The 72,089-nt window shown below is 35.0% G+C and overlaps 1 protein-coding gene across 1 annotated transcript; it reads right to left on the bottom strand.

The window, feature by feature from the left end:
• Positions 1-60,481: 60,481 nt before the first annotated feature.
• Positions 60,482-62,147, bottom strand: LOC111053544. Its single transcript, XM_039425741.1, is given in 4 exon segments — positions 60,482-60,781; positions 60,855-61,335; positions 61,337-61,751; positions 61,754-62,147. Coding segments are annotated over 4 exon segments (1,425 nt in total). The 3' UTR covers positions 60,482-60,646.
• Positions 62,148-72,089: the final 9,942 nt, after the last annotated feature.

The raw sequence follows: 72,089 nt of genomic DNA, 5'->3' as shown, positions 1-72,089 counted from the left end.
TTGAAAACAAGTCAGCTTACATTGAGACAGGAGTTAGCTTCAAAGAATGAGATTATTAGTCTTGTAAGATCGGACTGTGAAAATCTTCGTCTCCTATCTCAACCAGCATTCGTGACAGATGATTTTATTAAACCTAAGCAAACTGCCAAATCTAAAAGTGGTACTTTGAATCCATCAGTTCAAACTGCAAATAGATTTGCAATATTAGATGAGGATGATTCACATTTCGCGTCACCTGCCAGCAGAGTTATTCCGAATAGAACGCAGACACGCGGCTCTTCGTCAGCTGCTTCTCCAACACAGCGAAGAAGGACTACTAGGACTGGGGCCTTCAATATTCAGTTTTATGCTGATAGCCAAGGGAGGGATTTGTACAAATACTTCAAAGATGATACTCATACATTCACAAGTATGATTAAACCTGGAGCTCGATTCAGGGAGGTGGTGAAGGAGAGCAGTCAAGTGAACGCCAATGATATAAGTGTTTTTTTAGCCGGTACAAACGATCTAGCTTGCAATGAAAGGAAGGAGTTACATTCTGCTCTTAGAAGCAAACTACGCGATCTGCAGAGCCGTCGTTCGGGGAATGTTCTGGTGTTCTCGGTACCTCACAGGCATGACCTCCCAAGCTGGTCGGCAATCAATAAGGAAATCCAAAGAGCAAACAACGAGAACTCTATTATTTGTAAAAAATTTAATAATGTATCATTTGTTAATATTAACAATATAGGAGGAAGATTCCATACATCAAATGGACTTCACTTGAACTCTTTAGGTAAAAGGTTTGTATGTGATAGAATTCTGCAATTTGTGCATAAGCTAGACAGCAATAAGGAACTGATACCTGACCCAATCCCCTTGAAGAACAATGATACCGATTGTTTTTTAGGACAAAATCTGATGAATTTAGACTGAGTAGACTTGATAGTGATTGCATAATTCAGATAGTAACGGATATCCTACTAGCACTAAAACTAACAGACGTAAATCAACAGATGTTAATTGTAATAGTTTACTTATAAATGATCAGTCATCTAATTTAGTAGTTGCTCATTGGAACGTTCAAGGCTTGATAAATAAATTGGATGAACTCACAAGTTTCAACTGCAAATTTGACGAAGACATATTATGTGTCTCTGAGCATTGGTTGGATTCAAATGAGCTGGCCGATATTGAAATTAGTGGCTATAAATGCATCAGCGCATATTGCAGGCCTACAGGGCAAAGAGGTGGATCTCTGATCTGTGTAAAGTCATCCTTAATTGCAGTTGAAGTTCCATTTTTGGTTGAATTATCCGTCGATAGGGTTTGTGAGATTTCGGCTGTTTTGATTAAGCAATATAATGTTATTTGCATTGAAATATATCGTGTACCTTTGGCGAGTAATTTCGAGGCTTTCACAGAGACGCTTTTCGGCATGCTTGATGTTTTAAATAGCAATAATAGTTCCAATGCTAGCATTATCCTCTGTGGGGATTTTAATGTAAATTTGATGATGGATTCTAACAACAGTATGGTCTTTAAAAATTTGCTGTCAAGTTTCAATCTCAATTTAACAATCAATGAAGTTACTAGACCAGGTGAATCTACTCATTGTGAGGGGACGTGTATTGACAATATTGCCACATCAATTCATTTTGAAAGGATTATCTCAGCAAAGGTTGAGCCGATGATTGTCTCGGATCATTTTGCTTTAGTGCTTAGCTGCCAACTTGATGTGACTGATCATACAGCTTCAGAATCTTCAAGAGGTAATAATAAGTCCAAAAGAATTATCAGACCACTTAATTACTCTAATATTGTTAGATTTGAATCAATAATTCAAGAACTAATTGGTTAGATGTTTATGCATTCAATAGTATTGAGGATAAATTTGCTCATTTTTTAAATAAATTTCTTTGTATTGCTGATGCAGCTCTTCCCATCAGATGTGTAGAAAGTGGCAGATGTCCTCCAGTAAAACTATTGTGGTACACTGAAGAGATTGAAAATATAAAGGAACAATGCTTACTTATGTACGACCTCTATAAGATTTCCGGTTCTGCCACTCATAAAAGCATGTATAATCAGTTGAAAAGATCTTTTAAAAAGATGGTAAAAAAGTCTAAACTCGATTACAATAACAATCGTATTTTGCGTGCCAAAAATAAACCAAGGGAATTGTGGTCAATAGTCAGAGAAAATTTAAATAGGAATGAAGTGGCTAAAGGTGATAAAATATCTAGTCATACATCAGATGGATTCAATGATTTTTTTATTGACAGTGTAGATAAAAAATTGCGTTCAATAGCAGATCCTGTCCATGACGTTTTTCATTATCTTGACAATTACAAAAATTCATTGCCAAACTCTTCAAATTCAAAACCATCTTTCTCTTTTAATCTTACGAGTGTTGAGCAGGTTCATAGTGTAATACTCTCCTTAAAGAATAGTGCTTGCCTTGATGTGTATTGCTTGAATTCTCATTTGTTGAAACTGGCTTCTCCTCATATTTGTGAGGTACTAAGCTCTCTGTTTAATGATTGTATTCTTGATGGCGTTTTTCCTAATAGCTTAAAATTTGTCAAAGTAATTCCTCTTTTCAAGAAAGGTTCTGCAAGTGAGTATAATAATTTTAGACCAATTTCTATCATTCCAGTTATTTCTAAAATCTTTGAGGTTATTTTGTATTGTCAGATTGTTGAGTTCTTTGAAAATAACTCACTGTTCTCCAATAGTCAATTGGGTTTAGACCTAATAGAAGCACTAATACAGCTATATCTGAATTCATGGAAAACTGTATCTATTCCATTGATGAGAGGTGTAATCTGCTAGGCAGCTTTTATGACATGAGCCGAGCTTTTGATACAATATCTCATCCATCCTATTACAAAAGCTCAAATTTTATGGTTTCGATGATATGTCAACCAATTTAATTGCCTCTTACTTGAGTGATAGATATCAAACTGTTTTTTACGATGGCTGTTTTTCTAATTATTTAAAAGTATCATCAGGTGTTCCACAGGGTTCCACACTTGGCCCTATCCTCTTCATTATATACGTTAATGATCTTCCTGCAGCAATCAGTTGTAAAAATGTAAAACCTTTTATGTTTGCTGATGATTTAGCTGTTCAAATAAAAAATAATAGTCTTTCTGGTAGCTTGCATACGGTTAATGAGATAATTGAAGATTGGACAGCTTCTAATTCATTGTGTCTTAATAAGGACAAAACTCAACTTTTGGAATTTGGATTTAGATTACAACCTGACAATGCAAAGTTTCTTGGTATAACAGTTCAAAGCAATTTAAAATGGGACCTACACATCAAAATATTATGTGGCAAACTATCGAAGGGAATTTTTATATTGAATAGATTGAAGTTCATTGTTGATAAGAGTGTTTTAATTTCAGTGTATTTTGCTTATCTTCATTCTCATTTGTATTATGGTGTTGTTGCCTGGGGTAATGATACGAATGTAAAGAAACTATTTGTGTTACAGAAACGAGCAGTAAGGGTTATTGCTAATGTGAATAGTCGTTTTCATTGTGTGGATTTATTTAGAAAATTCAACATTTTGACTGTACCAGCTATTTACATTCTTGAATGTCTTATGTATGTGAAAATTAATTTAGCAAGTATTTCTGTAAATAGCAACGTTCACAACCATTACACAAGAAATTCTGAATCTCTTAGAGTGAACCAGTGCAATTATGCAAATACATTGAACTGCTTTAAGGAGTTTGGTATAAGAGTTTATAATAAGCTTCCTGCACATTTGAAGGAGCTAGAAGTGGGTAATTTCAAGGAAACCATGAAAAAAGTTTTAATAGAAAAATGCCCGTATAGAAAAGAGGAGTTTTTAATTTGAGGGTATTTTTGTTTGCTGTTTGTATGCTTGTGTTTGAATTTTTATTTCTATGAATGTAAATACCTTTTATTTACCATGTTAAATTTATTGTGACGATGCTATGCATTTGTATATGAATGTTTTTCGCAATAAAGAAATCTTGAATCTTGAATCTTGAATCTTGATACATAAATAGATATAGCCTATGAATATATTTGAATATTGGAATAAACCATAAAAAAAGGCTCTCCATACTCAAATAATGCCATTCTTGGAGTTAATATAGTGGTTTGGATTTCAGGAACTTGTACATTATAGTTTTAAATTTTCTAAAACTAACATTTCTAGATCCAATGGTAACTTATTTAATAATTTTATACTCATACTAGCAGGGAACCCGTGCTTCGCTACGGGAATTGAAAGATAAGATTATTTTTGTGAAACATTTATAATCTAAATTCTACCAAAATTGTTATAATCATTTTTGAGACTAGGCCACAACGTTGCATGAAAATTATTGAGTCATATCATTTGAATAATAATTGATGTGTTGGAACTGCTCTGTGGAATAGTAGTCCAATTGCAGAGAATTTTGTAGAATATTGGGCGGGGCTCAAGAGTCGACCTCGACTTTATTCACTGGCAATTAATATTTCCCGTTGACAGTAGTTATCAAATTAGCAGTGATCATGTTATTTTTGCTTTTGCTTGATGCAATTGAAGATTAAATTCCAAATCAAATTGATTCGGAATTTTATGACTCTGGTATCCATGGATCTCTTGCTTATTCTGAAATTTTTGGCATAGCATGATGATTATTTTCGTTTCACTTATTCAAGTGTGAAAGCAGCCAATCCACTGATTCTTTCTTTCATGGAAGTCCATTCAAGTACAAAAGAGTCTATTCATAATAGTTAGTATAACATTTATTGTGGCTGATTCCTCATGTCCTAAGCTCTACTATCATAAATATTAAAGTGGGATGAATTTGCATAAATCTGAATAGAGTTTATTCGATCACTTTGATTATTGACTACCGGTACCATTATATGATTTCTTTCTTTGATCTTAGCTTGAAACCAAAAGCTTAGGGATGAATATTTGGATGTAAACTAACATATGACTAAATTTAATTTCTATCTAAAATATCGGGGCACCGAGCTTCGCTTGTTGTTTATTTATTGATAAACAGAACACAATTATTTAATATGATTGGGGAAGGACTAACAGGCACAGCCCAAAACTGTTTCTTCCCCAAATTTTTATTTATACACTATAAATAGTCCAAAAAGTAGGTGATGTTCCGTTCACTTGAATTCAGATCCAATTTTAATCCAAACATTTGAAAACATAAAAATCCTTATTTAGATTCTTTACAGACCAAATTGAATAACAAAAAACTCTCACTGATCATTAAAACTGTAAAATAATGATTCACTTTGAAAATTATGATATACTCCAATTTAGGATGATATACCATGTCATGTCAACAAATCATATTATTTTGATCAAGTCGATTAAAATTTCTAGATTCAACAGCTGCACATAATTCTATCTCTCTCCTACACAGGCACTCGCATCTTCTGTTATCGACAGACGACGAAATTATATGTTTTCTCAAGAATGAATAATAATTATTATCCTTTTCATATCCTTCAGCGAGCTTCCCAGGGATGAGACCTAGTGAAATCGATTTTTTATATCATAGACCCACTATGTTCCAAATCTCGTGAAAATCGTTAAAGGAAGGGAAGCCTCCTCCAATAGGGCTTTTAAAACTTGAAAAATATTTGAAAGACTTTAATTTAATTTGACAGAGGGAATTACAATGATTTAACTGGACTGGTCAAAATGAAACAATGGGTGGCTCAAGCTTAATAATGAATTAGGGACTCAACAGCCACCATGTACACCCTCACAGTTGTCCACTCCATCCTCCGGTGGTCGCTGCTTCTTGGTCTTCTCCAGGTGACGGTTGGAATTAGAATCATTGGCTAGGGTTCCCGAATCAAACAAAAAACCTCGTATCTGTCGTCATCGCCGGACAACAGCTAACCCCCCACTCAACAGAAATTGCCAAAATTGTACGATATCGTACGATATTGGAAAAATTTGAAACAAGAGTCAGTGACCACAGAATGTGACATGGGATTGCACAAAAAGTCTATTGTGACAGGCTTTTAAGGAAACAATTTGTAATTATGGACTGCTGGCTAAGCAGAGCATTCCCAAATTGTTTAATTCTTACAATAAAATTCTCTGATTAAATAGCTAAGCTACATTGTCTAATTCAATAAAGGAGTTTCATCGAGGTAGAATTAGTTCATAGTTATCCAATACTGCTCATTCAGCGACTATGCAAAATCATACAATAGATTCAGAGTGGTTAATTGTTTCATTGATTACAAAATAATTTTCCTAAAGCAGTCTACAAATTTTCTTTCGGCCGGTAGCACCATATAAGGCACAATGAGTCAGCAGTAGCTATAATTGGAGTTAATACAATACATTCTTACATGCTAAGGAGCTTGTTTCATATTTAATCTAAAATACCTTAATTGTAACCACATATATTACACAGGTGACATCTGTTAGCGTGGCCTCATGCTTGTAGTAAAGGGGTACATGCCAAGCTCACTCAAAGTCACGTGAATTGTGTATTATACATACAGTGTACATTTCAGGCTTGAAATGACAATGTAACTTTTTTGGAAAAGAGAGAGACGCTGCATACAGGATTAATTTAGGTGAAGATTAACATATAAGTAGTGTTTGGTTTTTCGATATTTTCAGCTTTCAAGGTTTAGAGTTCAGCATACAGGATTAATTTAGGTGAGGATTTTCTAAATCAGTTTCTTTCATGATACAGTGACTGTTATTTGAGTTTAAAGATGCGAACTTGGACATGGATGGCAATTACCTCCAGGTAATATAGTAGTGCAGAAGTTTGAGTTGTGTAGTCGGCAATAGGCGTAGGCATAGGCGTCGGCAATCCATTAATGAGTCACACCAGTTCGAAAATCACCGAAATGTTCTTAACACTCTTCATGGCATTCACTTGTTTTGTAGATCTCGAGATTCACGCGATAATTATTTTGAAGTTAACGTCCACGCTGTACCTGTTATTCTAATATGCTGAAAAGAGAAATTTGATTAGGCTACCAATACAATATAGTAATTAGAAATTATTTACAAGTATGTAATCAGGATGAAAATGAAATCTATTGTGAACATCTCATTACAGTCAACAATATATAAGTTTTTAAATTTCTTCCATTTTATAGAGACATCAATTACAAAAACTTTAATAAAATATTTAACAATTTCAATATACGGTACTCAGTTTAAATCCATAAGAACCTTTGAATAACCTTTTCAATCATCCATCAATGTCACAACATGGAAAAAAGATCTATCATCACAAGAAGAAAAACCTCAACACATACATCAATATATTCAGACAATTGGTCTTCCACTAAAAATCATTCCATGATACAATCTATCTGCTTTTCATTATCATTTTAGTTTTATTCAAATAATTTATAAAAAACAGATTATTTAATATTATTAACCATCGTTTGTTGGATACTATAGTTTATTTCGACTTTTCAATGTTCTAAACACAAACTACATTCAATAACAAAACTTTACTACTAATCATTAAACAAAAATCTTTCAAAACATAAATAATATTTCGCTTTAATGGCAATCAATATTCATAAGTTATCATTTGCATCTATGCCAATCAACATAATTAATCATCATTTTGAATCTATGGCAATCAACATAATTAATCACTATTTTGCATCTATGGCAATCAACATAAGTCATCAACACAAAACTATTATCTCATTACTGCCTCTCTAAGTCATAACATTTTGTTATTCCTTCTTTAGGCAATAATGGTTTTCCATCTCAAAAGAAACAATCATATACCAGCAAAATTCTCAACATCAAACCCCACTAAAAAATCCTACATACACTCCAGCATCCATTTCAAACGATAATTGATCATATCAAAGTTTGTAAAAAAAAACAGTTTTTTTTTTAATTTAGAAAAAATGACATCAATTAAAAAAGCTTCGGAGGAGATTTAAATTTTAACTCATTTCAATTAATAATATGACAAAACTTTTATATTCAATGAAATCATTATTATTCAAGTTAACTTTTTATTTATCTTGAACATTTCTTATAATATATATGACAACACTTTCAATTAATAATATATCAATACTTTCAAATTTTGAAGTTTTATTGTTATAACAACAGCATTCATACATCAGATTAAATTTCAACATTTTCTAAATTGAACCATTCATTTTTCATATAATTTCTGAATTTGAAGACTGTATAATAACTACAAACCATTCCAGGATTACAATACAAAGAAGAATAAGGTGGATAATGGGTAAATAAGTTCTCTAAAAAATATAAATAAGAGAAAAAGAAAAATGGGTGAATGAATTTCCCAAGTAATACAAGGAAGAGAAAGATTAATAATGGGAAATAAGTTCCCTAGAACAATATAGACAACAAAAATTAATACCTTTAAAAATAAGTGATACATGATGAAAAAATATGTCACAAGCACAATTATTTACACTACAGTAGATAGATTCTATAAAGTTTAAGTTTTATCAACAATTTAAATATTAGGGAAATAAGCTACATACAATTTTAACTCCCAAAATTATTTCAGAAGAATACTTAAAATTCACAAATTCAAATGACTATGGACAAGATTGGTTAAGATATGCATCATAAAAGAAATCCACTGAATACTACACAATGACAGGAAAGAATCGAAATTTGAAAAGTTTTAGGGCCAAGAAAATAGGCACCAGAGAAAAAAGACACAATTATGGACTCCCATACACTGCTTTGTGCCGAGCACTATTTTCAATTCAGGCCTTTTCCCAAGTTATAATAGTAAATTTAATACGCAATACACTAGAGCTATTATTGTGAGTTAGCAAAATAAATTATTTTCTCTCTCTATTATGAACGGCCATGACTTCGAGTTTCCCATGATAGATATTTAAAAATTGTGGCTCCGAGTCGTCGAGGAATGTAGATTATGGAATTATCTCTAAAACTTAGCCTTCCTGTCGCGACATGGAGTGCGATAAGCTGGAAAACAGCAAGCATTGAAATTATAACAAACTACCGATTTTGCAGTTACTATTTGGTCCAAAGGCTCTAAAAGCCACGCGACGATTGGTCAAATTGATTCCCTTCGCCCAATAGGAGACCTGTTTCTGAATACAGTAGTGGGGTGATTCCCCAGCCAAGAGACCAGATTACGTTTAGGAGGACACTTTGCTAGGAGCACTACGAGAGTAAAGATGTAGTCATTATGTTTCGCCCTTTTTGGGCAAGTTTACAAGTTTATATCATTAGTTAATGTAGGAGCTAGTTTTATTTTCATTAAAGTTTAAATTTTTTAGTAGTGCCATGTCCTGAAAAGTTTAATTGTGTTTCTTCATCATGTACGAATAATTGTTTCTTCAAATAACCGCTAAGGTACGTAAAATAAGGTTAAAATATAATTTAGGGAATTTAATTAATTGAAACTTCGATCAAAGAGTATTTTATCAACAAAGCCTGTTATTGTTCAAGTTGATAATATTGATTGAGAATAATCCTTTTGATTTTATTAGTGATGGAAGATACTTATAAATTTTTTTCCAAAGAAGTATAGAAAGTTTTCAGTTATGTTACATTTGAGTTATTGTTTCTGGAGATATATTATTGTAGAGTATTGCTGAAAGTCAGGAAGATAGCCTTTAAATTGGAATGAAATTTTTAAGATTATGTTCATATTGAGTTTAAGACTCAATTTTATATTTTTCTGTGTTTTCTCATGGCGTTAAGGCTTTTAACTGAACGCTATTTATTAAATTATAACAGAACTTTTGAATTATTTGTGAAGAAAGATCCATTAATTCTGATACAAAGAATCAGTAGTTAAAGATGAAAATCTTTATAAAATGAGGATTCAAATAGAATGAGAGAATTTAATTAATTGTAATCAATAGATAACTCCTGTTTTAGCTTTTGATGAATTGTAGGAAGAGTTAGAAATTAATGCTGTAATACATTTATTTAAAGCGTTCATGTGTGTCCCCAAACCAACTTCATGTACCACCCCTTTGGTTCCGCAACTTTATGTAACACCGCTCCAAGACACCCGTTCAGACGACAGGTCTAGGGACGTAAGAGGACGTCGCCGTCAAGCCAAATTCAACCAGTAAAAGTTCACCGCCAAAAACAAGGTACTGTAACCCCGACGATAAAGCAACGTACAGACCAACGAAAGTGCAGTGTAGTGAAACAAAGGTTCATTCGAGAATGTCAATCCAAAGTAGGGCTTCAAAATTATTATGAAATGGGTTATATGGGCTACTATCGACGAAATTTGGGTTCAACGGGCTTTTCTTTCTTGAGTAATTTCATGTTGAAATTAATTTGTTATTTATGACTGATATTGTTTGGTTTTGTGACGTATTGCTATCTAAATGAGGGATAGTAATGAGCCCCCAAATCAGATGAAGAATGTCAACAAAGTAACATGAAATTGTTGTTTCTGTTGTTCGATTTTAGTTGCCAATGTTTACTGAAGTTGTTTGTATTTTTTAAATTATTTCAAAGTGTAGTGTTAGTTTATAGTAGAAACCTAGTAAATCAGGCATGGCAAGATTAATTGAAGTTTTCTTGACTCTAGCCCGTTCACCTGCAAGAATTAGGTATAGACTCGGGTATTTTCTAGATGTGTCGGCCTATTTCTAAATTCTAAATTTTATTCAGAATTATCTTTTTTATCATCTTTTAAAAGGTCAGGCACAGCTTAACGATTATGCTATTCTGGATCCAGGCATAACACAGGATTCCTAATCATAACATAGTGCTGGGGAATACCCTTTCATCATGTGATTCACTGTTATCATTTTGTAAGTAAGCAACTTGAAACAACCTTTGAATACAACACATCAATGTTGACTTTGTGCTTTGATTCTTCCAAAATCATGATTTTGTTCATGGGTTCATTTGTTTCAACAAAGCCATTTTGCTTACAAAAGTCAGTCAAGTTCATTAGAGATTGCATTGCATACACCTTTTCAATTTTCAGTTGAAATTTGAATTCATCAACTTGATTCAAAGCAAGATTCAATTCGTTTACATTGTTCCTAACCTCTACAGAAACCTGTCTCATGTAAAAATTCACTTTGTTTATAGTTTTCCTAACCTTCAATTTGGCAATACTACTTTCTTTACTGTTGACTTTCAATGAAGACAACTCCCTACCTACTACTTCAATCAATGTTTCATGTGTATTTTCCAATGAAAGATTTATACTCACTTGCTCTTGTCTTATGCTAGCAAATTCTTGCTTTATATCATTAAACCTAGCATCTTGATCTTGTTTCAAATGATCAAACTTAGCATTTTGCTCATCAAACCTAGCATTTTGATCTTGTTGCAAATTATCAATCTTAGCATTTTGATTTTTGAAGATTTGGTCTAACTTAGCATCTTGCTTATCAAACAGTTGTGTTAAGGCAGGTATTAACTCATTATCAGTTCTAATATTTTGCATATTGTATGACATTTTGTTAATATGCACAGATATCTATTCATTAGAATCTTACTGCTCCAGAATTGACCTCCCATTCAGCAGCATTTTACCATTCATAACCTATAAGATATTATAGCCTACTAATTTCTATAACCAGGGATTTTATGGTGTACTATTTCGTACATATTTATTTTGTAATTCAGTCCCACCACAGGGGTAACATTTGGGACAAATGTGGTGATTCAGTCCCATACCAGGGCATACCATTTGACGTGCTACCAATTTCATCCAAATAGGTTCGATAGTATTTCACCTATCACCCAAGGAAAGTCATTGATTCCAATTTTTTACAATATCTTGATAAATCATGAACGGATTTAATGCCTATGAATAAAAGTCCAGTTCAGAGCAAATCAAATTATAATTATCATAGTACTTGGGCAATTTACAACAAATATTTACTGAACAAAACCATTTGATACTTAAACAGAAAATTCTTTCAAGCTATAATACTTATCTATTCATATTGAGCTCAAATATTTGGCTACAGGCTTTAAAAATTACACAAACCATTCAACACAGATTCAGAACACAATAAAATTATTCAGATCTCAATTAAAACATTTTAAATTCCAATTTTATAGGAAAATTTCAAGAGAACTAAAAACACTTCTACAAGCCAGCAGCCATTTTTTCATGAGAAAAAAATGAAGCCTTTCATGTGAAGCCTAGACACGTCATCAATTTTGCCAACCTCACTAATAAAGAACACAACTCTACAAATTTCATTTATTATACTCAATAAAACTTTATTTTTAAAGTTATTTCAAATTCATTTACCCTTTATGTTGTTTAGAATCATTTGTTACCTCAGAAATAGAACTTTTTCAGTAGGATGTTCAACACAAGTGTATCTGATAAATTCCTGGTAAAATGTTAAGTCCGCATATTGATAACACCGATATTTGCTATCAAGTTTTATTGATACTGAAATGAAGATTCGATTTCAATTGAGAAAAAATGTAATATTACAAACATAACCTACTTTCTGGACTATTTATTGTGTATAAATAAAAATTCAGAAAAGAAACAGTTTTGGGCTGTGCCTGTTAGTACTTCCCCAATCATTTTCAAAGAATTATTTTCGGTTTATCAAAAGTCAATAAATAGATAATGAGCGAAGCTCGGTGCCCCAATATTTTACTTCTAAAATTACAGAACTATCATAACATGGATAACGAAATTTCGAAAATGAAAATATTGTTATTATTAAATTCATTCATTGATAAAAAAAGTACATTATAAGTGAATATTATAGTAAGGAACAAGTTTATAACATGAATACTATACCACTGATAAAGCTGTGTTTAGTTATTAACAAAATGTTTTTTTCCATCCTTATAGATTCTATTAGATTGGACATAACTTATCATACACATTATGTGCATATGTGTTTATCAAGATCTGTTTAATCTTGGCCAGGGACACACGAATGGTTTCTTGCCGGCCCGGTTTTTTGCCGGTCCGGTTTTTTGCCGGATGTAGTGCAAAGTACAACGGGAAGGCATGGAGAAGGACACACTTCGCCGGGCTGGCTAAAAACCGGATCTGGTGAGAAAATCACTGGCTATTCTCTGCTTCGCCGGGCCGGCTGTTTTGCCGGCTATCCGGCTGTTTCGCCGGCCAGCAGGTTGGAGGGCATTGTACATATGGAGATGAACACACGGTTCGGCAAACAGCCGGTCGGCCCTGCCACTACATCTACTCTTCACCACTAGGCCTACTCTACTCCACCACTCTTCTTCAATCATTCGTAGTTCACCCCTCAAAGTGGTTGTGTGTGAATTGTTGAGTGATTTGTTCAGTGTCTAGAGTTCTTCAAAAACTCTCAAGTGTAATTTTGAATAAAAATTAATTATGCCAATAAAAATTGAGTAAATATTTTTTAAAATACTGGAAGAAAACTCATTTTCATATATTATTATTAGCGTATGGCTTTCAATGGTGGGGAGACCCAAGAGTAGTTCCACCTCGCCATATATAGTCCGAAGTTCCCTAATGGAAAACCGGACAGTAAGGTTATAGTGAGCTCAACACTTCAAATTTACACTTTCCACTTCGGAATTAAGTTCATTCTGATGTTAACAATTCATTCCAAACATATACAAAACCAAAACAAAACACAAAAACATATTTTCATATATAATTTGGTGAGATCACAATAAACAACTGACATAATGTAATTTTATTGATATGAAAAGTTTCATGAGGTTAGTATTTTGTTGGGTAGGCCTCTTGAGGTGCTCAAAAGTAGTTGAAATACATCAGCCTCTCACATTTATTTATTGTAATATCTCAAAAAATTGGGTGTTACAATTACTTTTTTTTGTATGTTATGTTCATTATACAGAGTGTTCACAAACTACCACCCTACCAATACTCTTGGGCATTGTTCCTGGGTAAGAAACATATCTAATCATATCATATCATATATTTAAATTGTCCAAAAGTCTTCAGTTTATTTTATGAATTTGAAAAATTGTCATAATTTTTTGGTAGCTTTGTCTAGTTGTTATAATGATTGTGCGAAGTTTCAATTTTGTATGTTCAACCATTATTTAGAAAAAAAATAAGTGAAACAAGCAAAATGACCGCTATGTGAGTAAATGCAGACTTCCGGACAATTCAAATATGATATTCAGATATGTTTTTAACCCAGGAACAATGCCCTAGAGTATTGGTAGGCAGTTCGTAAACACTCTGTATGATCTGTAATATTCAACATATCAATGCATTTTATTGTAAAATGTACTAGTTTTGTGAAATTTGACTTTTCAAGTTTTTAAATAGCCGCGATTTTGAAAATTTATATGTAAAATCCGCCATTGTTCCATCATTGCATCTTAAACCGTTTTGCAAAATACAGTAAACTGTTTGCGAACGATTCCACATACAGTAAAAATCACATACAAACAGGCAAGCGTCTGAAATAATATAAGTCATAAGAGAACGTCAAAGCTTACCTTAAAGTAACTGCCAGGATCTCTTGTAGAGGAATACAATCTCTCATGTTGGTATTTATTTGTCCTTGTATTTTACATTCAATCTTAAAGACAAGCTCATCAAATGTGCTCACCAACAACCGAAAATAAATAAAAAAACTTATTATCATCACTCCTAAGTTGGACAAATAGAGAATGAAATGCTCAATGAAGCTGTCTTTTCTCTAGAATTGAATGAATCCAAACACTTCGGCACCGTTTCCTTTTTCACCTGTGGTAGAGCAAACTTAGCACAGCCAATTTCTGAGCTCTTGACAGTACCATTGCATAATTGCGACTGAGAACCAGCTCCATAGGTGCATAGCTTCATAAGTTCATAGGCTGGTATATGCAAAGTACGTTTAACATAATTATTCTGTTATTATTGCTGCCGTGTCCGGCGACCGTTGAACGGCAGTTGCAGTGTGTTCTGGTATTCAACTGGCGCCGGACCCGGCGAAACAGCCTGTCCGGTAGTTTTGCCGTGCCGTGTGTCCCTGGCATTTAGGCCGGCCGGCTGTTTGCCGAACCATGTGTTCATCTCCATACCTGCTGGCTGGCGAAACAGCCGGATAGCCGGCAAAACAGCCGGCCCGGCGAAGTAGAGAATAGCCGGCTGTTCCGCCTGCTGATTTTCTCGCCGGGTCCGGTTTTTAGCCGGCCCGGCGAAGTGTGTCCTTCTCCATGCCTTCCTGTGTACTTTGCACTTCATCCGGCATAAAAACCGGGCCGGCAAAAAAACCGGGCCGGCAAAAAACCGTTCGTGTCTCCCTGGCCTAGGGAGACACGAACGGTGTCATGTGTATGATAAGTTATGTCCAATCTAATAGAATCTATAAGGACGGAAAAATAAACATTTTGTTAATAACTTTGGTGTGAACGCAGCTTTTGAGTGTCGAAAATTGTATAAGGTATCTTTCACTGTAATAACGATTTTTAGAGAAATATTGATTATAAATTATTGTATTAACAAAGTTGAATGATAAATGAATCTCTTTTGTAAGCATAAGCCCATAATCACAAGTCATAGGAATAACCCCAAAAGGGATGTTAATTGAAAATTAAGTTCTGGTGTGTCACTCAGAAAACCTATCTTAAGCTGCGTTTACAGCAAAGGTTATAAACAATATGTTAATAACCTAATCCTCATAGATTCTATTAAATTAAACATAACTTATCATACACATGATGAACATAATGTGTTTGTCAAGTTCCATTTATTCTAGTAGAATCTATAAGGACTGAGTTATTGACATTTTGTTAATAACTTTGGTGTAAATGCAGCTTCATCATATACATGTATGTTTGAGCATGTATTATATATGGAAGTAATCATAAAGAGGGTCAAGCAGTATATAAAACTTCATGAATTGAGTTTATTCATTGATTTCAAGGAAGGTACTATTTTCTTACTCGTCTCTGACGTAACAAGCACGTCTTATTTAATTATTCTGTCAATAAAAATTTTTCATGCAAATTAATTGCATCGAGATTCGGTGAAACGTTCCAATTGAAGTCTGAAAGAGAAACACGTTACACTTCCCTCCGAACTCCTTCCAAGTGAAGTTACCATAGACATAAGAGTGAACTTCTTGTTTGTACATCTTTGTATTTTCAATGTGAGCCAATATTTAAGGCCAAATTATTTGTTATGTTTTAAATTTTGATTAATCAATTCATTTTCAAGAAACTCAAATTCGATTGCCCACTATCTAATAAATTGGAAGAGAATTATTTAATTAAATCATCCACGTGCCTGATGAAAGAAGACTGGTGTAGTGGCGTGTCCCCCCCACCACCAGAAATGGGATCTGAGTCTTTTTTGTGAACGGATTAGCCACAAAAGTTGGCTTCTAATGCCATATTTTCTTCTTATTGTACTATTCTAATGAAAAATATATAATAGTGTTTGTGGGCTGAATTCAGAATATTATTAATTCTTTATCCTCACCCGCGGTCTTATCTGTTACCGACTTCAACTCGTTGGTGAACATCTTACTACATGCGGCAGTAGCCGGCGGTAATATAATCCCTTACAATAGAGCATAAGGTCTGAAAAGACTCTGTCCTCAACATATTTTCCGAACAGTCACAAGTCTCAGAACCATATTATGCTCTTTCGGAATTTATTAAAGGCACATTCCCGCAAATGATATGCATCAGAGTTTTTGCTCGACCTGTCTGGTTTTATATCCAATTACATCTAAGGTAATAGTTTTAAGAATACCATATTCAGTGTCTTGAAAACGCTACACTGCAATAATTCAGGTTTTAAAATATTAATATAAAATCTGTCATAAAGCTAATCAAGGGTGTACGGGTGTTATGCTACCTGCGATTCCAAAAAGCAAGTCAGATCTTGTATTGATTCCCTCAGTCTTGTGTTTCTATAGTGTAACAGCGATAAACCCCCCCCCCCCAGGAACGTCACAGTTTCAAGGACAAATCTTTTAACTCCTATGGGACAACATCTGTACGAGGAAGTTGATAAAATTCATCGGGAACTATTAAAATGAACATTGTATATCATATTAGTGAAATTGTGACTGATACTGTTGTATTTTTTCAAAAGAAATAGTACAACTCACTGCTTTCTGTCAATTACAGAGAAAATATGCCACGCGCCAATATCAACTGGGGTTTGAAAGGTTATTAATCATTGTAATTTATTGTCTCACCGTTGAGACTACTTAATTATACCAGTGCACTCTGGTCGTCGACTGCAGAATACACCCTTCGTTTCCCCAGCCTCTCAAACAATACCATCCTTCCTCACGGGGTGAATGCGTAAACAGGCAGAATCAAGTCTAATAATAATATTCTGATGATGACAGAACAAAGGCTGCACGAGATCTGACGTTGGCTTACTGAAGGCCAAAGTCGTTTTCTGTCTGTTTTGTATATTCGACAAGAACTCTAGAGAGAATAATTGATAAATAAGCTTCAAATTTTTAACACGAATTCTTCGAACCTTTTACAGGTTGTAAAGTATCGGAAATTTGGTAGATGAAAATCCCTAACCGAAGTATTAATGGGTCTGAATAAAGTAACTGGCTAATATCGCCAAATAGATAACAATTAAGATTGGATAGCATCAGCTTGTTCTGGCTAAACGGTACAAAAAACCTAAAAAGGATTTGAAAGAATTTGTTGCTAATAAATATATTATTATATAAAATATTTTGAGGATTGAGGTTGGGTATATGCATTCAGTGATCGGCGACCTAACGATCGACCGAGTCGAGCAGAACCCTCAAATGGAATCTGACCAGACCCCTTGGCAGAGCTCTATTGCAACAAAACGGTATGCAATTTGAAAGAACACATAATCACGTGGCTAACTATTAGGAAGCATGAAATAGATATTAGTATATAGAATATTAGCTAGCATGTAGAGAGCATAAGTAAAAAGCCTAATAAAATAATTAAGTGTGTTCAGGAAGTGGGAGGTACCAGGCGCATGAATGCTGAATCAAGTTTGCATGCACCAATAGCACAATGGCAGTTAATAGGCGGCAATAGTACGCCAATTCAAAAATATTTATATATGTTTCTGTAAATGTTTGGGATTTATGTTAAATTGTTGTATAGTCTATGTTATGGATATGGCCCGAAGGCAAAGAAATTATTAAACACACAACCTAAGTAATAATTTGATATTTTTTGTACGATCTGTTTGAGCCTTGAATGGCGGAGGACTAAGATATTCAAATTTTGTGTTAATTTGAAAGTCGGAGATAGGAATTGTGAAATTGAGAAGGGAGAACCATCACTCGCCAGCCAAATGCCACCATGAGAGGACCCTAAATATTTTGGAGCGTAGTACCTTGCTATAAATTTGTAAAAGCTAAAGTTAGATCAAATTATTAAATTTCTTAAAAGGCTTTGTGATGCTCTTGTAAAGCAGAAGTCATTTTCAATTTCAAATAATTTTGTAACCCCTTGGAAGAGACGATTCCGGCTACCATATCCCAGGACCACCGGGAGTTGGATCGACATCGGCGGCTTGTAAGAAGATTTCGACACATGAGTGATAGATGTTGAATTAGTGATGGGCGCCCTAGTGCTTCGAATTTATCTAATAATCAAAGCTAGCTCGTCGAAAGGGTTTTATTATAAATTGAGAATTTAATAAAAAAATACTTGTGCAAGTAAATATAGTATTAAAGGTATTTTATTAAAGGAGTCAATGGATCAATACATTTCAGAAAATTCTATCGAATCAAAGAAGTATAAAATCTAGGCTATTAAAACATATTCATATGATCTTTAATTTTTGCAATATAATTTGTGATAGTTTGTTATAGCTCTAATTCACTAGATGAATTGCTCTACCTATTCCATCAGGTGCCGAATCTTGCACCCTGAGATAAAATATATATTCAATATAGAGAAATCTACTAAGTACTAGAGAATTTAATATATATATTTGGATTATTAGTTGCCAATTATCAAGTTGATCTTAAAGAACCTATTTTTAATTGAATTGTCCAAGTCGACAAGTATTAGCAAGCTCATATCGCAGCTACATGCAAAAGGATGCATATGATTTTAAGATAAAGGCACATGGTAATGATTCGTGCCATAAATCTAGAGTATAAAGTTTATCGCAGCTACATGCAAAAGGATGCATATGATTTTAAGATAAGGCACATGGTAATGATCGTGCCTAAATCTAGAGTATAAATCTAGAGCCTGTGATATTTTACTGATTTCAATTATTGTTCCTATTTTTTATTTATATTATATTTTTATCGTCTTTATATATTTTTTGCCTCGATCTATTTTTTGCATTATTTGTTAATATATGTATCAAATTGTTTATGGTGTGCAATTCATTTTAATTCCTCAACACTAGTATGAATATCGTATTATATATTTATTTTTTTAATGAATTACAAGAGTTATAGGGGAAGCTCATATCGGGCCTATAAAGATTTTAATGAGACTGAATCCTATTAAAAAACCACGACCTAATTATATAATTATATCAATATTTCATGCTCTACCGACTGATGCCAAGCAGGAGGCTACTCGTTATTTAAATATAAAGAATAATGTCATAGAAACATGCCGTACCAACGTGGGACTGATGATGAGAGCCGAGCTCATCGAATAATTATTTGAAATTGAGTCAATACCCATATTGAAGATAATATTGAAAGACAAGTCTAGTTATATTAAAATTTATCGTGGATGGATAATGAAAGTATAGATAACTTATACGAGTATTGAGGAAAACAGGCGAAGTAAAATTTGTATTACTTTTTGGGGAATCAATAGCTTTAAATAAAGATAAATTATATGTTTTAAAGAAAATTTTATATTATTGTTATTGTGAAAAATATATGTTTTATAGAGAGAGATTATATTTTATAAGCCTAAACTGCTATTACTTTCTAGTCAAGAATATATTATGTATTTAAGCCGGTTGGAAAATAAGTCACAGTCTGTAAACTAGTCAAGAATTAATACTAAACATTGGGGGTGCTAGAGCATTATAAAAAACTTAAGTATAAATACCTTGTCTTTGAGTATCCAAACACTTTGCACATAACTGTTTCACTGTAAGTCCCGGTTTGTGTCTCTTTTTTTAGCATTTTCGCTCATTATTTATCACTTTTTGATTAGCATTTATCATATTTGACACAATGAATCACACTCCCGCAAACTCTGAAGTTTCATATATGTACGGCGGTTGCACAGATCCCACTTTGTCGACTCCCAGCACATCAAACCCCACCATGGTAGATGCAAATACGCCACGAGAAAGGGAACCAGGAAGTGTCGGGTCGATAGTCTTCGATCCACAAGGTCTGCAACCTCTATCATCCACTCGAATCGATGCCGCTGACATACCATTGAATCAACGGATAGCAGAGATCAACTTTGAAGGGGGCGAGGAGCAGCCTGCAGAACCCGCATCTCCAGAGGCCGAGTCACATCTGAGCAAACAAAGTCTATTTCCAGTCACAGAGCTAGATCCATTTAAAAAGGTAATAATGGAACAAACTAGCAGTATGTTCAATATTATGTTACAAAACACAATGGATAATATGATGCAGGAGATTAAAAAAGAGAATGCTGCAATAAAAGAGGCAAATAAACAAACAGTGGAACAGGGCATGAAAGAGACAGCAGGCGCTATAAAATCAGTAGAACGACGGTTGGATACTATTGAGACTAAAGTAGAGAATCATAGGGAAGAATTAAAAGCAATGATAAATCTACAGAAAGAAAGTCAGGATAAAGTTACGGCAGGATTATCGGAAAGGTTGGATACGGTTACCTGTGAACTCAACGAAAGGATAGATAACCTAACCACACAAATCACTACACCCATTCAGGATTTAACAAATAACATTAGGGCCGATTGCCATCAAGAAATCAACAAACAAATTACCGTTACCAATCAAAATTTAACAACTACAGTTGACAAAAATATTAACAGTATTAAAGAAATACAAAATAAACAGATTAATATGTCCACAAAAATGAACCAACTGCAAGGTAGCATCAATCAAAACACAGAAACCTGTAAAGCTTTAAACGGAACTCTACTAATTCAAAAATCCACTCTGACTCAATTGGATCAAGAAATAAACGCTAATAAAATTACACATAATAGTCAATGGCAGATGGCACAGGAAAAAATAACAGCATTAGAAAATCATATCCAACAACGACATCAAGGAATTCAAGCAGATAACATCAACTAACATAGTATATTGCAAGGACTGGGCAAATTTGATAATACTGATCGCCATTTGCAACCTCAACCATTCATTGATCAGATAAAATTAGTACAAACTCTTGCACTTACCTCTTAGAGCATGTGGCGTCTTCGTTTGACTAGTTTATTGATTGGCGAACCCTTGATGTTCTTTTGGAGTAGAGCCCATGAATTTACATCATTGGATGAGTTTGTAGCTGTCTTCCTGGAACAGTATTGGAGCAGAAGTAAACAGTTGGACGTGCTAGCGGACATCATATCATGCGATTTCAACCCTAACTTAGACGGTGCATGTACCACTTTCGTCACTGCTCTACAGTTCAAAAATTCTCAATTGAGCGAGCCCATTAACGAATCGGCATTGGCAAGTATTATTCTAAAGAAACTACCATATCAAGTTAGAATGGCACTCGCCACAGAACCCATTACTGATTGCAAACAGCTGATGAATCATTTATATGGCATACAGTCTGTGATGGCAATGTCAAACCACCGTTCAGACCAGAGATACACACAGAATCAACATAACTCAAAAAGTAATCAGTATAACAGCCAAAATTATGAACCGATATCATATGATCGCTACCGATCTGCCCCTCAATTTGAACGCCGCTATGAGCACAAGCAAAATGGTAACTGGAATAATGAAAAATTTCAAAATCGCACAACCAACCATTACACCCAGCAGAGCAACCGCAGGAATCACTATGATGGCCGTGATCGATTAAACTCAAATAATAGTCACACTCAGAATAATTACAACAGAAATTACAAACCGCCACCTCTACAAGTAAGCACAAATTATACATTAGCGCATGCAACAGGATTAAATCAACAAAAAACACAAGATAACCCACCACCAGACACACAGGAGCCCATACAAGACAGCCTACCACAAAAAACCGCCACCAACCATGCAATTAAAACCAGCCGCAAGCAACAACCCATTTTAAGTATCCTGTTCCCCACCGAAGAGCAACCCGCCACCGAAGAATCACTGCTAAAAATAAACAGTCGCCAGGAGGAGACCGCCACAATACTACCCGCTTTGGACGTCACACCGCGCATCAAGAGACCGCCACCGCACCCGCGCATCATTCGACCCCACCAAGGCACCCCAAGGAACCCAGGATAGTGGACCAAGAGGATGACACCAGGGAGGACGGACTACCTGACAAGAGGAGCGACCATCGCAAGGTCCGGAGACGGAAGTGCCCGAGGACACCGGACGGCCGACATCAGGACGAGGAGGACGGACTACATGACCGAAGGTACCAGCACCGCAAGGCCCGGAGGCGGAAAGTCAGGCGAAAGAAACGCAGGAGAAACCACGAGCGCGCATACCGGCCACATGCACGTTTCAAACGCCCGAGGAGGATACTGGACCGATACCGAGGAGGACAGGAGGAGACCGACAGCATGCATCCGCAGCACATACGTTTCAAGAGAGCAAATCAGCGATGTGACCGGCAAAATGGACGTAATAAATGGGATGAAAACGGAGCTACTAAAAGGACTATTACGGATTCGTGCATGGGCAACAATAAAGTGGACTACTTGTGGAGATTAATTAAGGATAAACGGTGTTTGAGAAGAATAGAAGCAATAAAAAGTAATATAAAGAAAATGGAAGTACCTGGCTATATGTTGAGAGATTACATTGTTAAAGAGATAATAAATGTTTTGATATGGTGTGTAATATTTGTTATAATGGCTGTGATTAATAAAAGACTGTGTGTAGATATGATGGAAAATATTATATTGTGTTGTTAAATGAATCTACTATTGATGATTGGAATTTAATATTACAAGAATGTTTGTTGTTGTGAGCTACTAATTTATAAAGAATGAAATGAGAATTTAAAGAATTTTAACGAAAATGAAAGAAAGAAAAGATGAATTAAGACTACAGGATGAATGGAAAAGAAAGATTAAAAGAAATTATTATTAAAGGAACAAGTAGTTATTTGAAGAAAGAATACACAAGATACAAGGGCTTTAAATTTATGAAGGATAGATTAATAAAAGGACAGCCTCAACAATCAACAGCAGATAATCAACCGGCCTACAGCAACATCTACAAACAGAATGCAAGAAGATGCAAGTAAATCACAACATTTTCTACATGCTATATCGTCAAATTTGAAATAATATGATAAGTAATCAAGGAAAACACCGCTATCAAGCCAATTACTGACCTTTCTTAATAAATTAATATTGATGTAGCAACCTCGTGTCAACAAATCAGATTTTTGATTTCTCCCAACTGTCCAAAGCCTGCAACAAGCAAAAGAATAATTTTTAATTATGTAATTAAATAAGATACATCAAATAAAAAAGGACACAAGCGGGGATAGTAAAATTAAAATATGTTAATTACCTTTAAAAGGAAGAAATGCGAGCAGTTAGGTTAGTTATGAAATTCGACAGCAAATTCTGATGTACATGTAGCAGTATGAAATGTAGAACAAGTAGTCAGCTGGCCAAAGCCACCTAAATCAAATATGTAATGTCTGTTAAACATATGTTTATGAAAAAGTACTGTACCAAAAAGTTATCTTACTGTTATTTATTATATTTATAAATGTTAGTATATTTATTTATATGTTTTATATTTATTACCGTTAGTTATGCATGTTGGTACCCTGAAAAAACCTAAAGTGAATGCTAGTTACCCAAAACCAAAGAGTAATTAGCAAAAGAAAAGTATTGTACCTGATGTATAGAAAATTATTTATATTAAGACCTAAGAAGTACTATAAATATAAGCCCAGAAGTTTTGTACATCGAAATTATTGTCTGAAAAGAATCAATTATGAGAATTAAGAAGTGTGTGTAGTTAGGTTGGCGGCCCTGTGAGTGGCGAATTTAAAAATACTATGTTTCGGTGTTGTAAGGAGGAATGCGTCTAGAAGATTATATTTATGATATTTATGTGTGTTGAGGAGGAGAATTTGTTATTGTATTTGATAGAGGTCTAAAGGAGGTGCAGCAGATAGATCTGTGAACTGTGATAAAAGTCTGAGAGTATAATTTATAAATAAGTATGATATATATCGATGTATTGAAGGGTGGATTTTCATTAAAAACATTGTGATTCTCAAATATTTTGAATTCAAATCCAGGGGCGCGTGTAAAGTATCGGAAATTGGTAGATAAAAATCCCTAACGAAGTATTAAGGGTCTGAATAAAGTAACTGGCTAATATCGCCAAATAGATAACAATTAAGATTGGATAGCATCAGCTTGTTCTGGCTAAACGGTACAAAAAACCTAAAAGGATTTGAAAGAATTGTTGCTAATAAATATATTATTATATAAAATATTTTGAGGATTGAGGTTGGGTATATGCATTCAGTGATCGGCGACCTAACGATCGACCGAGTCGAGCAGCGTGGAATCTGACCAGACTTCTTGGCAGAGCTCTATTGCAACAAAACGGTATGCAATTTGAAAGAACACATGATCACGTGGCTAACTATTAGGAAGCATGAAATAGATATTAGTATATAGAATATTAGCTAGCATGTAGAGAGCATAAGTAAAAAGCCTAATAAAGATAATTGAGTGTGTTCAGGAACTGGGAGGTACCAGGCACATGAATGCTGAATCAAGTTTGCATGCACCAATAGCACAATGGCAGTTAATAGGCGGCAATAGTACGCCAATTCAAAAATATTTATATATGTTTCTGTAAATGTTTGGGATTTATGTTTAATTGTTGTATAGTCTATGTTATGGATATGGCCCAAAGGCAAAGAAATTATTAAACACACAACCTAAGTAATAATTTGATATTTTTTGTACGATCTGTTTGAGCCTTGAATGGTGGAGGACTAAGATATTCAAATTTTGTGGTTATTTGAAAGTCGGAGATAGAATGTGAAATTGAGAAGGGAGAACCATCACTCGCCAGCCAAATGCCACCATGAGAGGACCCTAAATATTTTGGAGCGTAGTACTTGCTATAAATTGTAAAAGCTAAAGTTAGATCAAATTATTAAATTTCTTAAAGGCTTTGTGATGCTCTTGTAAAGCAGAAGTCATTTTCAATTTCAAATAATTTGTAACCCCTTGGAAGAGACGATTCCGGCTACCATATCCAGGACCACCGGGAGTTGGATCGACATCGGCGGCTTGTAAGAAGATTTCGACACATGAGTGATAGATGTTGAATTAGTGATGGGCGCCCTAGTGCTTCGAATTTATCTAATAATCAAAGCTAGCTCGTCGAAAGGGTTTTATTATAAATTGAGAATTTAATAAAAAAAATACTTGCGCAAGTAAATATAGTATTAAAGGTATTTTATTAAAGGAGTCAATGGATCAATACATTTCAGAAAATTCTATCGAATCAAAGAAGTATAAAATCTAGGCTATTAAAACATATTCATATGATCTTTAATTTTTGCAATATAATTTGCGATAGTTTGTTATAGCTCTAATTCACTAGATGAATTGCTCTACCTATTCCATCAGGTGCCGAATCTTGCACCCTGAGATAAAATATATATTCAATATAGAGAAATCTACTAAGTACTAGAGAATTTAATATATATATTTGGATTATTAGTTGCCAATTTATCAAGTTGATCTTAAAGAACCTATTTTTAATTGAATTGTCCAAGTCGACAAGTATTAGCAAGCTCATATCGCAGCTACATGCAAAAGGATGCATATGATTTTAAGATAAAGGCACATGGTAATGATTCGTGCCATAAAACTAGAGTAGTATAAGTTTAGCCTGTGATATTTTACTGATTTCAATTATTGTTCCATTTTTATTTTATATTATATTTTTATCGCTCTTTATATATTTTTTGCCTCGATCTATTTTTTGCATTATTTGTTAATATATGTATCAAATTGTTTATGGTGTGCAATTCATTTTAATTCCTCAACACTATAGTATGAATATCGTATTTATATATATTTATTTTTTTTAATGAATTACAAGAGTTATAGGGGAAGCTCATATCTGGGCCTATAAAGATTTTAATGAGACTGAATCCTATTAAAAAACCACGACCTAATTATATAATTATATCAAATATTTCATGCTCTACCGACTGATGCCAAGCAGGAGGCTACTCGTTATTTAAATATAAAGAATAACGTCACAAGGTCAAGTTTGTTGGACAACAAAATTGACTCACTCCTTTGTCCTTTTTCAGGATATAAAAATAACATTGAAAGTGCATGAGAAAAAAATTGTTTTGATTCAATTATTAAGTCAGCTGGAATTAATTCCATACTATTTCTCCAATTTTTCCATTCATTCAAACAATATTATGCTATTTGGGAGATATCACACAGACGGACAGACTTCATGCGCCGACACATGAAATCAGCTGAATAACACACAAAATTAATTTATAAGTTCTATATTTACTCGCTTCCGTCAACGTCTGTCAGCAACTGTCTGTAACATATACGTAATTAATAATCCTATACTATCAAACGAGCAATTTCTGTTTATATGTTCAGATTTTTATATGTTTATATATATCTGTATGTGACCGCTTCTCGAAAACTGCTCTAACGATCTCACGAAATTTGGATCAAAGTACGTCTATGATATGAAAATTCGATCGCACTAGGTCTCAACCCTGGGATAACTCGCTGAAGGACATTAAAAGGATAAATACGTCCTTGGAAAAACAGCTGGAAATTTGTCATCTGTCGATACCGTAATGGAAGAGAGTGAACGAGTGCATGTGTGGGATCATCCAGCTGATTTCACGAGAAGAAAAATATTCAGCAAAACTTATTTTCCTTTATTTCTCTTTTTTTTTCAGAAAACATGTTCACTTCAGAAAGTCCAAAATAGTAACTAGATACTGTTAGTGTAGAATAGTACATAGTATATCAACAAATATTGTAGCAAACATAGTTTAACATACTAAATCGAATTCATAGTATATCTATTTGTAATCGATGATGTGTTTGTTTTTTCAAGTGTGTATAAATTGTTATTTTGATGAGTGATAGTAGCTTAATCTAGATTTTGATTTGGATTGTAGTATAAATTTGTAAAGGGACGGGTTTGGGCATAAGCCTGTTGTGCCTCCTCAAAAAACTGTGAAAATAATTGTACGACTGAGAAAATGAATAAATAAATATAATCTATAAATTCAATCTTTCGTTAAAAATATTTTATGTTTCTACACTCCAGAGCACAAAGCTCGGTCCTTCGATATTACCACTTGTCATAGCAGTTGCTATGACAATTTTTTTTGTTCAAAGTGTTACTATTTTGTTACACGTTTGTAACATTATCCGATTTATTGAATAGAGTTCTCATCATGAGAAAGGAAAACAAATTCGAGGAAAAGACATTTCACAAACACTACATTCGAAAAATACATGTAAGTAGCAGATTGTGGAACAATGATGTATTAGGGAAACTATAAATTATAATATGTCAAAAGAATATTATCAGTAACATAGTAATAAGTAGGTGATCCACCTTCCTTCTCCTACAAATACTGACTGGAAATAACAGACTAATCTTGAGGGTTTTACTTGGTTGGTTTGTCCTGCCCCCTCCACCTGAAGAGGGGTGGAGTTGAAGGCAGCCCAAATTACTCCTCTTACTCTTAATTACACAATCACTCTTTCTCTTTTTCTCTCTCACTCTCTCTTTCTCCATCCTTCTCTCAACATTCTCGACATTCTCACTTCTTTATCTTTGTTCATTCCATTCTTGGCGCTCCTCTCCAATCCAGGACACGTTGCTGTCTGAGCTTATTGAATGTTATTTATTGGAAATCGATCTCGGCCGTAAGTCCTCTAAAGCCACCCATCCACTCTGTCACACACTCCATTATTCTGCTTGTCTTTCTTCTTCCTTTCTCAGCTTTTGGCCTGTCTTCCTTCTTTGTCCACCACCCTTTCCTCCTCAAGTCCACCCACAACACTCCTTTCATCATCCTCCATCATTCTCACATCCCTTGTCAACATTGAACTCCTCCTTCTCCTACTAATTCTTCACTACTTCTTCATCACCTACACCACTTTGTTATACACTGTTCTTATCACTCTCTCTATATTCATCAACTCATCTTTGTTACTTCTCTTCTGCTCCAACTCCTGTTTTTGGAATAGTCTTCTGTTAATCAGGTTAGGATAGCTATTATTAGCTTTTTCCCAATTTTTCACTGGATTCTTTCTTATTTAGATTTTCTTCTATTTTGATTATCCACAGTTAATAAGGGAACAGCTTTACTCAGTTTTTTTGCAAGATTCTCTCCCGTTCTTCAAATTTTCTTCTGATTTCACTCTCACGTGAACCAGAATAGCTTTTTGAGGTTTATTTACTTCTTCACTGTATTCTCCCTTGTTTTCTGATTTTATCCTGTTGATCGGGATGGCTTTTTTCAGTTTTTGTCACTTTTTCAATCAATTCAATCAGTTTTTTCCTCATCTTCTCAATTTCACCTTTACATCCATTCCCTCATCAATCTTATTTAATCCTTCAATTTTCTATCATACATCATCCAATCATCATCGTTATCATTTCTATCTTTTTCCTTTTCTCTCATGTTTTACCTCTCTAGAGTTTTTTCATATTCTCCCCTTATTTTCTTTTGTTTCCAATATACTCAATATCTTTATGTTATCAACCCTCATTCCCTTCCTCATTGGATATTACAAGTTTTCATGATATTCAAGAGCCAACATTGAATTGAATCTACAGGAATACATTATTCTCGATCCAATCTTATTTCATCCCTCTCTATTTTTCAGTTATTATACTTTTCCACTAGAGACAAAATGTTTCTTCTATTTAACCATTTATATGACTCTTCCAAAATATTCATAATTGAAGTGACTTAATAAAATGTATGTGAACTTGTGACCATTTTTATCTGTCAAGGAACCCCAAATAAGTGATCTGGCTAAAATATAAATTACTAGCCGTCAAGCTCGCTTCGCTCGCCATATCCGTCTATCCGTCTGGACCCCCGACTGGATCGTCCAAAAATGAGATCAGCGGTCTCGCTTTGCTCGCCTGCATGTAGACCTCAGCGGAACCTCTGAACCGAAATCTGGACACCCGACTGGATTGTCCAAAAATGAGATCAGCGGGTTCGCTTCGCTCGCCTGCATGTAGACCTCAGCGGAACCTCTGTACCGAATTTGAACATATGTCAATTTGATCTCGAAAAACACCTGTTACTATATCGGCGTATCTTTGGCGAACAAAATTCTTCCACCTAGGCTAAACCTGTGTACTGAATTTCTTCTAATATATTTCCAACAATTATTGAAAAAGGTGAGGATACGCAGAAAAGCTGAGAACACGCTAATTTTTGGGCGTATCTTTGGCGTTATTTCAAATTCCTTCTAACACAACATTATTGCACCCCAGCTGAGCTTCTGTAGTAAATTTAAACATTTTCTGTTAATTTATTCTCGATAATGCTGAGAAAGCGCGAAAAAACGCAGATTTTGGGCGTATCTTTGACGTTATTTCAAATTTTTCCTATCACAACATTATTGCACCCCAGCTGGGCTTCTGTAGTGAATTTGAACATTTTCTGTTTATGTGTTCTCGATAAAACTGAGAAAACGCTAAAAACGCAGATTTTGGGCGTATCTTTGGAAATTTTTCCAAATTCGTTCCTATTGCGCCTCTAAAGGGACAACTGAACACACCTACCAAATTTGAAATGTTATGTCATATTTTTATCATCTGTTAGGACGATCCAGTCGGGGTCCAGACTAAACGTCTGGCTAAACGGATATGGCGAGCGAAGCGAGCCTGACGGCTAGTAATATAATATTCCCAGGAATAGCTCTGATTGAAGTAGCAGTACCCAATCAATCTTTCCGCTATAAATCAGGACCCTCTAAATAGGTATTTAGGAGGTACTGGATAAATTGGTATTTAGGAGGTCCTGGATAAATGCACTTCAATCTTCAACCTGGTGCCAACCTAACAAAGTCAACTCAACTTAATGCCAATCTGACAAAATTTTTACTTAGTTACTGTAGTGAATTTGAACATTTTCTGTTTATGTGTTCTCGATAAAACTGAGAAAACGCTAAAAACACAAATTTTGGGCGTATCTTTGGAAATTTTTCCAAATTCGTTCTTATTGCGTCTCTAAAGGGCCAACTGAACACACCTACCAAATTTGAAATGTTATGTCCTTTTTTTCATCATAATGTTAGGACGATCCAGTTGGGGGTCCGGACTAAACGTCTGGCTAAACAGATATGGCGCGCGAAGCGAGCCTGACGGCTAGTAATATAATATTTCCAGGAATAGCTCTGAAGTAGCAGTACCCAATCAATTTTTCCGCGATAAATCAGGACCTCCTAAATAGGTATTTAGGAGGTACTGGATAAATTTATTGGTATTTAGGAGGTCCTGGATAAATGCATTTCAATCTTCAACTTGGTGCCAATGTAACAAAGTCAACTCAACTTGATGCTAACCTGACAACATTTTTAATTTAGTCACCAGAACAACTGTTTCGAATAGGTACTCTCTCTAGATTAAAGTTCTATATTACTTAAGGTATGGACATTTCAATTATAATTTTAAGATATTGGAATAAGAAGAATATACATGCTAAAGAACGAACTTAAAACCCTAAAAAAACCACCCTTAGAGTTAGAATATCGCCAAAAGATTTCTTAGTGCGCCTCTAAAGGGCCAACTGAACATACCTACCAAATTTGAACGTTTTTGGTCCTGTAGATTTTTAGTTCTGCGAGTGAGTGAGTGAGTCAGTGAGTGAGTGAGTGCCATTTCGCTTCTATATAAATATATAGATTCTACCTGAACTATAGCTTCAACAATCAAGGCAGAAGCGACTCTTACTATCTTTTGTTGAAATTCCTTATCAATGATTACCTGAATCTCTCTCTATTCAATTAAATTTTAGATTAAAAAGTTTATGTAACTTATTAAATCAATTATATAAAATTATACGAGCTTAGCCGTATGTTTATGTCCGACATAACCTTATAGTAGTGAAATGTAATAACCAACTCTTGGCCTACAATCTACAAGGCCGAGAAATTATATTGATAAGTGTAAATTATTGACCGAGCGAAGTGAGGTCTAAGATTGAAGTCGACGGTTTGTAATTTCTCTTAATGTTTGCATGTTTGAATGTTTGAATGTTTGAATGTTTGAATGTTTGAATGTTTGAATGTTTGAATGTTTGAATGCTTGAATGCTTGAATGTTTGAATGTTTGAATGATTAAATGTTTGAATGTTTTAATGTTTGAATGTGTGAATGTGTGAATGTTTGAATGATTGAATGTTTGAATGTTGGAATGTTTGAAAGTTTGAATCTTTGAATGATTCAATGTTTGAATGTTTGAATGTTTGAATGTTTGAATGTTTGAATGTTTGAATGTTTGAATGTTTGAATGTTTGAATGTTTGAATGTTTGAATGTTTGAATCTTTGAATGATTGAATTTTCGAATGTTTGAATCTTTGAATGTTTGAATGCTTGAATGTTTGAATGTTTGAATGTTGGAAGGATTTACAAGGAAGGAAATACAAGGATTTTGGAAATTTTGCATTTCAAGGATGATATGAAAGGAGAAAGGAGACTTCTTCATACGCCAATATTAGAGTAAAAATCTGGTGTGGCGCACTCACACAACTTTCCTTGCCGTTATGAAAATTTATTACCTGACGCTAGTGTACACGCGCATCTCAAGTCTATACTATCCAAAGATCTGCCAGCTGGTGACAGGACAATAACGCTGGAGACACACGAGGTCTACTATCTCTTAAAAGTGAATGATTTAATAGAATTAACAGTTGGCAACAGTTTGCATTATTGAATAAACACATTTTCTCGAATTTCGAGCTTTTTTCCAATCTTAGGTGAAAATGTCACTGAACATTAATTGTAGAGATTTTTATGCTCAATCTTTTCCACTTTTTTTTGTTTAAAATGTATCCTGATAATTGGGAATCTAAAATCACACTTTGCATTGATGGGGCGGAGCTTCTGAAATTTTAACAGATATGGGACTAGTGGCAGTTGATAGAGCTCATCAATGACTATTTTAGGTATAAATTTGATCAAAATCGTTGGAGCCGTTTTCGAGAAAATCGCGGCAAACCCTGTTTTTGACAACATTTCCGCTATTTTAGCCGCCATCTTGGATTTGATTTGTTCGAAATTGTTCGTGTCGGATCCTTATAGGGGAGGGACCTTAAGTTCCAAATTTCAAGTCATTCCGTTAATTGGGAGATGAGATATCGTGTACACAGACGCACATACACTCATACACATTCACACACACACACACACACACACACACACACACACACACACACACACACACACACACACACACACACACACACACACACACACACACACACACACAACACACACACACACACACACACACACACACACACACACACACACACACACACACACACACACACACACACACACACACACACACACACACATACACACACACACACACCACACACACGCACTCATACAGACCAATACCCAAAAACCACTTTTTTGGACTCAGGGGACCTTGAAACGTATAGAAATTTAGAAATTGGGGTACCTTAATTTTTTTCGGAAAGCAATACTTTCCTTACCTATGGTAATAGGGCAAGGAAAGTAAAAATAAGACTGTAGAATTATTCATCATAAATCAGCTGACAAGTGATTACACAGATGTGTGGAGAAGCCAGTCTATTGCTGTATTTCCTAAGGTCTTTAGTTTCAATCAGGTACTTGTGGTTGAGAATACTGCGTGAGGTCTACTGATCACAGAACTACTAGTAATTAATTATTTTTATTTTCTGAAAAATGAAGGAAATACTCATGAAACGAACAACTAAGTTATTGAGTAGCAAAAAAATCTCGTTTATCCATTGAGAATCTATATATATACTAGCCGTCAGGCTCGCTTCGCTCGCCATATCCGTCTAGCCAGGGGGCTCCGCCCCCTGGACCCCCGACTGGATCGTCCAAGAATGAGATCAGCAGGCTCGCTTCGCTCGCCTGCATTTTTTCATTTTTATCATATTATATTAGGACAATCCAGTCGGGGGTCCAGACTAAACGTCTGGCTAAACAGATATGGCGAGCGAAGCGAGCCTGACGGCTAGTAATATAATATTCCCAGGATTGAAGTAGCAGTGCCCAATCAATTTTTCCGCGATAAATGCATTTAAATCTTCAACTTGGTGCCATCCTAACAAAATCAACTCAACTTAATGCCAACCTGACAAAATTATTAATTTAGTTGCCAGTTAACAACTGTTTCGAAGAGGTACTCTATCTAGATTATAGTTCTATAGTAACATATGATATGGAAATTTCAATTCTAATAAGGAGATTGGGAGAAGAAGAATATACATGCTAAAAGACGAACTTTAAACCCTTAAAAACAACCCTTAGAGTTGAAATATTGCCAAAAGATTTCTTAGTGCGCCTCTAAAGGGCCAACTGAACATACCTACCAAATTTGAACATTTTTGGTCCAGTAGATTTTTAGTTATGCGAGTGAGTGAGTGAGTGAGTGAGTGAGTGAGTGAGTGCCATTTCGCTTTTATATATATATAGATATATAAAAGCGAAATGGCACTCACTCACTGACTGACTGACTGACTCACTCACTCACTCACTCACTCGCAGAACTAAAAATCTACCGGACCAAAAACGTTCAAATCTGGTAGGTATGTTCAGTTGGCCTTTTAGAGGCGCACTGAGAAATCTTTTGGCGATATTTTATCTCTAAGGGTGGTTTTCAAGGGTTTTAAGTTCGTCTTTTAGAATGATTGTATATTCTTCTTATTCCAATATCTTAGAATTATAATTAAAATGGCCATACCATATGTTGATAGATAGAACTATAATCTAGAGAAAGTACCTCTTCGAAACTGTTTTCTGGTAACTAAATTAGAAATTTTGTCAGGTTGGCATTAAGTTGAGTTGACACCAAGTTGAAGATTGGAATGCATTTATCCAGGACCACCTAAATACCAATTTATACAGTACCTCCCAAATACCTATTAGGTACCAAATACCTATATATACCTATATTCGTCCTAACATTATGATAAAAAATGACATAACATTTCAAATTTGGTAGGTGTGTCAGGTGGCCCTTTAGAGATGCAATAAGAACAAATTTGGAAAAATTTCCAAAGATACGCCCAAAATTTGCGTTTTTAGCGTTTTCTCAGTTTTATCGAGAACACATAAACAGAAAATGTTCAAATTCACTACAGTAACTAAGTAAAAATTTTGTCAGATTGGCATTAAGTTGAGTTTACTTTGTTAGGTTGGCACCAGGTTGAAGATTGAAGTGCATTTATCCAGGACCTCCTAATTACCAATTTATCCAGTACCTCCTAAATACCTATTTAGGAGGTCCTGATTTATCGCGGAAAAATTGATTGGGTACTGCTACTTCAATCAGAGCTATTCCTGGGAATATCATGTTACTAGCCGTCAGGCACGCTTCGCTCGCCCTATCCGTTTAGTCAAACGTTTTGTCTGGACCCCGACTGGATCGTCCTAACATATGATAAAAATTTGACAAAAACATTTCAAATTTGGTAGGTGAGTTCAGTTGGCCCTTTAGATGCGCAATAAGATCAGATTTGGAAAAATTTCCAAAGATACGCCCAAAATCCGCGTTTTTTAGCGTTTTCTCAGCTTTATTGAGAACAAATAAACATAAAAATTTCAAATTTAGTACAGAAGCTCAGCTGAGGTGCAATAATGTTGTGTTAGAAGGAATTTGAAATAACGCCAAAATCTGCGTTTTCCAGCGTTTTTTCGCGCTTTCTCAGCTTTATCGAGAACAAATAAACAGAAAATATTCAAATTTACTACAAAAGCTCAGCTGGGGTGCAATAATGTTGTGTTAGAAGAAATTTGAAATAACGCTAAAAATACGCCCAAAATTAGCGTTTTCTCAGCTTTACTGAGTTTCCTCACCTTTTTAAATAATTGATGGAAATATATTTGAAAAAATTCAGTACACAAGTTTAGCTGTGGTGGAAGAATTTTCTTCGCCAAAGATACGCCTATACAGGTAAGATACAGGTGTTTTTCGAGATCAAATTGTCATAATACGTTCAAATTCGGTGCAGAGGTTCCGCTGAGGTCTACATGCAGGCGAGCGAAGCGAGCCCGCTGCCATTTTTGGACGATCCAGCCGGAGGTCCAGGGGGCGGAGCCCCCTGGCTAGACGAATATGGCGAGCGAAGCGGGCCTGACGGCTAGTAAATTTTAAATCAAAGTAATAAAGTGATATACTAGTGATCATAAACGATCGAATAATATCATCCATCATAGTTGTGAATGAAACCTATTTATTATTTGTGTATTTGTTATAATTCTAAAAAAATTGAACCTTCCGGCATTCCCGCTGTTGTAAAACGTACAACAGTGTTTGTTTTTTTGCTGCACAAACTATTGAATGGGGTGGGGTCACCTATGCATTCCTTTCTCCCCAAACTTTCTCCCCATCACTCCACTGAGTTGCAGTATCAACCGAACAATGGTTCAGTCTTTAGGTGCCATTTATTCGTGACAGTGCATGAGTATGGAAGGAAAGACTGTAAACGAACCAATTGAACAGAATTGATGGCTTTGCTTGGTTTACCTTATTGGGCTACGGAATGGTAATAATCCAAATATTTATAGGCGTAAAATAATCCAATAAGATGGGAATAGTAATTATACAATTAATTAATATGTTTTCTCAGTAAAAAGAGTACATAACACTTGGAAAATTAGATGCTGTAAGAATCACAACACGCGACTGCTCGTGTTATTGAGTAGGGCGCGACTACCGGAAGGTTATTAATGATGGACCAATGGTTATGTATTCGTGTTTTCGATCACTTTGGCTACATTACCACCAATCAGAGCGTAAAGAATAAATTACCAAAGTGTTATCAGTTTGAAAATGTTTATTATATCAGAGCTGTAAGTGACAAAAAAAAATTCACGGCCAATATTGTCTCGGAAAACCCACCTCAAAATCAGTTAGAGAACACAGTGGAGGTTATGGGAAAACTTACAAGTCACGAAAATTCTACCACCGTAGCACCCCCAGAGACTCCAGGTTCTACATTTTTATCAGCCTCGCAATGAAAATTCGATTGAAGCTTTTTTGTTCAGCTCCCGAAGATAAGTCTACATCAATGGTTGAATTTGGACCAATTTCAAATGGCGACCCAGGAAAGGAAGTTTTCGTTGAAAATTTGAAGTTTTCCCAAATGCGAAAAAGTCTCAGAAAAATGAGTGTGCTGTGAACGCTAAACACCAAATCTGTTACATACTACACTGGAGGCTACGGGAAAACCTCCAGACCTTCTAATTTTTGCCCCCCGGCAACCCTGGACCTCACCAAATATTCCTTAGACATTCAAATTTCCTTCGAACAATAAATTTATTACAAGCTTATTTGTTCAGCTCGCCTTGGTTGTCTCGGAAAACCCACCCCAAAGTCAGTTAGAGAAGACACTGGAGGTTATGGGAAAACTCACAAGTCACGAAAATTCTACCACCCTAGCACCCCCAGAGACCCCAAGTTTTACATTTAAATCAGCCTCGCAAAGAAAATTCGATTGAAGCTTTTTTGTTCAGCTCCCGGAGATAAGTCTACGTCAATGGTTGAATATGGACCAATTTCAAATGACGACCCAGGAAAGGAAGTTTTCATTGAAAATTTGAAGTTTTCCCGAATGCGAAAAAGTCTCAGAAAAATGAGTTTGCTGTGAACGCTAAACACCAAATCTGTTACATACAGTAGGCTACATACTGGAGGCTATGGGAGAACCTCCAGACCTTCTAAGTTCTTCCCCCCGGCACCCCTGGGCCCCACAAAATATTCGGTACACATTTAAATTTCCTTCACACAATAAATTTATTACAAGCTTATTTCTTCAGCTCGCCAAGATAAGTGTATAGCCATAGCTAAATTTCAACCAATTTCAAGTAAGTCTAATCAATGGTTGAGTTTGGAGCAAATTCAAATGGCGACAAAGGAAAGGGAGTTTTCATTGAAAATTTGAAGTTTTCCCAAATGCAAAAAATTTTCAGTAAAAACTATGAGTTTGCTGTGAAAATTGAACACCAAATCTGTTGCTATCAAGAAGAACTTATAGTTGTATTTGTATGTAATTTATTGTCATATATATGACTTTGAGAGCAAAGGGTCTATTTCTTGTTACAATGGTGATGTATATACTACATCATCTTCAAGCACCAATAAAAATAATTTTATGTAAATTAGACACATCAAGGTTACAGAGAATTTTTAATTGAATTATTGGAGAAGAAAGAGAATTGCACTTAGCTTTTTACCCTGACCCAAAGTTTGGGTCAAAGTTCATGCAAAGTTTAAAACTTGAACTCATTAAACTTTTCTGTACAATAAATTTAATTCTCAGTGTTTAGAGAGATTTCATTCATGGTTTCTGAAAATTCCCTTCTGCTATTCGACTACCAAATTGACGTGAATTGAGCCCAATTTATTAGAGAATTGAAGACTGATGAAACCACGTCCTGCCGCATGCTATGGAGGCCAGCCTTTTCAACTACTTTTCAAAGAAATAATTCCTATACCACGGATAAAGGAAAAATAAGTCCACGTGAGTTGTAATTATTATTATCGGAGCCCCATCCACGATTGACAAGTGACGCAATCTTTTTTGAAGGTTTAATGGTCATGATTACATTGAGATTGGGAAATTTCAATGTTAAATATAATTATAAAGAAACCTAATTGAATAAGTTATTAAGTTATAATAATATATTTTTGTAAATCAATCCGGTTATGCCAAAGACGAACTTACGACCTTGTGAATATTATTTTTTTATTTATTTTTTTGTGAAATCCATTCTCCATAACAAACTGTTAATTTAACGTGTCAGGTATTTCTTAACCAGAACACATCATTCAAGTCATATGCGACTTAATCAGAATTTCAAAATAATACTAGGAACCTTTGTCTAGCACTAACGCAAATTGTATCATTGTACAATACATTGTCAATCTATTATTCCACCTTCTAGTTCGTTTCATAAAACCTTCAGTTATTGTGTTTGACACGTTCTATCTGGTTGATAGCCGACCTCATTATGGTCATTGGAATAATTCATAATAATTATAATTAGTTAAGTGAATGGTGGAAGGTAGTAGTGAATGGATGAGTTCAAAGCCACTGATCAATTCCATCGGTTTTTTACGTTCAGTGAAAAAGCTGATCACAGATTAGTGATCACAGATGAACCACAGAATGAAAAGTATCTTGACGTCATAATCCGCCATCTTGAGAGAGAGTGTAGCATTGTAATACAGCAGTAGTTTTAATTTCTACAAGATGATGCAGTCATGTGTCGTGGTCTTGGTGTAAATCTTGGTTAGATTGATACCTTCCATTTTGTGTGTATTCTGTGGCTGAACGGTTGCTCATGAGTCATGACTGACAGATGTTTCCCCTGTTGATCATATTTTGTCAACAAAACTAGAACTTAACCTATTTCATTGTAACCAATCAAAATAGGAAACCATCAGGTGATTGGAGTTGTTTCAAATCTATACTTATAAAATTCTTATCTCACTGACTCACTGACTCACTGATCACGATATCTGGAAAACTACTGAGCGGATTGCAACAAAACTTGAAATATAGCTTCCTTATAAGTCCTTGGTGCTCACTAAGGAATCTTTTGGCGATATTTTAACTTTAAAAGAGGTTTTTAAGGGTTTCAAGTTCGTCTTTCAGCATGTATATTCTTCTTATTCCAATCTCTTAATATTAAAAATTATAATTGAAATGTCCATACCATATGTTATTATAGAACTATAATCTAGAGAGAGTACCTCTTCGAAACAGTTGTTAACTAGTAACCAAATTAATAATTTTGTCAGGTTGGCATTAATTTGAGTTAACTTTGTTGGGTTGGCACCAAGTTGAAGATTGAAATGCATTTATCGCGGAAAAATTGATTAGGCACTGCTACTTCAATAAGAGCTATTCCTGAGAATATTATATTATTATTTATTTTCCAATCACTTGATAATGGCATTATTTATAGCCGAAACATGTCGTGTTGAATAATTTTAAAAATGGTGATCAGATTTATGAATATTAGAATATAAATATAAGAATAAATATTTATATTTCTATTCCTGGGAGTATAGATAATTTTTATGTTTCATGGAACAAACTTTTATGACGGGAGCTCTATCAATTGATCCTATTCTATCAAGACTAATTTCGTTTGTATATTCTGACCGATCACGAAAATTGCTTAAACAATTTCGATGAAATTTTAATTATCAGTATGATGAATGGAGGGTATTTTTAAAACTTCAAAAGTGTCCGTTGTGGAATCTGTGTGCAAAGAATGAGGAAATTCGGCCAGAATTTAACTTGACGAAAGGGGTTATTTTTTAAAACGGCCAAATAGCTGTTGTTGCTTTTTCTAATGTAGAAATATCTTCCATAGAAGTGAGGCGCTTTTCACATGGATCAATATTATTCCCAAACATTAGTTGTGTTACAAAAGAAAATAGAAGGTAGCTTTCGATAAAAATATTGGAGAATATGCATAACAGTTCGTTGATATTCACTTGAAACTGTCATTATACCTCATTAATAGCATTAATGCTCCCCATTCAAATAATGCTGACACATTAATGTGAATCTCACTATAATTTGTTTACATTAGATCAGATGGAGATAAGATGATAGCAACTGTTTCGATTTCAAAATAGTTATGATTGCCATTTTTGCTTCTTATGCCAGCTGTTACTATTTTCAATTTCAATATTATGTTCGACATTTTCGCTTTTTATACCTGTTGCTATTATTATGTGAAATGAGCTCTCACTAAATGGAATCATAATCATTGAAGTCAATAATTATACTAAGCAAACAATTTCTGTTTAAATATGTTTGTTTGCGGATATGTATGTATGTCTGACGGATCTCGAAAACGCCTCTAACATTTTTCCATTAAATCAGGAATAGAGTTGAATAAATATTTTGGAACAGGTCTCAACTCTGGGAAAAATCGCTGAAGCTCTTTCAGAAAGAATCTGTGTGGTCTCTCAAGTAGTAGCTGATCAAAAAAAGTTTCCATACTCTGTTGAAAACGTGAAAAAGAAAGTGTGAGCAAGTGAAAAAGATTATAATAGCCGTAGTTGAGTTACCAAATTTAGCGATCTTATTTTAAAACATAGCAGTATTCATGGAACATCTGGAAGAATAGGTACAGAAAGTGACCGGATGATAGCAAAGTAAATTAAAAATCGATCTCTCCAAGCATAAAATGGTAGTTGAATTGATGTTTATTGTGAGGTAATAGAAATGCGACTAATTCCTTCAGCTTCTGTTGTATTGCTTCCTCTGTTGCTCTTTGTTTCTAAGCAGCCATGGCCTTGAGAGAGCCAGTTGTCCTGTCTGTTAATTCCTAATCCGGACTGGATACCACGAGAACCAATCAGAGAAGTCTTCTATTAAGAAAAACCCTGTTCTGATTAGTCCTCATGGAATTCTATCATGATTGAAATTGAACAGGGTTATGAGCTACTGGACCGCAGCAGCAACAAAATTTATCGAATCTGTCATTGACTCGATAGATACGGTAACTCTGAAAGAGCAGTCGGGATATTTTTAGATCTCACACAAGCTTTTGATAGCATTTCGCACAGGATTTTGCTTGGTCGTCTTAAAACTTTAGGGGTGACAGGTGTATCTTACAAGTGGTTTGAATCATACATCATGAACAGGAAAATGTTTGTTCAAATAAGTCATATGAATCACAAGGGATTCAGAAATACCTTCAATTCAAAAATGAGAACAAGTAGGTGCGGTTTACCCCAAGGCTCAATTCTTGGACCAATTCTCTTTATCTGTTATCTGAAAGGTATACCATATCTCGAAGGCAATAGTGAGCTAGTTTTGTATGCTGATAACGCAAACCTAAAAATATCAGCCAAGTCCCAGAATGAAATTGAGATAATAGCAAAATCAAACCTCTCCACTTTGGCAAAACATCTGATGAACAATAAATTAATAATTAATATGAGTAAAACGAACCTATTGACATTTACTACACAGCAGGTGAAAACATTTTTTCCTTCAATAAATTTGGACAGCAAAGTCATTTCTCAGTCCACCTCTACCAAGCTCTTGGGATTAATAGTAGATCAAAACTTGAATTGGACAGAACATGTCACAAGGGTTTTGTCACGGGTATCGAGTGGATTATATGCTCTTAGAAAAATGTCTCCCTTTTGTAAAATGGAAACGGGAAAAATGATTTATTTTGCCTACATACACTCTATAATATCCTTTGGTATAAGTCTTTATGGATCTACTTCAAATCAGAACATGGATTCAATTCTCAAATCACAAAAACAAGCTATAAGAATAATTTTACACCTAGACCCCATAGCATCAGTTAAAGTACATTTCGCTCACTTGAATATAATGACAGTTTACAGTCTTTACATCTTTGAGACAATAATGAGTGTGAAAGAAAATCTTGGGAATATTTTGACGTTAGGACATAATCATAGGTACAGCACTAGAAACAGAGATAAACTTTTACATTTGCAAAGCCATAGACTTGAGTTCTACAAGAAGAAGCCCACATACATAGGAGCCAAGTTCTATAACAAGCTTCCGACGCGAATCCAACAAGAGCTGAATCCCAATAAATTCAAATTGGAATTGAAGAGATATTTAACTGGAAGAGCTCTTTATAATATAAATGAATATTTGAATGAATGAGATCAGCTCCTATGAGTTGAATTGTATTGTATGTTTGAATGTTTGTATTGTTGTATTCTGTAGATGTTTTATTTGTTATGCATTTTATTTTTAATTGTATCTAATCGAAGATATATATTTATGACACTATTCATTGTATACACTGTACAAATTTATGAATAAAGAAATTATGATATGATATGATGATATGATATGACCTGATATTTTCATGTTTCAAAATCAGCTACAAACCATATCGAAAAAACATAATATCCCATCAGCTGATCCTATTTCCTTTCATCCTGTACTATTAAACGAGCAATTTCTGTTTATATGTTTAGATGTTCGGATGTTTGGATGTTTAGATTTTTAGATGTTTATATTATGTTTGTATTTCATCGGATCTCGAAAATGGCTCTAACGATTCTTACGAAATTCAGAGCATAGTAGGTTTATAATAATTATAAAACTTCGATTGCACTAGGTCTAATCCCTGGGAAAACTCGCTGAAGGACATTGAAATGATAATTATTATTCATCCTTGGAAAAACAGCTGATGATAATTATTTCGTCGTCTGTTGATGATGGAAGTGAGTGAGCGAGTTTATGTGTGTGGGACTGTGTCAAAATTATGACTCAGCTGTTGAACTTTTGTAATCATTCAATCAGGTACCTAGTGCCGGTTGCAAAAAAGCCATATTATTTTAAATCCTGATAAATTCCAGTAGATCCATCTTTTTGAAATGGTCTTCTCTGATTTGGTTCACGTGAAATTAATCAGGATTAAAATTCAACCGGCTTTTGTTCAACCGGGCCTTTGTGAGGAAAATTTTTGCATTCATCTGGGAATTAATCTCAATTTACTGTGAATAGATAGAACATTTCTGTATGAACTATGAATGATATTATAATTTCTTCTTTCGTAATAAATTTTTTATGCTTTTGTACTCCAGAGCGATGCTCGGTCTCCGATATTGATGTCATTACATGACACAAGACAAACCTATTGATACTCATATTGATGAATCACAAGTAAATACTAAAGTTCTAGATTCAGATAGAAATCAAATCAAGTTACATTTTAATTTACATTCAATTTTTCATCCCTAAGCTTTTGGCTTCGAGCTAAGATTAAAGGAAGAAATCATATAATGGTAGTCAATAATCAGAGTGATTGAATAAACTCTATTTAGAACTATTAAAATTAATATTAAAATGTACACTTGAAAATTCCCACTTCAATATTTATGGTAGTAAAGTTTAGGACATGAGAAATCAACCACATTAAATGTTAGACTAATTATTATAAATGGACTTCCATATATAAATATAAGAAAGAATCAGAGGATTGGCTGCTTTTACACTTTTAAAGAAGTGAAACGAAGAGTAAAGCTGCGTTTACAACAGAGTTATTAAAAAAATGTAAAAATTCCATGAACATATGTCTTAGTCAAGTTCCGTTCAATCTAATAGAATCCATAAGGATTAAGTTATCAACATTTTGTCAATAACTTCGGTGTAAACCAGCGATAGGCTATGCCAGAAATTCCAGAATAAGCAAGAGATCCATGGATACCAGAGTCAACCAATTCCAAATAAACTTGATTTGGAATTCTATTTTCAATTGCATCAAGCAAAAGCAAAAATAACATGATTACTGCTAATTTGATAACTTTCAACGAGAAATATTAATTGCCAATGGATAAAGTCGAGGTCGATTCTCAAGCCCCGCCCAATATTCCACGAAATTCGCTGCAATTAGTCTACTATTCTACAGAGCACTTCTAACACCAATCAATAATTCAAATGATTAGACACAATAATTTTCATGCCAAGTTTTAGCCTAATTTCTTTATTTATCACTGATAGAGGGCAGATCATAAGATGCTCCTAGCAAATAGTTGGTCCGTGATACAAAAATTTGAGCTGAGTCTCATCTCTGAGATAACTTGAAAGGAAAAATTGATCATCCAAGTGACAGTTTATTGAAACAGAAATTTCCATCGTTTGTTGAAAACTAAAGAGAGGAATAGAGAAAATTAACAACTGTGGTTATAACATTTAGCAATATAATTTGAAAACATTGCATGATTCAATAAAAATATTCACTGATCTCAAGTGAGTGCATATAAGAGCAACTGGGTGACACCATAAGGGATCGTTAACTTTTGATTGCTTTTTAAAATACGCATATGTATGTAATGTATATTTCAACAGAGCTGAATGTGTTGTTCAAACTGAGGTGATAGCAAATCAACTAATCATCACACTTACAACGATTTTTGGGTAACTAAGTATTATAGAAATGTATTTGGATGAAACTTGAAACTGTCCTATATATAATAACACTTTCATCGAGGGAGAGCACCTTTTCGGATACAAAATTCTATGACAGTGACGAGACTATATAAATTTATTATTCAAGTAATATTCAGCAAGCAATTTTTGTTTGTATGATGGATCTCAAAAACGATTATAACGGCTTTGGTAGAAATCAGGTTATAAATATTTTACAAAAATGATCTGATCATTCAATTTCCGTAGCGAAGCACGGGTACCCTGCTAGTGCTTTGTAAAATATTTTAAATTTTATTGAATTTATGTAATCATGCATTTCTCCGCTCCCAAATACATTATTATGGACTCCGTTATTTGTAAACAACCTCGTATTCAGCCATGTCTGTTTACGTTCAGCTAATTAATTGTGCAATAATTAATTAAAAATAAGGGAAAGTCCTATTAAGAACATTGATGAGAACTAAATGTTTTACAGAACTAAGTATTTACAGAACTAATATTTATCGATGTTTAATTCATCATATATGCTCATTTAATATCTTTTAATATCAGTATTATTCAAAAGAATTACCAGAAGCTCAAAGTTCCAAGGATAATTTATCTTATCTAAATTCCACTGATGGCCGAACTCAAACCCTGACAGTTGAATATATTTAATTTTTGATATTGTTGGAATATAGAATTATATTCAAGTCTATATACAGTTATATACAGAATTTCGATAAACGAAAGCAAGTCGAAAGCAAATATATATAATATATGTTGATAGGAAAAATACGAGAATTATTAATCGAAGCTAGTAAGCATAGTACGATTTTTAGTGAGCTAACTGTGATATTTTTTCTTGCAAACTCTCTCATATTGCTCTTATATTCATTGTTACATATTTTATTATTGCTCGTTGGATCTATATATGTGTAAATTATATATTTTATCTGTTGAATGGTGTACATTTCATTTATAATCCTGTCTTCATGCATGACCAATCTTTTACTAGCATATTTTATCGTTATTGACAAATTAATAGAATTATCAAACAACAATATTCTTCATCGAATGTGTTGGATTCATCAGTGATATGCAGCATTGATCGTTAATTCTTCAGAAATATTATGTTCTCAAGATTTATTTAAATGGTTTAACATAATCACTGGAATCGAATTGACTGAAACACAGGGTCATAGAATTAAGTTATAGCAGGACTACAAATCAATAGAAAGTATAAGGAACTCTAATCAAATACCGTGTTTGATCACACTTGGTATTATCTCACACTGCTGACCCCTTTGTCAGATGGTAGCGAGTTATGGTGTCTATACCATATTGTCTCGTGCAATATTTGGTACCCTTATATTTATCTATATCTTCAACATCTATAATTATGGAGTCAGTCAGAGCAGCGGTAAGAATAGCAGATTGATAAAGCAGCAGCAGTTTGCAGCAATTGATAGCAGAATTTCATATGAGCTCCTTGAAGAAGCAAGGGTAAGAACCCTATGGTATTTTTATTTCAGCAGGCGCAAAAATATAAAATATTCAAATCTCATTTGCTCTACCGACTACTGCCAGCTGGGCACATGTAACCCCAAAAGGACGTTACAACTTTAATAAAATCATATGTTTTCTTTACAGTCAAGTATGTTCTCTAGTTCCAAATCTGGAACAGCAAAACCGGTATGAAAACCGCCTTTTAATGCTCCAGGTGGAAGCTATGTCAACTACAATCAAGACATTCCTGATTCAAAACTTGTAAACTTGGTTATGTTTATAAAACGCTGTGGCTACAGTTAGGCCTTTTTCACACGACAGGAGACGTGCAACTTGAACACTGAACAGTGTTCACGTTTTTTTGTCGAAGTACATTGAGTCAAATCATGTCTTTCACATGGTGACTCCTATCCAGGAACCTCGTTTTGTCACGTCTTTTCCCCTCGAGGCAAGCAGAGGCAAGATCTAACAACTATGCCAACGTTTCCACAAAGTATGACTCATCACTTTTTTCTCAAAGTCTAACTTCCTTAAAAATATAGATAGAAGATTTCTGATTTCGGATTTGGATTCAGCGACCCCTAATTCTTTAAAGCGTAAGTCCTGTTTTCGAAAATATCCAAAAACAAGGAAGTTATGGCTGTTTTCAATAAAGCTTTCTATTATCATATAATTATACGGTAAAAACGAACAGGTACTGTACTCTACAGTACGTAAGTACTCTAGCTATTATAATACAACTTACACTGTATTCGTGTAGGAAATTTGGTAGGTTATTTATCTTGATTTCTGAAAATACCCCAAAATAAGGGAGTAAGATAACTTTGAAAAACCAAAGTTTTCCTGCCGATTGAAGAAACATTAAAAATTAGTCTAAGATATATTATGTCTTAGAATAAAAACGTGTAACAAATATCAGATCACTATTCAAGCTATCAAGCTTTTCATAAATTTATTTGTCTCCTCATGGCAGAAGGTTTGCGCCCAACGTTTTCTCTTAAACATTTCTATGGTTAAATTGTGATAGAGAACATTATCTTATTGATCTTCTAAATCCAGTTACATGTACATCGATTTTCGTAAAATTGATTTTTTTACCGTTCCTATGAGTTCTAAGAATTCTATGAATTGTTTGTACAGGTTCATCACAGGCCAGGCTGGTCTGAGCTATTCATGACTTTTTTTCAATATGCATTATCAACTCAGCAGTTCTAATACACAGACATCACTACTTGGAATGCCATGACATTTTCTATTCTTTCAATTCCTATTATTACCATAGATCGATTCAGATCAGCACAATGTTTATACTGTATGTTCATAATAGATTTTTCTGATTGTAAAAAGAAATAGAATAATAGCTGGGAATTTAAAGTGATATTCAATGATTTGAACCTGATAAATTGGATTGTTGAATGACAATTGAAATTCAGTGAATTTTACTGTACAACATTCCTTTTCCTCCTATCTTATTGGGTGATGAATGAAGATGATTTATGATTTCATATTTGGATTCATCTTTTCATAGTTCAATTTTTTTTTTTGAAAACTAGAACTTTTAAAAATCAAAAATGTTTATGTATAAACTTCTCAGGTGTTCAAAAACTTCTTAAAACCTTTGCCTGTCCCTTTGTGAGGCAGGAGTATTATTTATCTTAGTATGTACTATATAATGATATGATAATGGAAAGCTATATTGAAAACAGCTATATCTCCCTTGTTTTCGGGTATTTTTGAAAATGGGACTTACGCTTTAAAGAGCTTGGGGTCGCTGAATCCAAATCCGAAATCAGAAATCTTCTATCTATATTTTTAAGGGAGTTGGACTTTGAGAAAAAGTGATGAGTCATAACTCTGAGCAAACGGCGGCGTAGTTGTTAGATCTGTCAGCTTATTCGTAAGATCCCCATGTGAAGGTACAGGAGAGCTGCAAAATATGAAATATGAGACTTCGCTCCTGGAATATCATATTACGGAAGATCATATTTCATATTTTGCAGCTCTCCTGTACTTTCACATGGGGATCTTACGAATAAGCCGACAGATCTAACAACTATGCCGACGTTTGCTCAAACCTATGACTCATCACTTTTTCTCAAAGTCTAACTTCCTTAAAAATATAGATAGAAGATTTCTGATTTCGGATTTGGATTCAGCGACCCCAAATTCTTTAAAGTGTAAGTCCCATTTTCAAAAATACCCGGAAACAAGGGAGTTATAGCTGTTTTTAATATAGCTTTCCATTATCATATGATTATATAGTATGTACTAAGATAATAATACTCCTGCCTCACAAAGGGACAGGCAAAGGTTTTAAGAAGTTTTTGAACACCTGAGAAGTTTATACATAAACATTTTTAATTTTCAAAAGTTCTAGTTTTAAAAAAAAATATTGAACTATGAAAAGATGAATACAAATATGAAATCATAAATCATCTCCATTCATCACCCGATAAAATAGGAGGAAAAGGAATGTTGTACAGTAAAATTCACTGAATTTCAATTGTCATTCAACAATCCAATTTATCAGGTTCAAATCGTTGAATATCACTCAAAATTCCCAGCTATTATTCTATTTCTTTTTACAATCAGAAAAATCTATTATGAACATACAGTATAAAGATTGTGCTGATCTGAATGGATCTTTGGTAATAATAGGAATTGAAAGAATAGAAAATGTCAGGGCATTCCAAGTAGTGATGTCTGTGTATTAGAACTGCTGAGTTGATAATGCATACTGAAAAAAAGTCATGAATAGCTCAGACCAGCCTGGCCTGTGATGAACCTGTACAAACAATTCATAGAATTCTTAGAACTCATAGGAACGGTAAAAAAATCAATTTTACGAAAATCGATGTACATGTAACTGGATTTAGAAGATCAATAAGATAATGTTCTCTATCACAATTTAACCATAGAAATGTTTAAGAGAAAACGTTGGGCGCAAACCTTCTGCCATGAGGAGACAAATAAATTTATGAAAAGCTTGATAGCTTGAATAGTAATCTGATATTTGTTACACGTTTTTATTCTAAGACATAATATATCTTAGACTGATTTTTAATGTTTCTTCAATCGGCAGGAAAACTTTGGTTTTTCAAAGTTATCTTACTCCCTTATTTTGGGGTATTTTCAGAAATCAAGATAAATAACCTACCAAATTTCCTACACGAATACAGTGTAAGTTGTATTATAATAGCTAGAGTACTTACGTACTGTAGAGTACAGTACCTGTTCGTTTTTACCGTATAATTATATGATAATAGAAAGCTTTATTAAAAACAGCCATAACTTCCTTGTTTTCGGATATTTTCGAAAACAGGACTTACGCTTTAAAGAATTTGGGGTCGCTGAATCCAAATCCGAAATCAGAAATCTTCCATCTTCATTTTTAAGGAAGTTAGACTTTGAGAAAAAGTGATGAGTCATACTTTGTGGAAACGTCGGCATAGTTGTTAGATCTGGCCTCTGCTTGCCTCGAGGGGAAAAGACGTGACAAACCGATGTTCCTGGATAGGAGTCACCATGTGAAAGACACGATTTGACTCAATGTACTTCGACAAAAAAACGTGAACACTGTTCAGTTTTCAAGTTGCACGTCTCCTATCGTGTGAAAGAGGCCTTACGGTAGCCGTAGTTCCAGTTAGCGTTCCGGTAATCATTTGCGCATGCGCGGCTACCGCTATTAACATGTACATTGTGGTGTTGGTGGTTTTTGATCACATGTTTATGATCTCTATGTAACTTAATGTTTCAATGTTTCAATCATGAAGTTGACATCCTTCCAAGATTTGAAAAATATAGTGGTGAAACAAATTAAAGGATGAGCTTGTATATTATGAATTGAAGTAAAAACGTACTCTTGGTGGTGTAATAAAAAGTAAGTCCAAGTGACATCGACCAAAAAAAAGTAAGGAAAAAGCTATGCAAAGAGCCTTTAAAAATGAATCATTAGAAGCTATCATCACCCAAGCTATTTATTACCGAAACCCCCCGATTTTGTTGTGGGGTGTAGGGGGGGTTCTGTACCTGAAACCCCGAAAGATAGATCAGGAAACAACTTCAGAAGTGATACTTTCAGTTTCAGTTGGTGTTCAATTTTCAGCTGCTCTAATATAATATTATGCTCTATTCAGATATGCTACACCATACATCCGCATATAATATACGCATTAAGCTTACCTTGTCTAAACACAACATTTTAATGCATATATGGATATAATATAGGCATTACATAGCTGTATTTAGACAAGGTGAGCTCCGGTAATGAGTGATGTGACAACGAAGTTTGTTGGCGCATGCGCAAACGAAGTCATAACTTTACCGGAATGCGAACTGGAGCTACGGTTACCGTAACTATAACCACTGCGTTTATAAAATGCATGTAGTAATGTCAGCACAAGCAGGTAATGTATTCTGTTTCTCAATTATTATTTTCTAGACTACTATGACAAAAAAAAATGTAAGTTACTTGAAAGTGAATGTCTTTTGCAGTGCTCAAATGAAATTCTAACGCCTCGACTAGGAACATTCTCGCCTGCAAAAGAGCCCTTCCCGTCCTTGTGACTTAAGATACTATTATACTCGTTTTTACATTGGATGCTATCAATTACCGACCTAGATTTAGAACAATATAAAAGAGGACTAATTGTATTAGACTCTGCTCTCGAACACTTTTCCAGATATCAAATCTGGTCTTCGAGCCTCAAATTAATAATTCTGAAGTTTGTGAGAGGCACAGTCCTGCATGGATTTGTGATCTACATTTTTGCTCGAATTGTATTGATCCTTTATCATAGTACCAAACAGGTAATGAGTTTGAGGATATTTTATTCAGTTTCCTCAAAATGATATATTCTATTCTTTATATCAGGATAAACTACGTTTTCTGTGGTCAGTACTAGAGTTTGAGGTGTGTATATTCATGCAACACCTGTGACTCCGACCAATCAGCATCTGTTATCATAAGTCACTATTATTGTGGTATATAATTTCTATAACTATCATTGTCATCAGTTCCATAAGTTTGACAATTCTATGTGGGCACCCTCTCCGGGGTCTTACACGATTAAATACTTAATCGAATCTGATAGCACTCGCCTATGTAATCGTTGCTCATCACAGAGACATGGGATATATAAACATACCCCATATCTCTCACGCGTGATTTCTTCACACTCACAAAAATTGGATTCTCATACCAGATGTTGACATTATACTAAGGTATAATATACCCCCAGGAAGATGAATTCTCACAAACTATATAAATGAAGAATGCGAATTCCACGAATGGAAAAAAATATATATATTCACACATATTAAATTGACATCTTCATATTTTTCCAGCAATCTCATTGATTCCGATTTTCATTCTTTTCAACTCCCAGCTCTCGCTCTCTTTCACTCAGATCTTCATATCACATTTCCCTCTCACACCTCACTCCTCTCTTGTCGAGTCTTTCTTCTCCTGTTTTTTTTTTATGTAGATGATGCCCACATGAGCTTTTCTGCTTGTCGTTGAGTAATGGAATGTGCGAGGGTGATTTATGAGATGATCAAACGTTCTTGCCTATTCAATGGGATTCGAACCCGCCACGATGTAGCACTACCAGACTGAAGGGTGCAACGCCTCAGTGAACTCGGCTATCCTGGCCGGCAATTACTTCCACGTCTTTACGCCCACACATTATTTATCCCTAAGTAACTCAATCAAAATGTGACCTCTTTTATTTGGACACTTTTTCTCGATACAGTGTTCAGTTCTTTGTAAGCCATCGTTCCTCCTATCTTCTTTCTCAACCCTTCTATCTTATTTGCTGTTTTACTTCATTCGGCAGTCTGGGCTGAGTTTCTGTAAGACATCTTATTGGAGTTGTCGTGCTGATGAGTCCATGATGAAGGTGTCAGGTGTCAGATGTCGGGCAGTTGAGTTGTGGTGTCGTACCTCTAGGCTGACTGTGACATTCTCTTCAATCTGTCAGCATTGATGGGATAGGAGCCGTTTGTGTTTTTCCATGAAGAATACTGACAAATCGAAATGAATCTCACTATAGTGTATCTCTGGGAGGGGTAGATGAATGAGTGTATTTTCTTCTCCTCTGTATTTCATCCTCTTCCCTGAATGACTCTTATTCCTTCAGCTGACTCCCTCTCCCTCTGGTTTACCATCGTCTTCCTTCTCTCTTCCTTCTACTTCTTCTTCATCTTCTTATATTGTCTTTTTCTCATTTGTTTATCTCCTTTGTACCCTCTCCAACCTTTTATCTTGTTTACCCTCTGGTTTATCATCGTCTTCCTCCTCCCTTCCCACTACTTTTTCTCCATCTTCTCATATTTTTACTTCTTATTTGTCTATCTCTTTTGTATCATCTCCCTTATTATGTTTATCTTATTCAGTTTCCTCAAACTGATATATTCTATTCTTTATATCAGGATAAACTACGTTTTCTGTGGTCAGTACATGAGTTTGAGGTGTGTACATTCATGCAACACCTGTGACTCCGACCAATCAGCATCTGTTATCATAAGTCACTATTATTGTGGTATATAATTTCTATAACTATCATTGTCATCAGTTCCATAAGTTTGACAATTCTATGTGGGCACCCTCTCCGGGGTCTTACACGATTAAATACTTAATCGAATCTGATAGCACTCGCCTATGTAATCGTTGCCGCCTATGTAATCGTTGCTCATCACAGAGACATGGGATATATAAACATACCCCATATCTCTCACGCGTGATTTCTTCACACTCACAAAAAGTGGATTCTCATACCAGATGTTGACATTATACTAAGGTATAATATACCCCCAGGAAGATGAATTCTCACAAACTATATAAATGAAGAATGCGAATTCCACGAATGGAAAAAAATTATATATTCACACATATTAAATTGACATTTTTATATTTTTCCAGCAATCTCCTTGATTCCGATTTTCATTCTTTTCAACTCCCAGCTCTCGCTCTCTTTCACTCAGATCTTCATATCATATTTCCCTCTCACACCTCACTCCTCTCTTGTCGAGTCTTTCTTCTCCTGTTTTTTTTTTTATGTAGATGATGCCCACATGAGCTTTTCTGCTTGTCGTTGAGTAATGGAATGTGCGAGGGTGATTTATGAGATGATCAAACGTTCTTGCCTATTCAATGGGATTCGAACCCGCCACGATGTAGCACTACCAGACTGAAGGGTGCAACACCTCAGTGAACTCGGCTATCCTGGCCGGCAATTACTTCCACGTCTTTACGCCCACACATTATTTATCCCTAGGTAACTCAATCAAAATGTGACCTCTTTTATTTGGACACTTTTTCTCGATACAGTGTTCAGTTCTTTGTAAGCCATCGTTCCTCCTATCTTCTTTCTCACCCCTACTATCTTATTTGCTGTTTTACTTCATTCGGCAGCCTGGGCTGAGTTTCTGTAAGACATCTTATTGGAGTTGTCGTGCTGATGAGTCCATGATGAAGGTGTCAGGTGTCAGATGTCGGGCAGTTGAGTTGTGGTGTCGTACCTCTAGGCTGGCTGTGACATTCTCTTCAATCTGTCAGCATTGATGGGATAGGAGCCGTTTGTGTTTTTTCATGAAGAATACTGACAAATCGAAATGAATCTCACTATAGTGTATCTCTGGGAGGGGTAGATGAATGAGTGTCTTTTCTTCTCCTCTGTATTTCATCCTCTTCCCTGAATGACTCTTCCTTCTTATTCCTTCAGCTGACTCCCTCTCCCTCTGGTTTACCATCGTCTTCCTTCTCTCTTCCTTCTACTTCTTCTTCATCTTCTTATATTGTCTTTTTCTCATTTGTTTATCTCCTTTGTACCCTCTCCAACCTTTTATCTTGTTTACCCTCTGGTTTATCATCGTCTTCCTCCTCCCTTCCCACTACTTTTTCTCCATCTTCTCATATTTTTACTTCTTATTTGTCTATCTCTTTTGTATCATCTCCCTTATTATGTTTATCTTATTCTATCCTTCCACCTTTATCTTCTTTATTTCTCTTCCTTTCTCCTCATTCTTTCTCCGTTTTTTAATCTGCATAGATGAATGAATTTAATATTATATGTTATCTTCTCTTTTACCGAGTTCCAATCCACACCTCCTTTCTCTTACTAATTGTTTCTTCTACGTCACATTCTTGCATTCTATGTTTACTCTTCCCTTTCCCTTCTCTCTGCTCCTCTTTTTATCCTCATCATCGCCTCCATATTATTCTAAATGAGTTGACGTTATCATATTTTGCATCAACCATAGTGCATTTCATGGCCAAATATCTCTGATCAGCTAGTATTTACAATACTTGGCCAAAGGTCTGTAAAAAAAGAAATTCACTTTCATAACTGTAAAGCACTCGAATAATTAATTTTTCTTTGATCCAACATAAGATTGAAATGATTAGATGAATGGACAAATCCATTTGCTCAACTGGTGATGCTAATTTATTTATGATTAACTATTGATTCATACAATATGTACATCATCAAAATGATTGGGGAAGAAAATATAAGGTAACCTTGGGCTATTCATCTCTCAAATTAAGATAAGGTTACAATTAGTCCGAAATAGGTGAACCTTCTGGTAGTCGCGCCCCAATCACACGAGCAGTCGCGTGTTGTACTTTATACAACATCCAATTTTCCAAGTGTTATGTACTCTGTTCACTTTAAAAACATATTAATTAATTGTATAATTACTTTTCCCATATTCTTGGATTATTTTACGCCTATGAACATTTGGATGATTACCATTTCATAGCCCAATATGATACACCAAGCAAAGCCATCAATTCTGTGTTATTAGTTAGTTTACAGTCCCCGTATACAGTCTTTCCCTTATGCATAGTGTGACTTATGCACTGTCGCGACTAAATGGCACCCAAAGACTGAACCATGGCTCGGTTGATACTGCAACTCAATGGAGTAATGAAGAGAAAGTTTTGTAATGCATAGGTGACTCATCCACTGACATCACCCCATCCAATAGTTTTTGTGCAGCAAAAAACTGACACTGTTGTACTTTTTACAACAGCGCGACTGCCAGAAGGTCAAGTCTTGTAGTTGTTCACTTCACAAAACTTTCAGTGCTCAATTATTTTCGCAAAGTGGATTTTAAATCTTGATGCTTCAAAACCAAACATAGAAGTAATATTTCACATTATTTCAAATTTCAAATTCAAATTCTTTATTTTCTGCATAAATAAAATAACAAGAAATGTCTGTATATCGCAGTCGTCATAAGTACAAATATATACACATAGGTAACATGTTTTTTGTATTTAGTTGACATAATAAAAGGTCAGAAAAAGTCAGCCAGACAAAAACTCATTCAACGAGTAAAACTCTCCTTCTACAACAAACTTTTTAAGGTTTTTTTTTGAACAAAGCATCATTATTGATCGACTTCAAGCTATCTGGTAATTTATTATCAATTTTAATACCAGTGACATTTATATCCCCTTCAGACAAGGCGAGACGATGTTGGGGAAGTAGCAAATTGGTACCATGTCTTGTAGAATAATTGTGACTAGCTCCTACAGTTGTAAAACGATCACCATTCCTTCTTATATATATATAAGATACCGATAAACGAGAAGACCATAAAATGTCATAATGCCAAGTCTGCTAAAAGTCCCTCTACATGTATGATATATTGGAAGGCCTTCTATAATTCGGATAGCATGCTTTTGTATCTTGAACACCTCATTGGAATGGGATGAGAACCCACAAGCTTCCATTGCATAAGTCATCACCGATGTAAAACAGCCATGATAAACAGTAAGTAAATATCCTTTATTTAACAGTGACTTCAATATTCTCAGTGAGAAGCACACTTTACTAAGTTTACTGCACACTTCAGTGATGTGAGGAATCCAAGAGAAATGCCTATCAATAGTAACTCCCAGAAATTTAGACATAGCCGATTCACTAATTTGCCTACCATTTACAGATATGGGAATTGGAAAGGGTGACTTATTTTTTGTCAGAAACTGGAGAAATTTAGTTTTGACCACATTTAATGATAGACTATTTCCAGATAGCCAATCATTCATAGATAATATTGCTCTATTCACTCTCAACTGAATACTCTCTCCCTGACCACCAAAAAGCAGAGTTGTGTCGTCTGCATAGAACAGAGCCTTGCAAAGCGGTAATTCAAATTCCAGGTCATTGATATGAATGAGAAAAAGTAGAGGGCCCAATATTGACCCTTGGGGTACCCCTGAGCTGACCTTGGAGGTTTTTGATTTGATTCCCTGCACCTCAACAAACTGAGACTGATCCTCAAGATATGTTTTGAACCATGAAAGTGATAAACCACGTACACCACACATTTCAAGCTTGAGTAAGAGTGTTCTATGATTAACTCTATCAAAGGCTTTTGATAAATCACAAAATAATCCTATGGCTGGTTCTCGATGCTCAAGTTGATCAATGATAGAGCTTAAAAAAGATAGAATGGCATCTGTGGAGCTTCGTTTTGGCCTGAATCCAAATTGCTGACCTGACAAAAAGTTGTGACAATTCAGATGAAATAGCAACCTGGAATGAACAATCCTCTCAATAATCTTTGATAGGGTAGGTATAAGTGCTACTGGACGATAATTTTCTTCACTGCATCTGCCCCCCCCTTTGAAAACCGGAATAATCCTTGAATGCTTGAAAACTGCAGGGAAATGACCTTGACTGAAAGACTCATCGATTAAATAGGTTGATGGTCCAATAATATTTGAATAGGATTGATGTAGCAGCCAGGCTGATATTCCATCAATTCCGTGTGACTTTTTCGGTTTAAGTGATAAAATAGCCTTGACAACATCGTCATAATTTACAAAAGGAAGGTGAAACTGTGTTTTAATTCGGGGGCCCTTGGGTACTCTAAATCCTACACTGTGTCACGTGGTATTTTAGTACCATCAAATATTTTGAAATGAACCAGTGAATTTTGATAGAATTATAAAATGGAAAAGAAAGTTGGACCTAGTCAAAGGATCAATCCACTTAAATCGAATATTGTTAGCGATAAAGAGTAATTGTATCATCTAAAATGATAAGGAAAAACATGCATAATTGTGATTCAACAACTATGAGAATCCATTGGCAAAATTAAAAATTAAAAAGCGGCTTACTTATTATTGGCGGATTATAAAAAAAATAAAAGTTCATATGTACATTGAGGTTAGAATTATTTGTTTACACTTTTAAATGAATCAATCGATCTAGAATAAATCGATAGTTATTTGAATCAATACTTAGCGAATCAGCTGATTGTTCGATCAACCAGTATAATAGGTTGAATTATAAAAATTTACTCACAAAAGATGTATTATATATACTAAGGAAGGTTGATGTATAGAAATACGGACAACTATTATTGCTGTATAAATCTATATATATAAAAGCGAAATGGCACTCACTCACTGACTGACTCACTCACTCACTCACTCACTCACTCACTCGCATAACTAAAAATCTACCGGACCAAAATGTTCAAATTTGGTAGGTATGTTCAGTTGGCCCTTTTGAGGCGCACTAAGAAATCTTTTGGCAATATTTTAACTCTAAGGGTTGTTTTTAAGGGTTTAAAGTTCGTCTTTTAGCATGTATATTCTTCTTCTCCCAATCTCTTAATTATAATTGAAATGTCTATATCATATGTTACTATAGAACTATAATCTAGATAGAGTACCTCTTCGAAACAGTTGTTAACTGGTAACTAAATTAATAATTTTGTCAGGTTGGCATTAAGTTGAGTTGACTTTGTTAGGTTGGCACCAAGTTGAAGATTTAAATGCATTTATCGCGGAAAAATTGATTGAGCACTGCTACTTCAATCCTGGGAATATATTACTAACCGTCAGGCTCGCTTCGCTCGCCATATCCATTTAGCCAGACGTTTAGTCTGGACCCCGACTGGATTGTCCTAACATATGATAAAAATGCTCAAATGAAAAATGCAGGCAAGCGAAGCGAGCCTGCTGATTTCATTTTTGGACGATCCAGTCGGGGGTCCAGGGGGCGGAGCCCCCTGGCTAGATGGATATGGCGTGCGAAGCGAGCCTGATGGCTAGTATTTATTATAATCTAAGAAGCACGAAAATCCAGAGTATACAAAACTCATATAAAAAATCTAAATGTATATTGTTTATTAACATTGTATAAGTTGAATTAATTAATTAATTTATATTAACTTATTATATTAATTTATATTATTATTTAAATTAACTTAAATTAATTTAAGATAAACACTCCATTTATTTATATAAAAACTTTTCATTTAAATTTTTTCTATTATAAAGTTGAAGAAGCCCTGATTCTGAGGCGACCAATTGTATTGAATTTACTTAATTGAAGACCAATCAGAAAGAAGCTTACAAAATTGTTCTAGAAAGAGATAAATTTTTCTGTAAACCTCTTTCTTCTGTCTTAAGATCTTGACCTGAGAGGACACACATGGAGTTTAGGGTTCTTTCTTCCTTTAAAATTTTATAATTATCAAGCCAACCCCTTTTTTAAATGTGAAATATTTGTAATTAATGTTAAATTATCTGTGAACTCAGTGTTGTTAAAGAGTTCGTAATTGTAATCATTCCCTATGAATATATCTTTAATTTAGAAAGAAATCTATAAGAAATCTGGACCACGCGTTAGCCCAGCAGAGACGAAAGGAGCCTGCCTAATTAATTATTGGAAATAATTAATTCAATCCACGAGACCGTCAAGAACGTCATTAATGTGAGTGATAAATCAAACGAGCTCGTTTTAGGCTTTTCTACTCATAGTTGGGGGAATTAATCAAAGCGCTATTCAAATTAACTTAAATTAAAGAAAAAGTCACAACGTGTTGAGTGATAGCACATAGTTCATAAGAACTTTTTATAATTTATTTGATATATGTAGGAAGCTTACTTCCATGCACGGCCCGAACTCATATAAATCCCTGAGATCTCATGTTTGAATATTAATTGGTTTATTATTATTTTTGCTAATTGAACAAAGTATATCATATCAAATCTATAGACCAAACAGGTTTTCATTTGTGGAATTTTGAATTGACTGGAAGTCTAAGCATCAGTATTAAATATAATATATTTATAAAGTTTGAATGGCATCTGTGGAGCTTCGTTTTGGCCTGAATCCAAATTGCTGACCTGACAAAAAGTTGTGACAATTCAGATGAAATAGCAACCTGGAATGAACAATCCTCTCAATAATCTTTGATAGGGTAGGTATAAGTGCTACTGGACGATAATTTTCTTCACTGCATCTGTCCCCCCCTTTGAAAACCGGAATAATCCTTGAATGCTTGAAAACTGCAGGGAAATGACCTTGACTGAAAGACTCATCGATTAAATAGGTTGATGGTCCAATAATATTTGAATAGGATCGATGTAGCAGCCAGGCTGATATTCCATCAATTCCGTGTGACTTTTTCGGTTTGAGTGATAAAATAGCCTTGACAACATCGTCATAATTTACAAAAGGAAGGTAAAACTGTGTTTTAATTCGGGGGCCCTTGGGTACTTTAAATCCTACACTGTTACTGTTCATGAACTGTGCTGATTTTATAAAATGCTCATTTAATATGTTGGCAATGGAATTTTTTGACTTGATGACTGTATCATTTTTTAAAAGAGAGGATACACCTTTATTGGCCCTTTATTCGGAAGTCTCTCCTCTAACCACATTCCAAACAGCTCGCTGCATATTCTCTGAGCTGTCAATTTCTCTCTTTACATCAATTCTCCTTTCTTGTTTCAAAATTTGTCTGAAATGAACTTGTCGCTGTTTCAAAAGCTGCTTCAAATCAGGGTTATTTGTGATGCTCACTAAAATTGAGAGATCAACATTATCATCAGCAAGCTTCTTCAATGATTTATTTAACTTCTTGTTTATTACTTTGTTTTCTCTTACTCTTGTGCGCTTCAATGGAAAAGCTATTGTGAAAGCACAGAGCAACTTTTCCATAAAAACCTCCCATTGTCTATCCAAATCATGCAAATTATAAATAGTTGTCCAGTCTTCTAGCAGCAAAAGATTATTGAAGTGTGAAATATTTTCATTTGAAAAACGTCTTTTATAGATGTATTTGGGCTTTCCATTGCCTGTATTTAAAATGAAAGTCAACTGAGCATCGTGATCAGATAAATCGCTCTTTACTGGATTACAAATAATTGAGTCATGGGAGATGTTAGAAGCAACATTATCCAACAATGATTTAGAATTGGGAGTGATACGGGTTGGTACTTTGACAAGTTCATGAATGTTGAATGAGGAGAATATACCTTTCAATAATCTTACATTGCGATCATCTTTTTTCAAAAAATCAATATTCCAATCACCGGTAACTAATATATTTTTAAATTTTTTAAATAATTTCGAGAACAGTTTCTCCATTCTAGAAATGAAAGCATTCTCACTATTGCTTGGTGCTTTTATATGCAAACGAGGACAAAACTAGAACTTGATGCTTTGCCACGTTCAGCTATATCACACAGAACTATGCAGCATTCAAAACACCTCTCATCATTGAATTCATTCTCCAGGTCTGTCAAACGTGTTACTGTCAAGTTGGAAAGGTTATTACGAACAAAAACAGCAACACCTCCGCCCATGTTGAGACACCTACTGACCTTTGAGACACATAGGTAATTTGGTATGATAAAGCTTTCATTCTGATGGATCCAATGCTCTGTTAGACAAACCATATTTGGAGGGACTTTCCAAGAAGCACACATGTGGTCAATCTTATTCCTTGCACCACGTATATTGTGATGATAAATGCTTAACGCCTGTTCATAATTTGGGGTCCCACTATTCGATATAAATGCTTTGTCTGGCTGTTTATCTATAAAAAACTTGAATTGTTAATTTTCAAATTTACCAAAGATGAAGATCTTGGTAATTCAATCAAACTATTACTAAGGGGTAAAGTCCGAGATAGTCTATTGTCCTTTTCAGATGACATGGAATCATGCACATTTTCACAGTTTTCCATTTCCTCTTGATTGGGTGTGATAGGATAGGAACCCAGATAGTGAATAGCGGGAGACTCAGGCAATTGAGGGATCCGCAGGTCATCCGCAGTTGTAGCCCTGTCACCAGTAGTCGCCGATAGATCAAGGTCACCCGCACTAATTCTCGCAGCATTCTGCTTGGCAAACACTTCAAAGTTCCTGGCTAGTATCAGCTTTCCGCGACGATTGAGATGCAGACCGTGCCTTGTGAAGTGGGATCGCTGGAGGAAGTCATTGACGTCCAAAAAAGAAAGCCGCAGACCGCCCTCATATTCACTCACTACTCTCGATAGATAGGAGTTGGAGAAGAGTATGTTTTCATTTAGGCTGAGGTTGTCATATCTGTACGGTTCGCTGCATACAACGATTTTAGATCTCAACCGTAGTTTTAGAAGAGCGTTTATTCCTTGGAATACAGTTAACTGATGAGGTTCGTCTACATGGAAGTCGTTTGTGCCAGCCAATATAACAATAACATCATCTTTGGTGAAATCCTTAACAAAATCCATGCCATCTTGAATAATATGTTTTAATTCAGCGCCAGGTTTAGTATAAACGAAGGTTTCAAAGCTGTCATACAGATCCTTGGCTATCCGATAGAATTGTCATTCTCCTTTTTTTCCCAGTATGGGTTGTTTCAGTAATGGTGTTTTTAACATGAGACGTCTTGGGCAACACTATAGGTCTGTGAACTTGAGCCTTGACCAGTAGTTTATGAGAAGTGGTAGGCCTATTATTACTCGCAGATTTAGCGTTTTCAGAGAGAAGTTCAAATCTGTTATTTACCGTTATAGCTCCAGTCTCAGTAAAATCGGTTCTAGCTTTAGCAGTATTTCTTGGCGTAATAAATTCATCATTGCTCCTAGAAGTTACTTTGTCCAAAATAGTGTCTCTGTTAAAAAATAATCTATTATTATCGGCTTCAATAATTTTTATTATTTCATTCTTATTATTCAATTCCTCGTTTAAATGGGTGTTAGATGCCTCCAGTTTTTTTTTCGCGCTTCCAATAACAGTATTTCCTCCTCAGCCTTTTCCTCATTGAATAAGGAGTCCTCAAAGTTTTCTTTACGCTTATTTTTCTCGTACTCTACTTGCTTAGTCAGTTCAGTATTATTATTCAGAAGGTCAGTGCGTTCATTCAGCAGTTCATTATTGTAGGAGATTGTGGTGTCCAATTTATTTAGAATTCCAACAACATTCGGAATTATGTCAATAATGGCATCATTCGTGAATTTATCCGAGATCACTGATAGAGTTCCTCTAATATTGACAGCTAATTCTATCACCGTATCATTAACAAGATCACAGTTCATATTATTCAACTCCAATTCCGCTTCCCGGATCAAACACTCCTGCTTTCGGCGTGTTGTCATTCGGTTCATTGTCAACATCTTAAATTCAAAATCTAGCGCCAAAACAAGTATAATCGAAGATCATTAGAGCAGTGCACAGAAGATAGCACAAAAGAGCTGTGTTTATGTCTCTATTTGTCAGATGAAAACAAAACAAAATTGTGTGTTTGGAACACAATATTTGACATCACAGCTTTGTTTGGACTACTTGGAAGGTAAACATATCACAAATCCTCATCTCTACCCCTTGTGCTTCAGGGATGAGGGTGGTTTAAAAGTTGAGTTTTTTAATTTTTTAATTAAGTTGGAAAAAATGACTAACTAGATATAAAAAATGAAGCAAGATAAATTCCCTACAATTTTTGTTTAGTAGAGTTTTGTGATATCTCCTTTAGTTTCAGAGATACTCACTTTCGGAAGACGGAAGTTTAAAATCTTTGGAAATACCGTTTTTTTCCAACTTTTTGCACTTTCAGGGCCTATCACGTATTACTCAACAACAATGCATCAGAAAAATAAGTACTGAACGTTGGGTTGTGAAGCATTCCATTCTCTTCAATATAATTTTTATTCCACCATTTTATGCCTCCCTCCAATTGTTATAGCAGCTTCTGTGTTGAGAGTGAAATTCTCAATATAGCAAGCAACAAGTGTCAACTTGTCGGTACTCCACCTTTAGCATAGTGGTAAGGGATGCAAATTTTCAACATGTTCAGCTCCCAACTAGTCTTGATGGAGCTGCGAAGTCAAAAATTGTTTTCCAGATATTATGTCCAAATAACATTTTTAAATGATCCATTGTTTTAAAACTAGTGATTCCACACTCAACACTGGAGCTGCTTCAACAATTGATGGGAAGCATAAAATGTTGAAATAATACATAAAATTGGAGAGAATTGAATCTTCTACAACCCAACATGCAGTACCAATTTTTTCGACGCATTTTTTTGAGTTTGCCCTGAAAGGGCTGAAGAAAAACTGTCGTTTTAAAGAGTTTTCTTCCAAGTGGTTCAAATAGAGCTGTGATGTCAAATATTGTGTTCCAAACATTCCCTCCAAATTTCCCTGTTTACTGTTATTAAACTGAAGATGTTACACTGAACACTACAACGGCTGCAACAATCGTAGGAAGATGTTATATGTAGATGTAATATGATGAAATAATACATGAAATTGAAGAGAATATGATGGTCTATGAGCTCATGATTAGCACGGATTTTCTCAATCAATCGTTGAAAAGTTATAAGGCCAAAAAGATAAAAAATCAGAGCCAGAAGGGTTTTTCATATAAATGTCCCACCTTCGAGAGCTCATACCAGAGAAAACTTCTATAATGTATTCTATAATTGTATTCTGTGCTCATACCTAGTAAACTATGAGAGATATGGGAAAATGTTACTAGTGTAAGTTGTAGGCAAAATTTGTGAGCTTAGCCTATATTCTACAAAAATTCCTGAAAGACGCTTATTGTTTGAGATATACGCAGAAAACTAAGATATGGTACTTTTAAACCACACCCATCCCCTTAGCACAGGTGGTAGGAATGGGGAATTTTTATATGTCTACCCTCTCACTATACTTAGGAGAGCTGCGGGTCAAAGATTGTATTCCAAACTTCTCCCTCTATAATCTTTCGTTGATTGGACTAATATTGAAGAATTAATTTTGCAGGATTGAAAAACAAACTTATTCGAGGTTAAACCACATTCGAGGGATAACCAAGCATGCTGGTGCATACCGCATAAAACCTACATTTTCCATTTTGCTAAGGCTTTTGATGAATTCAGAGCAGTCGCTGCTGCAGGGAACGCGGAAAATTCCTGTGGACTGCTGGTCCCATTGGACGCCATGAGAAAGAAAGAGCGAGTGAGAAAGTAAGTGGAAGGGTAATGATTGCAGCGGTGGCTCAACGTGATGAGAATAAAATTTGGCACTTGGTTTTCTGCTAGGAGAATGCGCTCATAATCCATCTTAACAGTTCCTGGAAGAATTCGGGGTCGCGTTTTGCTGCTATTTGTGGGTTGAGTGCAGTGCCAGTCTTTCTGTGCACCTGGAGCAAGCACAATGGCCCCCTGTCCAAAGTCTACACCACATTCATCCACTCTTTATATCCTCAATCATATTTTTACCTCCTCCTCCTACTTCTCCTTCTCTTTTTCATTTCCTTTACCGTATTCTTGATTCTTTTCCTTCTTGTTGTTGTTGTTGTTCTTCTATTCCTTCTTCCTTTTCTTCTCCATTTTCCTCTTCTTCACCACCAACCTCTTATCTCTTATACAAGATCTCTGAAGTTCCTCTCCTTCTTCTTCCCTGGAGAATTTAAACAACGTCTATAATTGATTGATTGATTGAGTACTTTATTTATGTAGATTACAATATATACTGGCTTATACACTTATATACAATAGCTTACAATACAGCAAAATTATAGATGAATTTACATAATATAGACTAAGAAAATAATTATTGAACTGTATATGATATGAAAAAAGCAATCTGTATTAACTGTAGATAATTATATTGTTATGCATCTACATAGATTGGCGGAGCTTTGGACATATCAATGTCCTTTCTTCGGAAAAAATATTAAAAATATCTTCCCCACTACTCTACCAAAATGATATAAATAATAATATAATGAGATATTATAGAATCAAACAACGCATATAATAACATATTGAAGAATCAAACAACGCCTAGATAATTAAAATAGTGACTGTTGTGTTATTTTCCGGTCGCTTATCCTCTCTTCGTTTTCCGTTCATCTATATTCTCATGATCGTTTTCAATTTTTAATTCGTTTAATGCCCGGTCTACACGACAATGATATTAGCGCAAACCTAGCAGGTTTGCGCTAAGTTTGCGTTGTGTAGACGGGAGATCGTTGTGAATTTCTGAGGTTTGAAGCTTTGTGCTTTCTTCCATCAATCTCAGCCAGGTTTGCGTCAATTTTTCTAGGAAACTATTATTTCTTATCTATCCATCAAAACCTAAATCGCTACAAAATGAAGATAGAGAATTCGCGATTTCAGATTCGGATTCAGCACCCTCAAATTGAAAATGTGCGAGGTCAATTCTCAAAAATACTCAAAAACAAGGAAGATTTTTAAATGGATAATAATTATTATCTTATTTACTCTATAGTAATGTTATATAGTTATTCGCTCTTCACTTGATTATCAGTATTCTTGATAATTATCATTGAGGAGAAGGAGGAGTAGTGGGAGGAGGAGGAGGAGGAGTAGGAGGAGGAGGTGGAGGAGTAGTTGGAGGAGGAGAGAAATAGGTAGTGGGGGAGTAGGTGGAGGAGGACGAGAGGATGAGGTGGTGAAGGACGAGGAGGAGGAGGAGGAGGAGGAGGAGGAGGAGGAGGATGAGGAGGAGGCTTGAGTTACTATTCATCTCAAGTTTATGAACACTTTAAAGACTTCGTATAGAGTTAATATATGTTTTAGTTTATAATACAGGTTTGTGTTAAAGTTGATCTCGTATGAACAGAGGTTTGAGCAAACTTGGCTCGAAGCCAGATTTGCGTAAACCTGGCTTTGAGCCAAGTTTGCGTAAATATCGTTGTCGTGTAGACATGTACATATGTACATCTGTACAGATGTACCATAGGCGAAAGCATGAGTTAGCACAGTGCAGCTAGTGAAGAGAGAGATAGTCTATGCGGAGATGGACCATCGATGACGTCACAGTGTCATACGTCACACGCACAGTCGACTCCCTTCTCATCAATCTCTCTCATTCTAGACTGTTGCGCGCGCATTCTCACAAATGCAATCAGCATTCACGCACTCGCATTCCCACTTGAAACTTCCAGCTGATTTTTACTGAAAGAAACCAGTTTGCGCTATGTACAGATGTACCATAGGCGAAAGCATGAGTTAGCAGAGTGCAGCTAGTGAAGAGAGAGATAGTCTATGCGGAGATGGACCATCGCTTTACAGACGTCACAGTGTCATACGTCACACGCACAGTCGACTCTCTTCTCATTAATCTCTCTCATTCTAGACTGTTGCGCGCGCATTCTCACAAATGCAATCAGCATTCACGCACTATAGTGAGGTCCACGTTTTAATGGCAGTGTGTGATTTGCAATGGTGTTGCTATCAACACTTTCTTTATTACAAATAAAATATGATTAACTATTTTCAACAATAATGAACAGTTAAATTCATCAGATAAACCTGTATCAGCTGTTTGGGTGGCAAGGCTGAGATCTGGCAACCCTTTTCTCCTATCTTCCTACACTGCCATTATAACGTGGACCTCACTATAGCATTCTCACTTGAAACTTCCAGCTGATTTTTACTGAAATAAAACCAGTTGAAATGAGTACAAACATCTTGTGATGTACCCTCCCCTCTCAACAGCCACCGTTTCATAAAACTAATTTTTATTATTATTGTTCTCATTTTCTCATTCCTCCCAGATCTTTTTCTTTCAGCACACAAGTTAGAATAGAATAGAAATAATGCTTTAATCTTCAAATTTGCAACATACAATGAATGAGAAAACACACATTTATACGGCTTGATTAAACAATCGTCAGCCGGAAAGTCGGTAAAACCCAATAATACTACTATTATTACATAAATCAAATCTATGCAGAATGTTCTTTTAAATAGTGAAACAAAAACAGAAAAACAACCTTAGAAACAAAATAAATCAATAATGTTGAATTCAATAAAGTGAATATTCCATAAATTAGTTTTAATAGTAACCTACATTCTAAACAAAATCCATTAATTTTATAAAAAGAAAGCTATACTTTTTATATTATAATAATAACTGTCAGCAGTTGGAAAATCATAACATAGAATTAGTATTCCCTTTCATTTCGTCTTCCTATGATGTCCTCCTGAGAATATTCGAATAACCTATATTGTATTATATTATAACACGATACTTCTACCCAACTCAGATTCAATAAATAAGTTTCAATTTATTATACTAAGTTACCAGTTAAACTCCTGTGTAAGTAATCGCCTACAACGCCAGGCATCTCTACAGTAGGAGGCCAACCCTACCCAATCTCTTCCATTCATAAAAGAAACGAAATCATCCCTTGATAGCTCCCCAATTCCAAACCATTTTCTTCTCCATTCTCTTAAACAAGGACATCGAGCTATGAAATGATAAATATCCTCAATTTCTTTCAGATTACACATGGAGCAAACATAATTCCCATCAGCAACCCATGGCTTGTAGTTTAAATGGATCAGTTCACCCCTTGCTTTAAGTATCCACCTCATGACCCACATTTCATAATTATAATTTTTGTCACCCAGTTCCAATTGAGAGTTTTGTACCATGTGTGGAAACGCCCATCTTGAGCATCCGGCAAAAAAATTTCCCTATGCATATTGTTCAAACCTGTGATTATTTTTTTAAATGAGTCATCCCAATTAACTTCGTACTCATAATTTATACCAATTTGATTACTTAATTTCTTCCACTCTTTGAACCAGAAACACTTCTTTTGAATAACTTGTTGAGCCAGGAATTTAGGGAGCCTTTCATCTTTCATTTTCATAACTCTTAGAATATAATTGTAATGGAGTCTAAGGCAATATTCGAATAGAGGTGTTAGTTGAGTTTCAATAAACAACATATAATTTGGTGTATTTATTGGAAGTGCAAAAATCTTCTTGATGAAAAGGCGCTGCAGCTTTTCTACACTATCATATTGTCTAAAACCCCACACCTGTGCTCCGTAACACAAGATCGCCCTTGCACAAGCTTTGAACAACTTACATTTGGCTGAAAAATCTACACTACTACTATTTAAAATACCTTTCCATGCCACATTCAATGCTAATTTTGCCTTGTCTAATTTATCACTCACTTGAGCTTCAAAATTCAAGGTTGGAGTTAGAACTACCCCCAGATATTTATACCTGTTGACACACTCTATCTGCTCATTTTTATATGTCCATTTCTCGCTCCTAGCCATTTTTCCCCCGTTCCTAAAAACCATTACTTTTGACTTATCTAAATTAACTCTTAAATTCCACCTTCACAGTAACGCTCTAAATTGTTTATCATGTACTGGAGTCCCACTGGCGAGTCCAAAATCAAAGCTATGTCATCGGCATACAATAAAACCCTAATCCTCTTACCACCTATTATAAATCCTTCCCCTAATTCATCATGTAAGTCATTCATGAATAGGGAAAAAAGCAACGGGCTCAACAAACAACCTTGCCTCAAGCCTGACTTCGTTTCAAAACGTTGGGAGAGACCCCCATTGGCAGTACACCATACACTAGAAGTTGTGCCTTCATTCAATGCCTTCAAAATATTCAATGTCCTTGTTGAGAGACCTAAGAGACTAAGCTTATAAAATAGTGCATTCCTATCAATTGAGTCGAACACGGCAGAGTAATCCACAAAAAAGCAATATAGTTTACCCCTTTTTTCAGCCAGCCGCAGACTAATGATGGATGTTAGGGCGAATATATTATCAATGGTCGAGTACCCCTTACGAAAGCCAGCCTGAAACTTGTTCAAGATTTCATCTTCCTCCATCCAGCAGTTGAGTCTATTAAGAATTAACACTGCAAATATTTTGAAAAATGTTGATAAAAAGCTAATGCCTCTGAAATTAGCTACTACATCGCACTCACCCTTCTTGAAAAGGGGAAAAAATATTGACGACTTAAAGCTATGTGGGACTCTACCTGATGTAAATATAGAATTGTAGACATTCAGCAATTTGTTTAGAAAGTTATCAGGTGCATTTTTATAATACTCGAATGGGATCTGATCTTCACCAGGCGCTTTATTATTTTTTACTAATTTTAAAACTCTACTCAGCTCTTCCCTACTAAAATCTCTATCTAATCTATTGTCAACTATGTAAGGTTCAGCATAGAAATGAGGTAAAGCTAACATTTCGGGACTCAAGATGTGTTGGAAATAGTTTACCCAGTCTTGAGGAGTTATGGCGTTATTTACAATATTATTCCTTAATTTAAATTTATTCAGTGCTTGCCAAAAGTCCCTAGAGTTTTGTGCGGCAGAAATTGAATTTATTAGTCTTCTCATAGCTTTTACGTTTCTCGTAACATATTTTTTTAAATTTATTTCTCTCATATAAGTACAATTTTCTAGTGCAATCATTATCGATACGGTGATACAAATTTAAAAGAGATAAAACCTTGCTTCTGGCTTTCCAACACTCATTATCAAACCAAGCTTCATAGTTTATAATAACATTTTTCCAAATTTTGGACGCATTTTTGAATGCGTTTTATTGAAAAGACTATGCTTGTACAAAGTTAAAGCTTCACAACATATTCTGACAACGTGAAGTTTGAAGTTTCTTTTCAATTTTTCTAAAATATTTCGACACCTGTGCACTACAAGTTCACAGAGCGTTAGGAAGCCTGTACCTTTGGTGTTATTTTGTAGCATCAATATATTCAATATAAAGCATGATAATATCATTCTAGAATGATGTTTAAAATGCATATAGAACATTGATAAACAGAAAATAGACGATAAATAAATGAATGAATTTATTTCTAGTTAAAAAATATCATAACATCCAGTAGAAATTAATTCATTAAGAAAGATATAGTAATAGTAATTCTATAATATTATAAAGTATAGAATTGGCTTACACACATATGGGATGGGAAATTCGCGAATGAGGCATTCGCGTGAGAACTACTCAACTGATTCACTTGAAATTTTGTACGATGATTCTTGATTTACTGAGGAAGATTATATTTTATGCCTACCTACATCATGTTTGTTAATTAATGAGTAATAAAAACAAATTTATTTATTCTGTGATACAAAGAGGATGAAAGAGCCAATCGAATCGTTTTATTATTGATTGTCAATATTTACAATTGAATATGTTCAATATCAAAACCTAAATTCAATCTGAACCACTATTCAGTGCTTTAAAAATACCCTTGCGGAGTATGGTTTAACTGCTGGTATTATTTATATTCATGATTATAATTATTCTATGAGTCTAGTTCAAGCAGCATAATTATTCAAGGTTTATTGGTGATAATAAACTGGACTTCTGTATATGGCACAAAAAAACTGAAATCCATTCGAAGACAAAAATTTAGATTCTATCATTTTAGATTATTTTGGATTATATTTATTATGTATTCCAACGCTGGTGAACAGTGAGTAAATAAAATAACTGTTGTAGCTTATAATATTGTTTACTTATTATTAAATAGTATAATAATATATAAAAATAATATTGTTTAATTATTATTCTAGAAGAATCGCAAAGCGTAGATTTGTAGAGAGAAAAATAAAAAGAATTTGATTTATGTAGGTACTGAAATTCCAATTTCCAATACAGTTTATCAATATAGATGTAATAACGACATGATAGTCATTATTCAATAACATTCCTAATTAGCCAGATATAATCGATTATATCTGTATAATCAGTATTTACTCACTGTTCACCAGCGTTGGAACACATAATAAATATAAGCTCTTGTTCTATAATGAAAGTTGTTCTATAAAAAAAATTATTTATTTATGTCAAGTGAATAGTAAGGGAGAGTAGGTGAACAAGAGTGTGAGAGAGAAGTACTGTATAGACGTGTGTGCTTGTGTGAGCAAGAAGGAATGTATAGGATTGATTGAAAGATACATTGACAGAGCATCAGGTACGCGCGCGCGCGCGCGCGCGGAATTATTATTTTTTCCTTATAATATTACTAATGTGTATGGTGTTCTATGAGAGAGAACGATTGAGAGTGAATGTCGAGAGAGAACGATTGTACTGAGCGAGCGGTGGGAGGGGAGCACGTGTGTGAGAAAGAGGGAATGTATATTATGATTGAGAGGAAGAAACTTTGACAGAGCAGAGTCTTCTATGAGAGAGAATGAGTGAGAGTGAGGTTTGAGCATGGTGTCGAGAGAGAAAAAGGGTATCGAGTAAGCGGAGGGAGCGGAGTTGTGGGGAGAGAAATACCCCTCAATGACGTCATAGTTACGATAGGATAGGTGTGACGTCATTTACGCGTGACGTCATTCATGGGCGATCTGTACATAGTGGGCGATCTCCGCATACGACACTCTGAAGAGCTGGTAAGAACACTGTGGTACTCTTATTCCAGCAGGAGTGAACGTAAAAATTCTTTGATCTCATTTGCTCTATCGATTATAGCCAGCTGGGCATATGTATACCCAAAAGGGACATTACACATATTATGAAGTAAAAAAGTAGGAGATAGTGAAGACTCTAGGCTCTAGAAGATCGAATATTGCGAAGACTAAAAAATGACACATCAAACTTGTAGGGAGGAAACTATGATTGTGAAAGGTGAAGAGTAATGCCGGTGTCGTATGCGGAGATCGCCCACTATGTACAGATCGCCCATGAATGACGTCACGCGTAAATGACGTCACACCTATCCTATCGTAACTATGACGTCATTGAGGGGTATACATATGCCCAGCTGGCTATAATCGATAGAGCAAATGAGATCAAAGAATTTTTACGTTCACTCCTGCTGGAATAAGAGTACCACAGTGTTCTTACCAGCTCTTCAGAGAGCTCACGTAAAATTCTGCTCACAGTTGCTGCAATCTGCTGCCGTTTTGTCGGTCTGCAATTCTTACGGTTGCTCTGAATGATTCTGCAATTATAGATGCTGAAGTGATAAATATATACAAGGAATCTAAACATTGTGCAAGACAATGTAGCATCGACACCAATCCAACTCGCTTCCATCTGACAAAGGGGTCAGCAATGTGAGATAATATCGAGTGGGATCAAAGGTGACACCCTATCAGAATCCCTTATAATTTCTATTGATTCGTAGTACTGCTTCAACTTAATTCTATGACCCTGTGTTTCAGTCAACTCGATTTCAGTAATTATGTGAAACCATTAAGATAAATCTTGAGAACGTAATATTTCTGGAGATTCAACGATCAATGCTGCATATCGCTGATGCATCCAACACATTCGGTGAAGAATAAAGT

The sequence above is a fragment of the Nilaparvata lugens genome, chromosome 4 (assembly GCF_014356525.2).
Source record: "Nilaparvata lugens isolate BPH chromosome 4, ASM1435652v1, whole genome shotgun sequence".
Classification (NCBI taxonomy): Eukaryota; Metazoa; Arthropoda; class Insecta; order Hemiptera; family Delphacidae; genus Nilaparvata; species Nilaparvata lugens.
This window is presented reverse-complemented; position numbering and strand designations above follow the sequence as displayed.